The sequence below is a fragment of the Python bivittatus genome, unplaced genomic scaffold, assembly GCF_059951505.1.
Source record: "Python bivittatus isolate LINGU-HERP-01145 unplaced genomic scaffold, Pbiv_v1 ctg000080_np1212, whole genome shotgun sequence".
In the NCBI taxonomy this organism is placed as follows: domain Eukaryota; kingdom Metazoa; phylum Chordata; class Lepidosauria; order Squamata; family Pythonidae; genus Python; species Python bivittatus.
In genome coordinates, this window is record NW_028277035.1 from 71,238,418 (window position 1) to 71,310,506 (window position 72,089).

The following is a 72,089-nucleotide window of genomic DNA, read 5'->3' on the forward strand; positions in this document are numbered from 1 at the left end:
AAGGATACTATGGTCAATGGTATCGAAAGCCGCCGAGAGGTCAAGAAGAGCAAGGATGGGTGCACTACCCCCATCCCGCTCTCGCCAGAGATCATCTAAAAGTGCGACCAATGCTGTTTCTGTCCCATAACCGGGCCTGAATCCTGACTGATAGGGGTCCAGATAATCCGTTTCCTCCAGTATCCTCAGAAGCTGCCGCGCGACCACCTTTTCTACCACCTTTCCTAAAAAGGGAAGGTGGGAGACTGGATGAAAATTGTCCAGGAGGGTGGGGTCTAGCAATGGTTTCTTGAGGAGTGGGCAGACCAAAGCCTCTTTAAAAGGCTTCGGAAACACCCCCTCCTGCAAGGATGAATTAACCACCGCCAGAACCCACCCTAAAGTCACCTCCTTGGTAGCTTTAACTCACCAGGAGGGACAAGGATCTAAGCCACAGGTGGTCGCACTGACAGCCCCGAGGATGCTGTCCACTTCCTCAGGGGCAACAGGATCAAACCGTTCCCAAATAACTGGGCAAGAATGCTCCCCGGGCAACTCTACTGGACCTACTCCCCACTTGGCTTCCAACTGAGAACGGATCTGAGCGATTTTATCCATCAGGTGTTCAGCAAATTCCTCTGCACGACCCTGCAAGTGGTCCTCCGCCCCCCCCTTTTCCCAGGAGGGCCCGGGTGACCCTAAACAGGGCTGCAGGGTGACACTCTGAGGATGCAATAAGCGCGGAGAAATGCTGACATTTTGCCACCCTTACCGCCACTAGGTAGGCCTTAACAGCAGCTCTAACCCGTGGTACAGTAATATTCATAGTTGCATGGAACATCATGTGTACAAGCAGGATACACTAGCTGAACACAGTAGCAGGACTGCATGTCTGCACCTGTTTTTTAAAAAAAGTACACAGAAAGTCCTACTAAGCAACATAAAATAATGTGGCTATCTTACTTTAATCCACCCCACTTCATATAGGTGATACTCCAGCTGTTTTTTCCAGACTCCAAGTCATATCCTTGACTGCCAAGTTATGCATATACTCCGGTATAGCACAGGCACAATGCCAACAATTTGAATTTCTATAAATGACAGTGGGATTTGTACCCTCAGCTTTACAGTCCAAGAAAAAAATGCAATAGCACGTCATGCTGTAAGCAATCCATACTTTCAAGTAGACAGGAGTTGCAATAATTCACTTTGTGGGGCCATTTTTCTTCTGCTTTACAGTATAATATCCCTTGTCATAATTTTTCTGTCTGACCTGCTTAGTTATGTCTGTCCAGACATGCCTTCCAACTTTTAGAATGCTCTGAATCAATTTAGTGCACATAATTTTGGTCCTTACCATCCCCTTCCATTCAATGACATCAACAGACTTCGACATCAATCCTGATTCTATTTCCCTATTTATTAAAAAGTCATGTTATAGCTCTTACTCAATATAATGTATGGTCAGAACAGGCTTCACATGTAAAGTAATTCTGGGAGTTGGAGTCCACACATTTTAAAGTTGCTGGGGTTGAGAAATACTGGTCTAAATGGTCCTTCTAGTTCTATGATGCTATGAAATTACCTAAGTGTAAACAGTACACTTTGGTGTAGTGGTTAAGGCATCAAGCTAGAAACTGGGAAACTGTGAATTCTGCCTTAGGCACAAAGCCATCTTGGTGACCTTGGGCCAGTCACTCTCTCTCAGCCGTAGGAAGAAGCCATGACAAACCACTTCTGAAATCTTTCCAAGAAAACTGCCAGGACTTGTCCAAGCAGTCGCCAGGAGTCAATACTGACTCGAAGACACCAAAAAGGAAGGAAGGAAGGAAGGAAGGAAGGAAGGAAGGAAGGAAGGAAGGAAGGAAGGAAGGAAGGAAGGAAGGAAGGAAGGAAGGAAGGAAGGAAGGAAGATGGTAAGTGGAAATAAAGAAGCATTTTTACACAACAGCAGTTCTTCTAATCCATTTTGGGCTCCCTGAGTGCTTACACCCTAATTTTCCAGACTTTGCCTGCCTTAAACTCCTTTCCCAGAATTCTTACCCTCAAAACTGCAAACTGCATTTTCTTCACAGAAAGGCTATTTACTGAAAGGCGGCATATACATATATAAATTAAATCTGCCTGACAAAGAAATATACTGTAATACATTTGTATTTGTAGTGCAAAGACAAATGGCCTTAAATATACATGCATGGATTTGAACAAAGATTCATCAGCAACATCTCCTGTACAAGCCCCACTGAAATGAGTTGGAGGAGATGCAGAATGGATACAATTGTGCCTATCTTTGATGTGTGTGTGTATATACAGTGTATGTATGTGTATAGGTGTGAGAGAGAGACAGTCAGACTGAGAGACAGAAGAACCTCTTTCAGTCCTTATTCTTTTGAGAGAAAATACATGAAACCTCTCAGGAAGCCATTAGAACATGTTGACAAAGGGACAGAAAAATTATAATCAATATGCTAACCTGTTAAAGCTTAGTAAAGCTTAGTTTTAAATGGGAAAATATCTAAAGCTGTATCATTATACTTGAAGATAATGCCTCAGAGCTACTTCAGGTATGCATTCTCTATGATAGTTAGCCTTTTTGAAAATAAACACAATGGTAGCCAACAACAAATAAAACTAAATGAAACACTTTTTCCATTGGAGAAAAAAGTTTGCAGGTGCAAGGAAGCATGAAATGAAATTCGCTAATGAGTTTCCATTTAGGGGCTAAATACATAATCAAATCATTTTTTTTACCTGATGCATAGAAGCAAGAAAATCAATTTATTCATCATAAGTGTTACTTTTGTGTATTGACATTCTCAGTGTGTCTAAAGCTGCCTATACTGAATGAACTGTTCAATTTCAGTTATGTTTATATGCTGATGTTAGCTGAATTATTTTCTCAGAAGCAATCTCTTTTCATTCTGTAGTACATTTTTTCTAACCCAGTACCTCCAAAACCTAAAAGCAGAGGAGGAAAAGGAAAAAGAGGATAACAAGGATGGTAATACAGTCATTTTAGGACTTTTGGTTCCACTTGTAAATATATAGGAACAGTAATGTTATACTTCCTCTCTTCCATCATCTCTTTTGCTTTCATTGACAAATAATTAGTGAGGACAAAATACAGAAATAAATGATAATTTATGGAATGTTTTATCAAGCAGAGGACCACAGATGATCAACAAGCAAAACATTCTATTCCCAATCAATCACTAGTTATATCCAATGAAGCTGGCAGAATGGCTTGCCAACATTTTATTATTATAACTTAAGCAGTTCCAAATATACAGAGATGTCATCAACAGTTTATAATGGAATAATCTGGCCTGCACAAGAGTAGCTAGGCCTGTTCTAGACAGGTTACTTTAGCAAAAATAGTGCCAAAGCCAAAGCTAGGGTAAATGCACCCCAACTGTGGGTGACTGGCAGCTTTTTTCCCACATTAATTCTGCAGATTAGGCATGCTTATGAAATTTTCTCTTTAGATTATGCAGCTCTGTATCACCAGAAATATTTCCTAGTTTGAAACATTTTTGGAGTGTAAATTAAAAGAGAAGGAAAGTAATGGATTTATTTATTTATTTGTTTATGACTATGGTGGGTTTTAAAAGTGAATTTTTAGTATTTCCCTTACAAACCCTTGCAAGAATTTGTTTTAACTATTAACAATTCCTCTAAGCAGCTCCTTTTGTAAGGTTTTAATATATTTCTGTTGGTATTTCACTGTTACATAAAAAGACGGATATATCTGCACAAAGGGAAAACATTACAAAATTATAGGGAGTAAGTTCCACTATATTTTGCACTGTTCAAACCCCACCTTGAATGCTTAAGTAAGAAAGATTCAAACTGGAGCAACTGCAAAGAAGGGCAGTGAATAGGAACAGGAGATTAGAAACAAAGTCTTATGAGAAGAAATGGAGAGAACAGCATAAGTTTAGTTTTGAGAAAAGACTATCAATGAGGGATGTGGGGATACCTTTCAAGTATCTGAAGAATTATTATACAGAAGAAAGCTTAAACCTGTTCTCTGTGGACTCAGAGTGCATGTCACAGAATAATGGTTTTAAATTATGGTCTTACAGGAAGGTAAGAGTAGAAAAAAGAAAAAAAAAACCCACAGCAGTTTAACAAGATACCATTTACCAAAGAATGTGATAAGCTTCCATTAATTTGAATTCTTCTGCTGAGCAGTGGATTGCACTTGGATGACCTGTTCCAAGTATTTTACTGAAACAGGATTGTTTTGTTTCCTCATAATTTCTTTTATTAATATAAGAATTATTGCAAAATTAATTGATGCATTCATACACTATGCACTATCAACACACTTAAGCTTCCTTTAACTGGGAGATATTCTCTCTAAACAGAAAATGGTTAAACCTGGATTGTTTTGTTGGACTATTCCACTGAACTTCAGAACAAGTATGACAACTGTGCAGTGCGCTCACATTAGTTGTGGTAATCCAGTCTTTTTATGTCCTCTTCATCACTATGAAAGCAAAACATATATCATGAGGTGACAGATGTACCATTTATTTGTACCTTCCCATAAAAGGAAATATTAAACTCATATCCTCCTTTTTCTTCCTATTCTTGCCCAGCCTGGGGCTGATATCACACCTATTTACAATTCTTAAAGAAGATGCAACTTTTCCTAGATTCAGATACAATCTCTGGAAAAGATGCTTTTTGATTTAAGGATGTACTAAAGGTGCAACGTGCACATCTCCATGTGGTCCAAATAACATTTTCTCCTTTGCAGTCAATCTGCTGCACAGCTGTACAAAACAATACCTTGAAAGCAATCTGGCAACAATTCTATAGCTCATTGAGATGGAAAGAACAGAATTTAGTGCTGTATAGATGTTTGTCATAAGTGATGAATGCACTTCATCATGAAGGGCAAAAAAATAGGAGAAACTCAGCAGCCATAAGAAAAAATATTTGTCTTAGAAAACATAGCACAGATGGTAAAGGTGGTGGTAGAAAAAAATCAGTCTCAATGTCTGATATGTCATCTATGAAGATCTCTTCTGCTGGCCAAACAGGCGGATGTCTTCTCACTCCTCTATAGTGGGAAAGAATGCTCACCCCCAACAAAAACTTAGCTATCTCATCAAACCCAAAGACTAAAAAGGAAAATATGCTTTTGTGTGTGAGGGTCACATTATGTCTCTGCTAAAAAGAAATTAAGAAAAAAAATCTCAAACTGAGCTAAAGCTCAGAATGAGGTAAGGGTTGGAAGATTGACCAAAAACAACATGAAAAAGAGATCTTTGAGTACCTTAGGAGCAAAAGGTAAACTGAAGAGGTTATAGGTGTACTGTGATGAGAAAACAGTGAATTCATAATGAATTCAACATCAGAATGTTAAGAAGACAGAACTTCTTAACTTCATTTTGTATTTGCTTTTCTCTGAAGGAAATGGAGCCCTGTCTGCCATTGTTAATGCATGGGGGAACAAGAGAGCTGCAGCTTAGGACAGACAAGCAGAAAGGTAAGAGAAAATGTAGCTCGTTTAAATAAAGTGCAACTTCCAGAGCCAGGTTACTGAAGGAACTAGCAGAGGTGACCACAGAATTTCTCTCAGTAATCCATGAGAATTCCTGGAAGCCTAGTGAGGTCCCAGAAGACTGGATTAAAGTAAACATCATCCCATTTCCAAAAAGGTGAAGAAGGAGAACCCAAGAAGCTGCAGATCTGTTAGCTTCGCATCTAAACTGACAATGTTTTTGAATAGATTATCAAACAGCATGTTTGTGACCACTTGGTTAGGCATGCTATAATTAAGAAGAGCCAGCATGAGATTGTTGCAAACAAATTGTCCCAGACTAACCTTATCTTCTTCATTAACAGAGTTACCAGTTAGTATATCAGGAGAAACTATAATGTACCTGGATGTCAGCAAACTTTCAAAAATAATAAGTTTTTCATTATTTTATATTTTATTAAAATAATAAAATATAGGCCAGATGATGCTACAGTTAGATGAATTCACTGTTGGTTGAATGAACACATGCAAACAGCACTCATTAATGGCCCTCTGTCAGCTTCAAGGAAAGTACTGAGTGAAGTACCACAGGGCTCTGTCCTGGGTCCTGTGCTGTTCAACATTTTTATCAATGATTTAGATGAAGGATTTAAGATGTTCATCAATTTTGCAGATGACACAAAGCTGGAAGAAATGGCTAATATTTTAGAGCAGAGATTCCCAAACATTCTGTTTACAGAGTACTTAGTGTATCAGTAATTTTTTTCATGGTGCCCCTAGCAGTTCCCAGACTGTGTGGCACGGTACTCCGTGGGTGGTTAGGATAGTTTATTTAGTTGTAAAATACCCAGTTCATAGTTTGGGAACCTCAGCTTTAAAGGAAAGAGAGGAGTTTCAAAAAAGATCTAGACTGGCTTCATATGTGGGCTGAAATAAATAGGATGGAATTTAACAGGGAGAAATGTACAGTTCTTCATCTAGGTAGGAAAAATGTAAAGCACAAATTTAGGGGAAACTTGGCTGGGCAGTACTAAAGGTGAAAAGAATGTGAGTGCTCTTGTCGACCCCATGATAAACATGAGCCAGCAGTATGAGGCGGCTGATAAAAAGGCAAATGCTATCTTGGGGTGCACTAACAGGAATACAGAATCCAGATCACAGAAATAATTGCTGTACTCTACTGTGGCCTAGTTAGACCACACTTGGAGTACTGTGTCCAATTCTGGGCATCACAGTTCAAAAAAGACAATGAGAAATTGGAGTGAGTTTAGAAGAAGATCTCCAAGATGGTGAAGTGTCTGGAAACCAAGCCCTATGAGGAATAGTTAAAGGATCTGGGTATGCTTATCTACAGCCAAGACGACTGAAGGGAAATATGATAGCAGATATCTTCAGATATCTGAGGCACTGTCATACAGAAGAGGGAGTGGGCTTAAACTCTATTGCCCCAAAAGGCAGGATTAGAACCAATGGTTTATATTTACAACGAAGTAGATTCAGGCTAGTTGTTCTTTTCTGAAGTTTTGTTGGATTACTTTCATAAATACCTTGAAGAGGATGCTGGAATCAAATATTTGTACTATGACAATTGCTTGAGGAATACATCAGGTGTGGAAAGAGGCTCATTGCTGGGTTCATTGACTTGGAAGTGGCATTTGACAGTGTCCATTGGCCAATGGTGTGGAAGACACTCACTGCAGAAGGTATGCCTGCTAAAATAGTATGCCTCCTGCAGCAGGTATATGAAGGATCATGAAATTCTGTTCATGTTAATGGTGAAACGTCCCTTTATATAATGGTATGAGGCAAGACTGTTGCATCATTCTTGCTGTTCAACACTGTGATCAATGTAATCGTGTGGAAAGTCTTTGGTGTGTTGCTAAACTTGAACAAGATGAATTCATTCATTCATTCATTCATTCATTCATTCATTCATTCATTCATTCATTCGTTTGCTGAATATACTGTGCTTTTTGCAGATAGTGAAAGGGAAGCCAATGACATCCTACTCAATATAAAAAATGCCTCTTATCCATACAGCTCAGCAATCAATACGGACAAGATCAAGGTACTGTATTCACAGTAGATGGCTCTTGGGCAACCATCCAGTTTGATAAAGCCCAGATTGAGCGAGTTGAATGATTTACATACCTTGGCTCAAATGTCCAAGAACAGAAAATATTAATCAATAACCATGGCCAATATCAACAATCAAATCGGCCAGGTTGTGTCAGCCTCTGGAGCACTAACATGGCACTGCTGATGAAAAAAACAACATAAACATTGCTACCAAAATGTACATCTATTGATCATTAATACTAATGTATGGTGCTGAATCTTGGATTTTGCTTCAGAATGATTTGAAAAAGCTATGACAAAATACAAAATAAAACAGCTGAAGAATGGTGCTGCAACCAAACTATGGTAACTGATGAATGTGGAGGTTTCATTCAGAACTGTTGAATGTGGAGGTTTGGACACATCTACTGCATAGTGCTTCATCGATTGTTCTGGCAGTCACACCCTGTGGATTGGAAAGTACAGTGATCAGCTTCAAAAAAAACTTGGTTGAAGCATGTGGAAGATCTAGCAAACATTACATTTAACCAATAAAAGTAAAACAACTGGTCCACAACCAACCAAAATGGAAGAATATGCTACGTAACTTCAGGACCCAGAGCACCTACAATTGTATACTGGTTACACTGTGTTTTAATAAACTCTATTTTAATGGTTTGTTTTGTCTCATGGAATATCTCTTGATCAAAAATTTTCCCAGTGCTCCATGAATATTCCAGTTCTGCGTATTCTGGGTTTCTATGTTTAAGGATATGTTGAGATGCAATTTGGTTCTTTACCAACCTTCATGCAGTTAAGCCAGATCAGATTTTATTTCCTTCCATAACAAGGTTGGTTGAATCAAGTGATGAATCAGTCCCAACAACAGTTAGACCCTTAGCATTTCATCTACTGCAGTTTAAACATGCCTTTCAAATCAACAGCAGTAACAGAAGCATCTAAAATAACTCAGAATTTTAGATTGCTTGTCATTTTTCCAGACATTCATAGAGTCATTTGATTCAACTTCCTATTTATTTAAGCAATGTGGCTCCACATGTAACACTGTCATAAACCATGATTTACAAATGCCAGGCTACCTGGCTTCACAGATCATGTTAAACCAAAACAAAATGGACATAGTCCTTAAGTGCAATGGATGAAACCAGCCATATAAGGAAACACTACAGCTTAGTGATACGAAAAATTTAGAAATCCCAAATTCACTTCCTGACATATTCAGTAGCAGGACCGTGAGCTGGTGACATAAATGGGAGATCTGTGCCTAAACCTTGATTGCTATTGTGCAAAAGCACATGATTATGGCTATAGAGGTAAATAGTTCAGCTTCCTATAAAGCAGCTTCATATTACAAACATGGCAGTGTTAATAAATATGGTTACTTTGTACAGTATATGTAGTGGTGTGCAATGGTCACTTTGGCCATTCCCCAATAAACCCTCTTCTTCACATCACATCAATTTTATATAAAGAAACGATGTGCACATACTGCTGTATTTTTACAGAAGCTGTGACTTCAAATTTACTTCTTACTTAACTTGCTGAATAAAGAGCTTAAGCTGCCAATAAAGAAACCAAAATCTCTCATTAGTATTTTATTGTTCCCCTTGCCTTTCTTAACCTGAAGAGGAAGATAAACTGCAATTCTCAGCAGAGGGAGAATAATTGGGAGAAATGTAAATAAATGGGCCATGCTTTTCCTTGGGGTACCCACTGATCAACTTAGCAGGAATGGTTCTCAGTCATCTCAGATGAACTGAAAATAATTAAAACAAACCACTGATGTGAAGCCCTTTTCTGGCCACTGAAGCCCAGCTGAGATTTACAAGATGCAACCAATTTAATAGAGGAGTTACATGATACATACTGTATTAGAAGAACTTCACCATGGTAATTTGAGATATGAGAAAACCTGGATCATTTCTCCTGAACATGTATAAAACAGAGGAGTATTGCTATTCATGTCTCCATCGTAGACACAGAAAGACTTTGCCATTTCAAACTACACACTTAGGACAAATGAAGAACTAAGGGCTCAACATACTGTATATAGGGACTAGCTTACCAGTCTTGCTATCTGCTTATTTGTTTGCAGAACAAATAATTAATCCATAATTTCAGATGTATTTAACAACTTGTAATTGCTCAAGTGATATTTAAAGAGCCGCAATACCATTAATCTATCTATAGAGAATGGTCAGGTGATTTGGACAATTTGGGAGGAACCACGGGACTGATCACCGTGACATTTGTATTTTAAGTTGTCTGCAACTGTTGTGTATAATTTAAGCCAGGAGTTCCGATCTGTATGTCTCTTGTCCTTGGGAACTGAAAGAACTGATATCACTACAATATGCAGCACTAGCAGTGACCTGGAGAAAAAAAAAAAGCTTGGGTTCATACAACAGGAATTACTAGAAACCCAGAATTGACTCTACATTAAAGGCCACATCAAAACCAGCACGAACAGGAAGGATTTTATCGGGGAAAAAAAGTCTTATTGAAAGTATTGTAACATGTCTCTTAGGGTTCTAGAATAGAATCCTGGGAGTGGCAGCAGAGGGACAATTCAACCTCCTCATGACCTGATGCCACTCAGCCAGCCATGAACTTGCAGAAACAATTCATACAGAAAATGTTTCTTTGAGTAGTTTGAGTTTTCCTTCTGATAGGCTTTAGGCACTCCCTATCAGATTTGGGCTGAGTCTTCTTCTACCTGTCCTTTATCTTTTCTGTTTCAGCCTCTAATCTCTTAAACAGAAACTGATCCATCCATAACAGTGGAGAAACTTGAGGCATTCCCATCCACAGCACACCTCCTTGATCAGAACCAAATTCCAAATTGAACATGCGTCCTGTATCATATGTTGGCCCTATGACCTTTTCTGTCAAGACTCTTATTAACTCCCAAGCTACTCCAGATATATCACCCCAAGAGTGGATACTGAAATCTCCCAGCACCATCACTCTTAGGATCTCTAACAACATCTCTGAGATCAGCCTGCCAGCTCAGTCAGGAATTTCATTAGGCAGTCAGACCGTACGCTAACAGACTCTCCAATCCATCCCTGGTCTCCAGACTGAGATACACATTTAACACGGATTAGTTCTGTTCCACATAAAGGAGATATTGATCTTATCTCTGCCTACTTCCTCTAGCATATTCTACTATAGAGACGCCCAGCTGGAAGAAGCTGGATGCACACCGCCTGACCTGCCTCCTCCAGCCAGATCTGTGTACATAAACTGTCAGCTGTCACCCGTGTACATAAGCTTTCTCATCCAGCTCTTTAAAATAAAAGCAAAACATTGCCCAAAGTGGTTGAACATATGAAACCTGTGTCCTTTTCGCCTATTTGCTTTCTTACTTCCTTATAAACATGGAACCAGCAAATTATCTCTGGTACAGTTAAACAAGATTGCAAAGTTGTAAAGATATTCTATTCAGAAAATGACAAATCACCTGCTAGAGAGAAAGATTAAGTGATCAACAAGAAGGAGAAGGCAGAAACAAAGATGGGACATATATTGTGCTAATAAAATTCTGATTCAGCTGGTTTCCAAGATGGTCTTGAGAGACCACAGGTTAGCACTGTGAAACTATTCACTCTGTGGCCAGATTGCAAGGAGTCTGGGATAACCCTAAGGCAAAGAAATACACAGCAGTTGCGAAAAAAAGAACATCACCATTTCTTGAGAGAAAAAAAATGGGGGAAAAGAAAATGATTCCAGCACAACAGAAGAAAGATTAGGCGCCCAGTTTATGACTTCAAGGTAGAATGATCAAAAATATTCCATAAAAGGACAAGGGATCCCTTGATATAGCAAAATCAAAGGAATGGAGAGATTTATCTTCCAAGGGTCCCTGCATTGGTTCAGCTTGGAGAATCAGTGCACAGTGAACAACTAGGCAATTTTTTGAGCCTCAAGAGTTCATGAAGGATGTAGGCTACTGACTGGATTACATACATACATGTTTGCCCCATTCACAAACATTACACCATCACATATCGCACCCTTCTTTTTCATTTCAACTATTTCCCACTGGGCTGATTGTGCTCATCAGCTGGTGAGCGGGTAAAACAGGTAGGGCTTCCCAGTTTCCAAGAGCACATAGATTGCACTTCAATGTACATCTGGGGTTCCAACATAAAATTCTAAATTCACCCATTTATCCATGAATCTGGCCAATATTTGTAGGAGGTCATTTTTTTTCAACCATTGAAACCTGAGCTTCATTAAGAAAGGAAACTTTCTGAGCTTCATTAAGAAAGGAAACTTTCTTAAACAGCATTGTTTATATACTAGAACAGGCTAATTATAAACTTGCCCAATTAAATTAAATGTGTTGCCTATGTAATGGAATTCTTTGGCTTAGGTTCAGCACTAGGTAGTGAATTGAGTGAATTGTGTATATACAAAATAATTAAAATGACTGAATAGGATCACTTCCAATAGACTGCACTAAAGTAATTCCAAATGTAGCATCCAAAAAAGCACCACAAATTGATAGTATTAAATACTACAGGAAAAAGCAAGAAAGTAATTCTTAGCATAAATAATCTATGAGGGATACCAAAGCTGAATCTATCTCAACATCAGCTCTGAAAATGGATATAGACCCTGTCACAAAGTTTCTAGGGTCTAATCTGAGCATCTTTGCCTTCTACTTTGGGAAATAGGGGTGGCTGTACTGAGGGACCAAAGATGAAAGGTTTGGGATCTTATGCAACAGTAGATGAGAGATCGCAGGCACAAAAGTAATAAAAATAGGGTTTTATTTCAATAATCAATTCCCATCCACTCTCTTGTCCACACACTCTTAGATAACATCCCTCAACCAGGCTGACCAGGCATTGGATAGGGTTTTAGGAAAAGATGCTATGTGCAAAAGATGGGCAAATTGAATCAGAAGTCTTCTACCAAGGTTCCATCCTCCTTTTATAGCCTGCACAAACCCACAAATTTTGCCTCTGAGTAAATCCTCCCTTCTCTTGTGGAATTTACTGTTAAACATCACAACTCTTCATGTTTATAAGCTGTCCTTGATGATAGGCAACAATTTGTCTTACTCCCCTAAAATGCTATTAAAATAGTGCAGGATCCTTTCTCATTAAGTGAGAAACAAATTTATACTCAGTGGATGTTCATCACAATTTCTTTAAGAATTGTAGTAACATACAGTAGGAAGGAATAATGCAGCTGTTTATCAGGACTATTATTTTTGTTTTTGCACTTTACTTATTTGTTTGGTTAATGTCCCTGTTTGAAATGTTTATGGCATAGTACTTCTCTAAATAAGATGGCAACTATTCAAAGTCTCTTCAAACTGAGTCAAAATGCACAGGCACCATCTGGTGGTTAAATATTCAGGTGCAATTCCTTTATATTCCAGGTTTTGCAGATAAGATTGCACCACTGAATAAAACAATGCAACTTTTTTCTCTTGTCATCAGTCATAAGTAAGATGCCATCGACTCGCAGAATTTGGTCTGTGTAGAAACCACTTCTCAACTATATTATGCTGTATTTCCACATTCATGTAATTGTGAATCGATAGTTTCTGTCCATGTTTGAATATACGCTAATATATGTTCTAATTTATGATGAAACATTTCCATTTTTTCAGTCCTTTCAAGCATTTACTATTGATCTGTTCTGTGAGTTTCATTCACATGATACAACTTGCTTATTTATTTAAATATTTCAATTAAAATATACTAAATAGTTCATCATTAAAAATAGAAAAAAGCGGAGGGCGGAGCTGGCGTCGCGGCGATATGGCGGGCGATCCTGGGTTCCCAGGATCGCAGCCGATATCTCCTCCCCTGGACGGTCCCGATGGACCTAAGCCGTCCCGTAGAGATGGCGATCGCAAAGGCCGCGTCCCGCGGATCTCAGGGACGCCGCAAGTCCCAGATTGATCCCGGGAGAAGCTCTTGAAGCCGGCGGAGGAGAGGCAGCCAAAATGGCTGCGAAAGCCGGGACAGCTCCAAAGGAAGAAGGAAGAGAGGGGTGTCAACTGGGTGAGATGGACTTTTACTATTCAACTATTCTTAGAGAACACCTTAAGTAACTTAAAGAGATTTTTAAAAGTGAAGAAAAGTGGATTAAGCGGCGAGATTGAGCCTTATAAAAAAAGGGGGGAAAATTTTTTTTCTTTTCAACTTTCCCTTTTTAGTGGAATTGGCAAGATGTTTTTCTCTTAAAAAAATATATTTTTAACTGGACTGGCTTTTTTTTTTTAATACTCAATAACTCTTTATCTTAAGCCTTTTTTTTGACTAAGATTTCTTTATTGTTATAAGAAATTTATACTTTTTGATTTTGAAATGGGGAAAGTGGAGTTAAGAGAAAGTAAATGAAAGAAAGTTGCACTGCCATCTAGAGGCTCGACATAGTGCTTTTTTTCTTCTATTGTGACGCATGCTCAAAGACCCTGTGCTTTCTAAAAAGATAGTGGGATGTGCATGTTTATACAGGTGCCATCCGTAACTATAAACAAGAAAGTGGAGTTGAAAGCGATTTTGAAAATATCAAGATGGAAAGTTTGAGCTAGTCACAAGAGCCCTGATTAGTGGCAGTAGCTCTTCTTTCTGCTAGAAGCTCTGCTTTGCTCTCCATTCCCCCCTCAGTTGGATTTTTTTTAAAGAGACTTAGTCTTTTCCCTCCTCTTCTTTTTTTTTTTTTCTCTCCTCTTGCTTTTTTTTTTTTCTTATTTTTGGCAAGAACAAAGATAAAGAATCCTTTGACTCAATGAAGGTTTATCAAGATAATAAACTACACGAGAAACACAATGCAGAAAAAGATTTTTAAACTATTGAGGATGACTATAAAAAACTGGAAGAAGAGCTGCAGAAATTCCCGCAAAAAAAAAGAAAAAAAGATATTAAAGCTAAAATGGACTTAATTAAACATAAAACGGGATCAATGGAAAAGGAAGAAATAGTACAAGAAATCAGAAACATTAAACAGAATTATTGTGAGGCTTATAAACTGAGAATTAAAAGGGTTAATCAACTGATAAATGAAGAGGGACAGACTTGTTCTTGGCACTGAGGGTGAGAAAAAGATTATACAAGATTATAATGGAAAATCGTACTAAGAGAATGCACAAAAAGAAGAAGTAAAACAATATTGAAAGAAACTACTTCAGATGTTTAAAGAAAAAACGAGGGGAATACAACAATGATGGAACTGACAGAAGCTTCAAAAAGCAGAATGTTTGAAAGGACATTTATTATTGCTTTCTCTTATCCAATAATATAGAAAAAGGAATAAACAGCTAGATATTTTGGGATATTGAATGAAAAGGGTGAACTCAAAATTATGCAAGCGCTGGAATAAAGTATAAATCTGAGATATATAGTTAAAAATTGTATTTGTAAATGTTTCAAGAGATTAAACTAAAATTTATACATGGTTGAATATAGTAACATATAGATTTTAAATTAGAGACATTTTTGTTGAAACATGTAGTGAAGAATCTGGTTAGAACTGTAACCCGGTTAGAACTGTAACTGATATTGTAACTGATACTGGTTAGAACTGTAACTTTTAAGAATTGGAAAAATTAAAAAGTACTTATGCAGGAGGAAGTTATTGAAAATTATGGAATGTGCAGAGATGAGTTAAATTGAGATTTGAAATTAGAGTAAGAAGATAAGTAATTTTATATGACACTGAGAAAATATAGTAATGTAATGGATTAGGAAATTTTATAATAGAAATTTGATATTAATTATTATATATATACACATATAATCGATAGATGAAAATGTATTACTAATCCTATTGAAAGTTAAAATTTCTTGTAATAAATGATTCTATAGATTAGCTAAGAATGATTAATAATTGTTAATTGATAAGTATACAAGTATATTTTGAATAGATGATATGAGAATTTAAGATTATGAAAGGGGCACCAACGAGTTGGTAACTGGTTGACACACGGTATAAAATGGAAGATGCTTTTTTTATGCCTTTCTATGTTTTTGTTTGTTCATGTATGTTTTGTGTTTGTTGTAAAAATAAAAAAATATTAAAAAAAAAATAGAAAAAAGCATAAACATTAATAACACAACTATAAATATAAAAGGCACCCACTCAATTAGACAAAATCAATATGGTAACCAGTGATACTGCCAGTCTTAATGTCTGTATATAAAAAATCAGATGTCAAATCTTTTAATATATACCAAATCTATCATAAAATTCCTTTGCCAATTATACCAAATTCGGTGTAAAAACCAACAGCTCTTGAGAATAGTAGAAATGTTGGAATTAATCAGTATTTTTTGTCAACTGACCCCTGAAAAGACAAAAGATGTCATTTCAAATCCGATTCTTTAGTCTGTCTCTAATTATTCAATCTTGAACCAGTACTAATATAAAAAGCAAAGCATTTTTAAAGAAAAAAAACAACATCAGCATTTTTGAAGGATTTAAATCTGTTTCCTACAGCCAATACTTGGTGTTTCTTAATTTGGAAGGCATAGTTTTGAATTAAATGTCTGGCATTTGGATTTTACGGACTTTGTGTTTTTTTCAGTTTAGGAACAAAATTTGCAGTTATTACAATTATGAAGCATTCAGTCATTGATGTGCTTATACTGAATTTTTATATTTAAATGTTAATTTATCTACCACTGTCTCTAACCTTGCATGAAATATTGCAAAGGTACCTACCACTTGAAAAAGTGCTGACTTTGAACTGCAGACAATAACAAAATATTTGCCTGCCAACCAAATAAAAATATCCCTGATTTCCAAATATTTTCAGGCAATCCAGGTCAGAGAAAGCCAAAGAAGCTTGAGGAAGGAATCATTTAGAGCAGTGTTCCTCAACCTTGTCCACTTGAAGATGGGTGGACTTCAACTCCCTGAATTCCCCAGCCAGCCATGGGAGTTGAAGTCCACCCATCTTCAAGTGGCCAAGGTTGAAGAACACTGAATCTAGAGATTTGGAAGCCAATGCTGCTCCAGAGCTAAAACTTTCAAGTGTAACACTACACTAGCCTCCATTAACTTGTTCTACATGTGTTGGACTCTGAATTCCCAACCTGTACAGCTTACGTTATCTCTTGCAATATAAGGCTTCAAATGTTTAAACTTTGAGTCCTCAAAGTAATGGCTCTAGGTATTCATGTACCCATGGAGATTTCTGCAGGTGCCTGTCAAGTTTTTTTTCTTTCCATTCTTATTTTTTTAAACTATTTTAATTTTAAAAATGCAATGGGGTGCTAGCATCGTGCAAAGCAAAGTGCCAGCCCCAAACCAAATATTTCCAAGAACGTTTCTGTGTTTCCACAAAAATTCTGGGGACATTGTTTAGAATGTACTAAAAAGGTGGGCAGCTACAGCCTAGCGCTTTGTCTGGAAGTAGGACTCCATGCCCAGATGACAAAGTAAAACCAAAGAGGAACAGACCATCGCAGGAAATTATAGGAGGTGGCACAGAACAATCTCACCATTTTGCTTTCTGGTAAATGAATCTCAATCTTTTCTCCTTGGTCATGGCAGGTATTTGTGAGATTGTTTGTAACATGCCCCCCAAATTCCAGCTATGCCTATCAGACTCAAACTCTTGGGGTCACCGTTTTACAGACGGGGGTCATCATGTCTTGCTGACTTTTACTTGAGACATCCAGTTCAAACAAGTACTGTATATCTCAACTAAAGTATTTTGTGGAAACAAAGGCCCTCCTTTACTGTCTATAAGTATTCAACATTCTTTGTTTTCTCAGTAATGTTCTATATTTCTAATATTAATCTAAACATTCTTCAAAATTACACACTATGTACATCATTATTCCCTTTAACCTTCTACCTATCAGTCCTCTCTGCCTCTTTTTGTTTTTGAAAAGAAACAAAGAAAAAAAAGAAGCGGGGAATGAAAGAAGCTTAACATTTGGACTAACATGACTTGTGGGACTACATTTCAGTAATTTTAATGAATGTCTTTATAGAGCTGCCCTTTTGTAATTAGTTGAATTATAAACATGCTTGTCATCTACTCTAGTTGTGAAAAGCAGCACTGACAAATGTGCCATACACAGTTATGTCGGATAGTAAAACATCAGGGATACCTTATGTCTAATAAGAAAATCTGTAATCATTAAGCATGTTTACTGTTGCAGTTTATTTCATATTTGAACCCAAATACGTTCTTAAATAACTGATACCAATTAAGCAAGGAATGGATAGCTAGATTTCTTATTGAATAAAAATGATGTGCTGAAAAAATATCTCAGCACTCTGTACCAAATACCTTTGTTCTTTATTGCAATCTAGCTTAAAAATAGATGTTCCCAATCCTATATGGTGAAAAAAAGTACTCTTTGATGATTTAATAAAAATATACTTAGCAACTTTTTAACTTGGCAAAATCACTATTATTGTGATTAGAGGAATACAGCTACCAAGGGGTTTCTGTAGATATATAGACTCCACAAGATATACATATTCTGTTCCCAAGTAAATTGCTTTATTTGTAACCATAAGCTTTTCACTTCTTCATTTATCTGGCACAAAATATGATCACAGGAAGTTTATTAGTGACAAATGGAGCTTTCTTTATAGTTTTAATGGAGGACACACAATGTTAGGAAAGCATTTGGTAGATTCCTTTGACCATGCTATCCTCAGAGTGTGCCCCTTTTGCACACTCTTCAATACCAGCACAAACTGCTAAAGATGAACACTGCTTTCTCACGAGGGTAAATAGAGAAGATTCTGTGTCTTAACTGAAGTTACTGGGTAGATGACTTACTATACTTCTTTCCTAAGGATGTTGTATTATTAGGTTACTGTAGATCAGCACAGAAGAAAAGCACAGACATTCATGTTTCTTCAATAGCTCCCCTCTATATCGGGTTCCTATTCCATGTAGTCTTTGGGTTAACATGCCATTGGAGAAATGGTTCAGAAGACTGCTGCCCTTGCATATTTACACTGCAAAACCAAGCAGACAAACCCCACTGACATCTGAACAGAAGTGTAATAGATCCTCTGGCATAAATCATGCCCTTGTCCACCCAACTCAGCTTATTATGTTCTGTCTGTGCTGGAATCCTAATGTTTGCAGCTTATAAATATCTCCAGCTCATCTACTCTTATGAGAGGTGTGTTTGTATCCCCTTCTCCAATTCCTACTCGTGCATCACATATATCACTTACACCCACAAGACACACACAACCCCATTTAGTAATTATTTGCATTCATCCTGTTCACTTAGCTTTACAGGTAATCTCTGTTTACTAACTGCCTCATTTAGTGACTGTTTGGAGTTATGAAGGTGTAAAGAAAACAGCTTTGTGACCATTCCTCACATTTACGACTGTCGCAGCATCTCATGGTCATATGATCACCATTTGGGCGTTTTGCAACTGGCACACATTTATGACCATCACAGCATCCCACGGTCACATGATCACCATTTATGTCCTTCACAAACAGTTTCTGATGAGCAGAGTTAATGGAGAACATGAAAGTAAAACTGCAAGTCCTGGTCATGTGATGTCTCACTTATAAGATGTCTTCTGTAGATTTGTATAGTACATAAAGAAAGAAAAGAGTTTTCTTCCTAATGAGTTATTCTAATTCATGCTATTTTAGAAAAAGGATGCAAGAGCACTTTTTGAGTGACAAATGACAGAGCAATATAGGGAAGGAAAAATATAGGGAATAGCAATAGGGAAAGAAAAAGCAGACAAATGTACTAATGTATTATTTTATTATGCTCTAAATTAGTAACAGAAAACACTACATCATTACATAAAAGTATGTCCTTTTAAGTATCCTTTAATGCATATTTTGGTAGCGTTACCAAAAATGAATTTGTGAATCACAATGCAGGAATTTTATGTGTGAAACACTGTTTCTAAAAATATCCCTTGCCTCCAGATCTGCTTTCATCTGGACTAAGCCATACTATACAATACAAAAATTATACATATTCTAAGAGCAAAAACGTTTAAATCAATCTTGACTACAGGGAAATAAATATGACAGTCCAGAAGTTCGCATCAGGCTGATATCATAATAAATAAGGCAGTCTGCCTACATAAGGGTAAGAATGGCACTACACAGGTAGAAGTATGTCATGCAAGTTCCTACTCAACTTGTCAGTGTAAATTCCATGTATTTTATGGTCAGTAGAAAAGGGTAGATTTAAAGATAGAAGCAACAGCATGTAATCAGTGCCCCAGTGTTTTGAACCACAAATATCTGACCATTGGACATGCTGGCTGGAGCTAATGAGATCAAAAACTGGAGGCATCAAATTTCTCACCCCTGGAAATCATTGGGTAAGTTCAGTAAACCATACAACCTGAGAGTTGTATAGATTCTTGTAACTAATGCTGGCCTGATTCAAGAAGAAACGACTGACTGATTAAATTTATATCCTACATTTCTTTCAACATGCATTCAAAACATTGCAAGTGGGAATCTCAACCTCCAACTGAAGCATTGATTAGGCCCAAATATTATTTGCACAGCAAATGGACTACATCACAGAGTCCATCACAGAGTCCCCTGGCTACATCAGCAAGCAAGACTGTCTATTCAGGATCGCTTAATATAGCTTTGTAATCTTAAAACATATTGGTGGACCATGGAGTTTCTAGAAAATGAAACAGCATGACATTTAAAACTGAAATCAGTCCATCCTTTTTTCCCAGTATCACTCACTCAAAATAGGTAGTGTGCTCCTGCAACAGGAATCCCATCAGTACCAACTGAACAGTTATGTCTTCTTTTCGCAAAGAAGATATCATAAGAAGGGGGAATTTGATCATCTCACAGGAAAGAGTTCGTAACTAGGGCAATGCCATTGAAAGGACCCTACTCCTAGCCGCTATATGCCAAAACCCCAATCCACTGACTGGACATGAGCAGAGCCTCTCCAACTGAACCGATTGCTTGTGTTGGGTGATTTGGGTAAGGGGATCTTTTTAATATCCAAGTCCTAAACTATTAGGGATTTATAGACTAATACCAACATTTTAAATTTGCCCTGCCAGCTTGCAAGCAACCACTGCAACATAGTCACTTAATTTTAATAATTGGGTAGCTGTATACTGCATCTGTTGCAGCGTCCAGCCCATCTTGTACAGCACACTACAGGAATCCAAACAAGATTAGAGTATGGACCACTGAGATTGGGTTATCTTCCTCACTGATTTACCAGTCAAAAGGGGCACAGTGATGTGATGTCAGCTGACGTACCAGCCAAAGTGGCACCCAATGCAGGGATATCCCGATGCAGGGATATCTGCAGAGAAGTCAAAAACTGCAAGTTGGCAGGGACGGCTTTGCAATCAAAGCTGCACCCACCACCTTGAATATTCTGACCCCGCCCCCCCCCGCCCCCCCCCGTGCTTCTGCTCCTGTGCCTCTTGTGAAAGACTGGACCATTCAGTAGACTCCTTCATGAAGCCCCTATTTCCTTGGAGGGAAGGTGACCTCGTGCAGGACTCACCATCTTCCTAACTTCCAGGCCCGAGACTCACCTATCTACTGTTCTGCTGCCTTACCCGGATTCAGCAGCTTTTTTTTTGGCCTTCATCCATTGCATTACAGTCTTCAGGCCACCAGAGAGTCTGTAATTTCATTCTGGGTAGCAATTAAATATGCAACATTTGATCTGAGCGGAGCTACAATTTATTGAGCAGAGCCAGCCAGTCTTTTTGAAGACTCTGTAGTTCTCCCTTTTTCTTACCCCAACATTTCTGCACTACAGAGGAAAAGAGGGAGGGGCCACAAACCTCCCGAAGGTAGAAAACTGGAGGGGCATCCGCCTGGTTTTCAATTTCAAGGGCGGCACCTGTGAGAAGCAGTCCCTGTGCGGCTGTGTGCGGGGTTTGTGGGAAATGACTGCGCACGTTGACTGCTAGTAAAAGGAAGATCCCCCGCGGCTGCGCCTCCTTCCGGCCCATAGAATGACATCTGGAAACGCAGGGGACAAACCTCCAGCGCGTCTCCCGCACCAGACCCGCCGCTCCCAGCCCGCGGAGAGGCGCCGCCTCGGGAGGCTCCGGCGCGCCCTCGGGCGAGGCGAACCGCTGGGGGCAGCAGCGGCAGCCGCGGCGCGCCTCCCCCAGGGGCCGCCTCCTCCGCCTGCCTCCCCCGCCAGCGCCGCCTTCCCAGACTCCTCTCCGGGTAAACAGCGATGGCCGCAGATGAAGGAGGCGGAGAACAGGATAACAACATGGGAAACCACTTGCAGATCCTCCCCGGTAATAGCCGTTCCCGCCCGGCGCCTCTGGGAGCCGCGGAGCGTCCTGAGCGCAGCGGCGAGCGCTTGGTGTGGAGGAAGGGGACGGGGAGGCGCGGCGGTTGGGGGTCTCCGAAGCGGGAGGCCGGGGGTTTCGGAGGGGAGCGGGCTGGCGGAGAGGGAGAGGGCGAACGGGCAGACCCGCCGATTGTCTTCCCCACCGACGGGGGAGAAGGGCCTGGAGCTCTGGGAGGCGTGGGCAAGGGCTTGGACCGGGCGCGATCTGGGTTTCGGGGAAGGAGCGAAGGGGCAAGGACTGGGCCTGAAGGAGGGGGACCCCGGGCTGAGTCGCGGAGGGTTGGGAACCCGAAGCCCTGCGTGGGCAAAAGCAGGGCACGGCCAGCGGGGAGGGGTCGGGGACCTGGTGCGTCGGAGTCCAGGGAAGAGAAGAGGGGAGTCAGGGTGAAGGGCGGGGGGGGGGGCGTTATTTGATGTGCTTTGATAGTCAAAGAAAGAAAATGAGATCGGGGAACATTTTCATCCTGGAGTGCCTTTGCCGGCGGGAGCTCCCAGCAGTTATAGTACTGGGGTGAGAAAGAGGGATAGAACGTGGCAGAATTTGCAACAAGGACTGATAAATAAAAGGCAGGATGCAGAGTGCAGGGTGGCACTACGGCTGGAGGGAGTTGTTCCTATTCAGTAGTTCCTGTGTATCTTAGAAGGGAGGTCTGGAACTTGGGCGGGGGGGGGGGGGCTTCCTGACTCCAGTTCTGTCAAATGCACAGAAATCTTGCCAGGAAACTGCATAATATCCCTTGGATAGGTATGAGACAAGGAGGAAAGGAATTAGGCTGTTGATGATTAGGATACATTGTGCTGGAGACAACATTCAGAACTAATGTGGGTGTCTGTGGTACAAGGAGATGGAGTATGTATCTTGTAAGGTCACAATATTAAAATCTCTTTTTCAGAGATGTATTAGTATAAGAAAACAAGGACAGCCGCTATTTAGGGAGCACAATATAAAGTGAATTAAAAAGCTAAAAAAAACACTTGGGCTTAGATGTGGCCAGTCAGTTAATTCTGGTTTGTCCCAATTGGTATTTTGAACACCCAAAGCTTTTGAAAATGGGCATTTCACCAAACTGTTATAGACCCTTGTAAATAAGGCACCTAAAAGTCTCACTATAAAAGTGTTGATAGATTTTCTATTTACTTTGGTTGCAGAAAAGGTGATTTCTCATTTTGGTCAGCATGGATCCACAGGCCTCTAAGCAGTTTAATACAGAAAACGTATCAGACAGCCCTCTGCTGTTCTAGGAAAAGGTTTCTCTCCTCCTGCAGCCAGCCAGAAAAACCAAGTGTAAACTATTTCTCTTTTGCTGGCTTCCTCACTTGCTTGCCTGGAAATCCTTGCCATCTGTTTAAAAGCTAATTTTTGTGAATTTCTTCAGCTTCCTTTTAGAATCTTTTAAGGCAGTGATTATTAGCATACCTTGTTTTTAGAAAACACTAATGGTTGCTTGAAAATGTTTTGTCTATCCTGAAACGAATGTCAGACAATTTCATTACATGACTTTAGAAATGCCCACATAGTCTTTCTTCCTAATTTTACATTATTTTGTAAACCCCTGTATCACCTTATTTTCTAAACAAAAATGCCTTGAATTCTTTTCTGTGTAGGGATGGCATATAATTTTGATTGCTCTTTTATCTCTTACCTGAAATTATAATTATAAATTATAATTATAAATTATCTATATTTTCAGCTTTTGTTGAACTATGTGATATGGTTCAAATATTTTTCCTGGTTAGTCACTATAATTTCAAAACAAAATAATTGCTTATATGATCCACAAATTTCATTGTACAGCAGACTTCCATTTGCTGCTTCTCCATTTTTGCTTTAGAAGAGCACCAAGCTACAAAAATGCTGTGTATAACGTGGCCTGTGAAAGCAGAATGAATATTTTTAAAGTGAAGAAGTAGGTGTCACATGAAAGTAAAATTGTTCCATAATAAATTGAAGATGAAGATGGTTTTACATAGGAAAAAACAAAGGCTGAGTCTTTGCTATGTGCCATACACTACTTGATTGTTGACATATAAAGGAAGAGGAAGTTATAGTGATTTGGAAATGTGAAACTCAAATGAAAAGAAAGGGAAAAACTGTCTGCAAATGCAAAATGTGTAAAATGTCCCAAAGCTATGGACACAGAGTTGTAATGTGCTTTGGTAAAGTTCAGTGCACAGACCAACAGGTTCTTAGGACAGTAGTGAAATGCTATCTGTATTTATTGATTTATTAGCTTTATATGCAATTTGCAAGAACAACTCTGGGTGACTTACAATTTGAAGAAAAATGAAAACAAGGAACTCAAAATAAGATACAATACAATATAATATAATGAATCTTTGAAACTTGAAACAACAAGATAATAGAGTTATGGAAATAACAGGAACAGTCAACACATAGCTCATTTGAGAGCCTTTAGGACCTTGGGGAAGGATGGAAGGATCGGAACCATCCAAACCTCAGGAGGAATGATCTTCCATAGGGCAGGCACAGCAATAGAGAGAGGTCCTGAGTACCACTAGATGAAAAGCAGAGACAATTGGAGACAGGTAGTCCCACAAGTAATTGACCCTTATGCTATGAATGGCTTTAAAGGTGACAAACAGCACGTTGAATTGCACCCAGAAGCTTATAGGGAGTCAGTGCAGCTTGTGAAACAATAGTGTTATATGGGTGCACGTAAGGTGTGTCTATAAGTATAAGCTCCACTACATTCTGAACCAGTTTCCATTTCTAGGCAGCTTTCAAGAACTTCAGGGATTGCCCCATGTAGTGTGCATTGCAACAGTCTAGACATGAAGTGACTAAGGCATGAGTGACTGTGAATAGGGCCTCCTGTTTGAGGTACAGTTGATGCACGAGATGGATTTGTGCAAAGGCTTTCCTGGCCATGTCTGCCACTTCTTCTAGCAGGATCTGAGAGTCCAGGAGGACCACCAAACTGTGTACCAGTTGTGTTTAGGGCCAAAGGTGGAGAGTCCCCAGAGTCAAGGAACCCCAAACCCCATAGCCACTCTGTTTTGCTAGGATTGAGCTGAAGTCTGTTTTTCTCCATCCAGAACCTACAGCCTCCAGATGCTGGGAAAGAATATTGATGGCATCACTTAGTTGGCCTAGTGTGGAAGTATATAACTGGGTATCATTGACATATTGATGATGCCTGATTCTGTAGTGACATCACCCAGCAGTTTCATGTAGAAGTTAAATAAGAGCAGAGAGAGAATAGAACCCCGGGGACTCACATAAAGTAGGGGCCTTGGGTTAGATCTCTTCTCCCCTACCAACACTAACTGGAAATGGCTTCGTAGGAAGAAGAACCAACACAACGCTGTACCTCCCACTCCTAAACCTCAAAACCAGTCCAAATCAATGGTATCAAAAGCTGCCAAGAGTTCAAGAAGGGCTACAATGGATGCATTGTACTTATCTGTCAGGCCCAGCCCAAGAACAACGATGTGACACCTCAGTCCAGTATAGTTCCTTTATTTGCTTACACCCTAAAGTCAGAATCTCACCAGACTAAATCTATGCTAAAGCAACTAGTGGTTATACCCTGTGAGACTCTAGGGAGGGGCTAGCCTAAGCCTCTTCTTCTCACGGTCTTGTTGTGGGCTGAGAAAGCGCTTGCCTTGTACCCTCTCCTGGAATGCACTCAGTCCCTCCTGATAGCCTTGATCTTCCTTTCCAGTATCCTCACACATGCCTTCCACTACATTATCCCAGTCTAAAGCCTGACTGGAAGGGATCCAGATAATCCATTTCATCCAGGACCCTCCGTAGCTGCAAGCCAGCCTCCTTCTCAACAAACTTCCCCAAAAAGGAAGGGTGGAGACCAAATGAAAATTGTGCAGTATTGTTGGATCCAGGGAAGGTTTCTTCAGAAGGGGATGGGCCACAGCCTCTTTGAAAGCTGGAAGTATAATTCCTTCCCTCAAGGAAGCATTTCCCAAGGCTTTGTAAATGTTCCTCTGGTCTCTTCTTTCCCAGGAAGGATTGGGTTAACCTAAACAAGGCCACTGCACATGTAATAGGAGTAGAAAAATAATTGTTTTGCCACTCTTATTGCCGCAAGATAGTTCTTAAGAAAGGATCTTACCCATGTTTGATCAGATTCATTCCTTGTTTTCCTCTGGCAGTGTTCCAGGTTCCTCTTCTGCCTTTTCATCTTCTGGTGCTCTGTAGAGGATCAAGGAGCTTTCTGTGATCCAAGGACAGAGAGAGGCTGCACAGGCACAATTCAGTCCAAGGCTATGGATATCCTCTCATTCCAAGCAACGATGAGTACCTTACTGAACATCAGTGATGTTCAGTAATGAGCATCAAAGCCTCAGGAATAACCCCAGAATTCATTTTGAAACCCCAAAGAGTCCACTGGGCCCCTGAGACAGACTGGTCCAATAGATCCTTTCTCCCTGCAACAAGAAATGGTTACAGAGAACTCTAGGATTAACAGGGAGTGATTTGACAATGGGAAGGTGTGATGGTGATATCTCGCAATTCCAGATAATGCCCTGAGATAAAAACCACTGTAATGAGTAAGTGACCACTACTGTAAGTTGATCCCTTAATCACTTGCATCAGATCCATGGTTGTCAGGGTAACTATGAGCTTTCATGCCCAGAAATGGCATTAAAATCTTCTAGTACCATTAATTTGGGTAACTTCAGCATCAACTCAGAAATAGGCTCAAGGAGCTCTGGTAGGGGGACCACCATGCAGCAGGAAGTTGGTATAGAGGCGGCAGTCCCATATGATCCCTAGAGCTTAATCTTACTAGCAGAGTTTCACAACCAACTTCGTGTGGGGCAGTGTTTCTGAAAGCTGTTAGAGTTTTAACTTGCCCACTGTCCCTGCCCTGGGATTGTGGCTAATGCTATATTAGAAACCCATATTCAACACTAGTGAAATACAGTCTCTATAGCAGGCATCCATAATAGTTGGCTTACTACAGTACAAGTCACATTTCATCAAAGACTATAAGGTTTATTAGATTCAAATTCTTCCTTTTCCTCCATGGAATTTAGGGTCCATGCATGCAGTTTCTGGATACAGGTAATCCCCGGTTAAGAACACCTGGTTTACAGACAATCCATAGTTAAGAACAGAGGCTATTGTAGCAAAATTCGAGTTAAATACACAATGATTTAAGTTAATTACACAATACTACTTAGATAGCATTATACAATAATACTGTTCCAGCTTACATACACATTCGACTTAAGGACAGACCTTGGAAATGGAACTCGTTTAAACTGGAAACTACCTGTAGTTTGTACAAACAAACAGTTACCAGATTTAGTCCTACAGAGCGTTAGCATAATTGCTTAGAGGTGTTCCTGTCTTAGTTACCAGTCTGAGTACTAATAAACAATTAGGGCTTTTTTCCTCACATACAGCAGATGCGCTTCCTTGATATTTGCTATTTGGCAATTAATTGATAATATAGTAGTGCTATTCTCATGATTAAGGTTTCTAGTTGAGCAAGTCTTTTAGTGGAATACAGGAATAATAAGGGGTAGAATACATGGTTCCGATTTAGGAGTTATGGGAAAGAATGGAGTTATGGCTGAGAAGTGAACAGTTTTTTTCAGGCCGAGGATTACATTGTAGAGCAGCAGTAGTTTCACTGAGAAAGTAAGTGGTGCCCAAACAGAGAAGTTTGGAGAAGACAACCCAAATATGATTTAATGTTAATTTTAATTAATCAAATGCAGTTAAACAATTACTTTGTACTTAATTTTCTTCTTTTGCCATATTAAAAATTAGAATTCTTCAGCAAGTTTTGCAGGACTTTATGTGGGGGGTTTTTACCTAGTGCTTTAGAAGGCTACGTGTAGCCCTAGTGCTCCTTTGTTGGCATCCGAGTCTTAGGAGGACTTGAGTACTGAATTTAAAATAGAACATGTTTCTTATAGGAAGGTTAATACATTATAAGATCATAAGGAATCATTCATGATATTTTTATAAACATTAAAATTATAAGAGGCTGAAAGTTTCCTGGTCGGCAGCATCCAGGCAACCTTGGCTCATCTGAAAAAGAGTGGTGGAGGGAAGATTTATGTGGTCTCTTCAGACTGTATAATTTTTTCCTGCAAAAGTTAAGCAAAATTGTGCTTACTTTGTGCTCGTATTGGAGACAGGAGATCCTAGGGTGGTGGGCTAGGCTTGGATACCCCCCCAAAAAAAAATCTCAGAAGAAAGCCATAGCAAACCAAACCATTTCCCTATTACTGCTAAGAAAATTACAGAGACATGCTCATGTAGTCACCAGGAATTGAGCTTGACTCAAGTGTGTCTTGCTGTACTTCCACATGGTGTCTGTGTATAAACAAGTAATTGGGCATTTTAAAGACGTCAGTGGAAGTGTTGAGGATTTATCCTACCCACTTCTTTCTCTGATTAACATCAAACAGATATTTGAGCAAATAATTCCTTTTCAGAAACAGATATTTGCAGAGCAAGTTTCTATGGTTGAGGAGTTGCTCTAACCATGAAGAGTTTTCTGTGCAAATGGAGAACTCAATCTTGCAGTGTGCCCAGGATCTTTGTCAGTGGAGGTGCTGCTATTTTTCCTTTGGGAGGGAGTCATGTACCCTTCTTTAGTTAGCCTCCTTCAAAAGTAGGGTGTACCAACATTTTTTGCATTTTAAAATGAGCAAGGAGAAAGCAGCATCATATTGTATAGATATAAGTTGAAAAATAGAGATTCCCACGTGTCGTTGTGCTAGTAGGGGAAAAATGGGCCAACTGAAGTGGGAATCTTGAATTTTGCTTGGAGATGCTAATAGCTTATATATGGGGTAATCACTATATCCTGGCCTGGCTCTATGATTGCTGTTTTATTTTTCTTTTCTCTGAATTCCATATTGGTGCAAGTGCCAAATGGACACAATTGCATCATACGATGTTCAATTAGTTAAGTTTACTACTGCCTTCAAGAAGAATGCGTGGCCTTTGTTTTGCATCTGGGTACTTTGAGAAAACAGTCCTATTTCCATTTACCACTGTTGCTTGATGTCATAATGAGGCCACATCTGTGTCATTTTGACACTGCATAATTCAGTGCCTGCTGACTTTGCAGATTTCATGTATTTCTAAAGAATTTAAACTGCGCTATTCAGCAAGTTTCCCGGACTCCTGCAGTGGGTTCCCAGGGTGCTTTTCAACTTGCAGTTGTGAAACAGACAACCCAGCTGCAAATTCTTAGAAGGAAGATGTGCATCTTTGTTTTAAATTCAGAAGATCAGGTGGTGTAGATTATAATATATGGGGGGAAAATCTGCATGTAAAATTGGTTGTGAAATACAAGCATAATGTGATTCATATAAACTGAATACAGAGACTGCAACAAAGCCACGATCAAAATTATTCTATGTGTTTCAGCTTAGAAAGCTGAGTAGAATGATGTATTATCACATATTAACTGCATTTAGTAATAGTGATATTTTGTTGAATAGCCTTTCCTGAAATATAGTTATTATTTCTAGTTTTTGTCCTGGGTCTGCCTGCCTGCCTGCCTTCCCAAGCTTGCTGGAGTTTACACAGCAAGGCTATCAATGCATATTGTGATGAGGGTTTTACTTTTTAGCTGGCTAGTTGTAGGGCCTGATGCTGATTTGGGCTGAGGGGGAGTAACTGGCCCAAGGTCACCCAGCTGGCTTCCCTGCCTGTAGGAGGACTAGAACCTGGGTCTCCCTGCTCCTAGTCTGGTACCTTAACCACTACACTACCCAGGCTTTCAGCCCAATTTCCTGAAATATTCTTAGTTCTTTATAATATTCCTTATTTATATTTATAAGGAAATTTCTTAAGAGGAGAAAAAAAATGTGAACAGCTAGATAGATTTGAGCCAGTTGCAAGCATCGTGGATTGAAAGTGCGTTGTTGAATGGAGATGGATCTGCCCTGTGCTTGATGCAACTCTTAAAAATGAAACCGAAAGGGAAAATACTGTTTCCTTTTTTCTGTCATGTCCTCCTTGCATGGTAGTAAATATAACCTATTGTATTTTGCCATTGGCTGATTTTAAGGCATTTCAGATCTTCAGATAATACAGGAGAAGAGTGTGTTTGGCCTGTAAATACCTTACAGATATTACAGAAAGGAGATTGAAGTCTCTTGGGGTTTTTTTCCATGGTGCCGCTGCGGTAAAATGAGTCATTCCTCCTCAGAGGCTTTAGGCTCCTTAGCCAACATGCAGTGCAAGTTCATCAACTGCTTTCTTTTCTTGCTGTTTAACAAAAAAAAGAGAGAGAGAGAGAGAGAATCCAAACAGAGCTATCATGAGGTAGAGAATGAGCCATATCTTGGTATTAAGAGTGAACGGCGACATGCTACATTTTAGAAAGTTACATCCACTAATAGATCAAGTATTGAAATAGTTAAATAGAATGTAGCAAATACTTATTTGTTCAGTTAGCACTATGCGAGAAATAAAAGCTGACCCAGTTTGATAAAAATATGTAGGAATTAGTGAACCATACTGGGCTTAATACTATCCTAACTATACTGAAGCAATTTTTTCAAAATTCAAAAATTGCTCTCAAGTGTGGGCTGTAGCAGGTTCATCAGGAACAGAAAAGAAAAAAAAATCAGATAACTCTCCTTAGGAAGAGTGTCTGTTTCTGTGTTAACATATTTCTCCATTTCTAAACATGCAGTAACAGTGTCCCTCTTGATGTTCCAGCCACGTAGCATGTTATAAACAGAACTTAAATTAGTTTTCAGCGTAGAGTGCAGAAGATGCTCTAACTCTGTTTTGTGTTGTTTAATGCTTGAGCTATGATATTTTCATGTGTTTTAAAAAATATTTTTAAACTTGTTTTGGACTTGTTAGCCGAGAGTGAGGAAGAAGATGATGTCGAAATGGAAGTTGAAGATCAAGACAGCAAGGATGCTGAAAAGCCAAACATCATTAATTTTGACACTAGCCTACCAACTTCTCATGTGGTAGGTGAATAGGACTGTCACAGAATATTTGCTTGCCTTTTTGTAGGCTTATTGTTCCATGTTGTAAACTGAAACAGAATCTATTTCTTTGGAACTGGTGTACCTGAATTCATAATACTAGTAGCTGAATAATTTAGGTGAACTACTTTGTTTATAGTTAGCAATTGTCCCTTTTGCTTGGGCACATGCTTGGGATTATTATTTATCAAGTGGATTCATTTATTTATATAACATGTATATCCCAAAGTAAGCATACACAGACTCTTGGCAGCTAAACAGACAATATTTTGATTGAAGTGAGTCTGTAAGCAGGAGAACTGAATATGCAAACATGTTCCCCATCTTGGATTATTCTGTGCATTCCATGCTGTTGCACACAGAGTGAACCCAGAATGTGTGGGGTTTTTTTTTTTCCCTTGTGCTAAAACAACAGACGCTGAGGCTAGGTACACTTACATTTGTTTTATTATGCAACCTTTTAGAGAATCACAAGCTGTTTTATAAAATATTTCTGTTATTGCTTGGTGTATTCTCTTCTAATGAATGTAAACGTGGAAGCTAATAGTGGTTACCCTGCTGTCGAGTTTCAATATTTTTATACTGTGTTTCTCTGAGTTCATTCTGGGATTATAAATGTATTTATAAATTGCAAACGAAACTGATATTCCTGCCACTTAATTGTGCCTTTTTTTAAAACTGGAAGTATTTAGGATCAGACATGGAAGAATTTCACGGAAGGACTGTCCATGATGATGATAGCTGTCAAACAATTCCAGTTTTACCCCATGTGATGGTGATGCTGATTCCTGGGCAAACATTGCCTCTTCAACTTTTTCGCCCCCAAGAGGTTAGCATGGTGCGGAACTTAATACAGAGAGACAGAACCTTTGCTGTTCTTGCATACAGGTAAATATGTAAATACATTTGCAATTTTGAGGTCTAGAATACATATTGTGATCTCAGTCTGAACCGGAATTGTCCCATTTAATTTAATATTAAGGAACTATCTGAACTTGTGTTGCATGACTAAATATTAACGTGACCCACCTACAAAGTCCTTATTGCAGAAATAATCTCTCCCATGCTTTGGGGCAGAGTGAAGGTTACTTATATAACCCCCTCAGTGAAGCTTATATAATTGTGATTTTGAAGGGCTGTAATGCAGTATCATCCAGTGTCTCTGCTGAACATTAAAGCGGAAATACTGAGGGACTTTTTTAGGATGTTCTGCTGTGATACGTCAAAGAAGAGCCAAACTTTATTTCTTATTGCTTGAGTCAAGGATGTCCAACTTTTGTTCATAGTATTTATTGTATTCAATTATTTATAATGCTACTTCTGATTCATAAGTTCCTGTAGTATCCTTAAGTTCTCATTGATTTTGTGTAATTGTAATTTACAGTAAGCAGTTTTTTGGTTCATGCACAATTTTTTGTCAGACCATGGCTTTGACCACTGCTGGTGACATTTATATCTGTCACTGTTAGTGTAAGTTAATAATTTTTGTAGTTCTTGCCCTGCAGTATCATAGTTCTTAAGGATTAATAGATTCTGCTAATATTGGGGATGTGTGCTACAAGTTGCTCCTTTATTACTCATTCTGACAGAGGAGACCATTTCATATGACACGCCCTTCTGTAATGGGGAGCCTTAAAGTGATAGCCCTCTTCCATAGATGGCTGCCTAATACAGAGTTAAATGCAAAGTGAAGCTGGGAACTGTCACTTATAAACTGAGGGATGATCTCAAAATTATCTGCATAGCACAATTCATAAATATAATATTAGGAAGATTAATATGGTATAAATGTTCATATCTTTTGAATTCAATTCAACTAACTTGTCAAGGAATTTCGACTGGTGAGGTCTAGGAAGAAGGCCTTTTCTGCTATGGCCCCCGTTCTGTGGAACAACTTACCATCTGAGGTGTGGTGTGCCCCCACTCTCATGGCCTTCAGGAAGAGCGTGAAATCTTGACTATGCCAGATGGCCTGGGGGGGCCGGATGGGGGTTCGCACCTCTGTAATTGGCTTGTGGGGTAATTGATTCTACCCCCCCCCCGTCATCTTGAATGTTTTTAGTCTTTTTATGTATAGTATCTTTTATGTAGTTTGACTTTTTAACTAACTAATGTGGGTATTTATATTTTTAAGTGTATTTGGGTTTTACTCCAGCTGTGAGCTACCCAGACTCACCCTCTGGGGGAGATGGGTGGCATACAAATTTAATAAATAAATAAATAAATAAATAACAGGCATAAGGCCAGAAAACAATGATATAATACGTAACAAGTAAGTGAATATAAATATACATACTGTATATCAATTGACAGGTAGTATGTATAACTATAAGGAATAAGATTGAAATACAGAATATAGAATATAAAAGTACAGGGATAAAAGTTCAATAATAATAGAATAAAATGACATAAAATACAAGTAAGTAAATGAATCAGAATCTTCAACTACAGGTAAAATGAATAGCACATATAGAGACACAAAACTGAGCAACTCAGGAGGATAGACTTGTCTTTTGAAATATATACCAACACCCTGGAACTCATCACTGACTTCCATGGTAGGTAATTCTAAGCTGAATAATCAGTTTTTATCACATGTTTTTCTAATGTGTTTTTTCTTTAGCAACATACTTGAAAGAGAAGCACATTTTGGAACAACAGCTGAAATTTACGCCTATCGGGAAGAACGGGAATATGGAATTGAAACTGTCAAAGTAAAAGCTGTGGGAAGACAGCGGTTTAAAGTGCTTGAAATAAGAACCCAAGCTGATGGGTAAGAAAATAGGAGCTATTTACTTCTGTTAAACAGGAGAACCTTTTAATATCCAATATATTCTTACTGTTTTACGAGTGTGAAATAATTAACTTTTCATCTTTAGAAATTTCTGTTCACAAGCTACTTATAATAGTATGGGTTCTTGTATGGTACTGATCCTGGGCAATTACGTTTGCTTTTATGGCTGACCCGTTACTGAAGTGTTTAGTAATAATCATCCTAAATACCTTAACCTAACTATCTGCAGAGAAAAACCCTATTAATGTTGCTATCCATTATCACATTTATTTAATTTAAAATATTTCTATGTTTATTTTAAGGAAACTTCAAGTAAACACAGTACAATTCGTTTACTTTATGGCTTCCTTTACCTGGATCAGCCTTGGTATTTGCTATGCTGAAAATATTTCTTAAGATGTACAATATATGTCCTCAAAAACACATCCATTTCTTTTTGCAAGTGTGTTAAAGATATGAAAATATTGGTTTACATAAATCAGGGCTGTAACATTTAAGTTTTAATGACTTTATATTTTACTGTTAATGAAAAATTAAGGAGTGCCTATTGACTATATAGTCACTACAGTCACTGGTCTGAGATGGGTGGCTATATAAATTGAATGAATGAATGAATGAATGAATGAATGAATGAATGAATGAATGAATGAATGAATGAGTAAGTAAGTAAGTAAGTAAGTAAAAAAAATATAGACCCACCTGTGCAGGGTTTTTTTTTTTTTTTTTAAAGAAACATGGAAGTGGAAGCCAACATTTTTTTTTTTTCAGGATTTCCGTTTCCCTGTGTAACCTACAGTCCTGGTATTTTCTTGTTGTAAATTCCATTCATGTACTTAACAGAACAAACCCTTCTTAGCATTTTAAAATTAACTAAGGTTGAGTAAGGAATGACAGATGGGTTTGCTTCATGAGTTGTTTCAAACTTATCCAGTTTGTTCTTCCTGAATTGTATATGAATTGGAATGCATTAAAAGATAATTGCAGATATGGACTTAATAGTACAAAAGTTGCATAAAACATATTAGGGGAATTATATTTTAAGACAAGTTTGTATCCTAATGAAGAGTGCACACAAAAATTGACATTAAAGGATCTGTACATGAGACTATATAATATATATACATATGCATATACACATACATATGTACAGAAATTTGGGGGGAACTTAGAATGCATTTTCTGAAAAGGAATCTGGGAAAAATGTGAGTGGACTATCATTTGCATCAGTTCATTTATACAATGTATTTAAAGTAATTTATATATTTTTTTGCACAGTTGAAAAAAAAAATATCCTAGGAATATAGCCATTTGAACACAAGATGGCAGCATACATTAATGTCAGCCATAGCTGTATATGTTAAGAAAATGTTTTGAAATAAGATTGATAACTTTTTCATGATACTTGTAGTCCATGTTCATCCAGATAAAACAGATGTAGCCAGTTGCTGAGGAATGAGAGCAGGAGAATGCTATTGTGTTTGTGTCCTGTTTCTGGGTGTCCCATTGGCATGTGATTGGCCATGGTGAAGCCTATCTGCTGGAATAAGCCTACTGCTGAATACTGTCCAGCTGTTCTGATCTTTAGGAAAATATAGATTGTTGAGCAGGAGGGCTACACTCTGCTACCCTTATAAGTTTGCAAGCTACTCCCTCAAACTCCTTCCAAGTGTTGCTGCTGAATTGTAATTTTTAATATGACAGGTAGAAAATTATTGAACACTTGGGATATAACATATTATCTGTTCTATTTTAGATTTAGAGTTTTTTATTTTGATTTTAGATTAAAAATTTAATTAAATCAGATTCATTCGTGTTCTTCTGCTCACTACCCGCTCCCCAGTCATTTTACTCAAATCCCAAGTGTAGCCCTTGGTTATAACGTAAAGCACTGTTTCTCAACCTTGCCAGTTTTAAGATATGTGGACTTCAACTCCCAGAATTCCCCAGCCAGCATCTTAAAGTTGCCAAGGTTGAGAAATACTGGTGTAAAGGATCTGACCTTTAGATGAAGAAATGAGCTGTTCAGATTGGGCAGACTATATACCTAAATGCTATGCATGACCAAATTGTCTTAATAGCAAGACCATGTTCAAATGATACAGACTCATCAGGGTCTATGACGAATTGTGAATGAGACTGACTGTATGCTAATTTCTCATGAGTCCACACAGTTTATCAGTCATAAATCATAATGGAAGGTTGGAAGGAATCTTGGAGAACATCTAGTCCAAGGGTCCCCAATTGACCCCCTTCATGAAGTTTCAGATTGACAATTGAACCCCAATCATTTATTATATGAAAATAATTTAATAAATACTACTTTAATAATACAGATAATAACAACAACCACACTGACCCCTTGGATAGTCCCATTGACCCTTGGGGGTCACTGTTGACCACTTTGGAGAACGCTGATCTAGTCCAATCCCCTACCCAATGCAGAAATCCACTTCTGTAGCTTCCCTGAGAGATGGCCATCCAGCCTCTGTTCAAACAGCTCCACATCCATTACCTCTTGGGGATCTCTGTTCCATTGTTGAACAGCTCTTCTCATTGGGATTTTTTTTTCCTGATGCCCAAGTGAAATTCCTTGCAACTGAAACCCATTGTTTCTTGTGTCTTCTGGTCCAATAATCTTTTTGGCTTTGTTTCATGGTTTTCTTGTCTTATGACAATGACATCTGCTCTCTACTAACAACAGAAAGAAACCTAAAATAAGTTTTTAGGTTCCTTTTAAGTTTGTTTTACTAGTTTGCAAAGGTGGAAGATGCTGATAGACAACGTAAGAACTACAAAGTAAATTTTAAACAATCTTCTGGGGGTCACTGATGAGCCATGTTGGAACTCAGGAAGTATTTGCAATCAGACATGTTTAACTATAGTGACCGTATTATCCAAATCATACAAAATATTTACATAACAAAAACATAAAATAAAACCCCTTGGAAACTTAAAATTTAAAACCTTATTTTATTGAATTAGAGGAACAGATGCCAATATTTTTTCAATAACTTATGTATAGAACTCATATATGGTCCTTGTTAACAGGATCTATGCAAATACATAAATATATATGATCCTTTAAGTAAAATCTATAGTTCTTTTAATACAATATTGTTTTAATTGGGAAAGGATAATGTTTTCTCAAGATTACAGATTACTTTCTATTTCTGCAAATTTTGAGTTAGGACTAATTATATTACGTATATGTCTTAAATTGCTATTCAGGTAAAAATGGATTTTCATGTGGTCAAATACTTGTTGAATAATACCAGGATTAACTGAATGAAGCAAGTCACAAAAAAGTTGAGACCAGAACTTTACCATCTGGCTTTAGAACTGTTCCATTTTAAAAGAACAGGCTAAATTCTAATCTGAAACAACTACCATACCCATGGAACTTTTGAAGTAGTCTAAGTCAAAAAGATGGGTGGACGGTATTTATGTGCTGAAATCATGAAGTAGAGATTTTTAGAATGTATTGAATTAAATTAAAATGTGCAATGTCCTGCTGTGCTTTTTCAGAGGTTTATGGAACTGAAGGAGTAAATAACTAGCTGTACTTATGTAGCCCATAGAAGTGAATGGGTGCGGTTTTCATACTGTATGGAATTTTTTTATCAGCCTACAGCAGGCCAAAGTACAGATCCTTCCCGAGCGAGTGCTGCCTTCAACTATGTCCGCAGTGCAGCTGGAATCCCACAGCAGATGCCACATTTTTCCTTCCTCTAAGCCCGCAGCATGGCAGGATCAACAGATACATCAATGGCGACAGAAATACCAAAAGGTCAGAAGCTAATTATGTTCTTTTGTGACATTTCAAAAATCAATAAAAATTCCATCTCTGTATCTCTTTAAAAAAAATGTGCAAAATGTGATAGTATCTATCAACCCTCTGCTGGTGCTGCTATTACTTTAGCAGCTGCCAATTGTTCTGGTGGCTTATCAGTTCAGACCAGTGCTTGGTAATATATTTTATCTTAGGAAGTCATAGTTAATTCTGATTACATTTTGATTATTATTAGTATTATTTTTTGGAAGGAAAGGGTGGTTTTTGTTGGAATGAAAAAGGAAGGAAGCTAATAAGAGGCTTAAGTTTAGGGGAAAAAGGGGGGGGGGTTACTTATTCTCCAGCCCAGTGCCTTCTGAATATATTGTGGGTACAGTTCCCAGAATTGTCAAGCAGTATGACCAGCAACTGGGACAATTTTAGGATCTGAAATTCTAGAGGACAACCAGTTGAGAAAGGCTGTAGTTTGAAGATGCTACCCATCATATTGTTCAATAAGAATTGGGAGAACAAAGGTCAAGAGCTTAACTGGACTTGTAGCCTGCAGTGCAAAGTCTAACAAACTAGGAATTCTGAGATTTGCATTCTCAGCACAAAATTGAAGTCACCAAGTTGGGGTTGGGCATACATTTATGACACAGTGTCATGAAGGCAGATGGATCATTGACAAATTCAGGATCAGTTTGGTTGTGTGCTGTATTTTATATACTGATAGTAGGCTTATTAACTAACAACTAGAACAACAACATGCACAAGAATTGCAGTAGTTCTAAAAATACCTTAGAAAAATTTGTTGATGCTTAAAAATAACCAATGAAGATTCAGAGCATGGAGGGAATCGGGGAGGCAAGGATAAGGGGAATATAATGGAATGCCTTTGTGGTATGGAACAAGATCATTCTACAGTGCAACATTTTGCTGAAGGTTTCATGTATGTAATTTTCTCAGGGATAGCTAGACAAGGTGAAGTTGGCTGGCAGTTTTGATATTAATGCAGTATGTACAGTAGTTGTAATGGTCGAGATACATAAACCCTGTGAAAATAACTTTCCTGCTTCTTTGCTATCAAATGTTTTCATATAGACTGGCAGAAGATGATGGGCATTTAACCTCCAAGATGTCTGCCTCATACATGCAAATGTGCATGATTAGTTTGTTTCATGAAGTTACAGCATTATGAGTTCAGTTTAATTCAACAATGTTTAATTAGAACACAGCTAGATTCAGAACTGACCTAAATATTAAGCATTCTACATTTTGCATCTAGAGCCTCCACAACATATACTGTCTTTTAGGACCATTTTATTCCTGATTATCCCTGACATTTTCCCTCTAATTATAACTTGTGGGCTGTAGGCAATTGCTCTTGATTTCTATGGGGGGGGGGGGAGAGGAGTTTCTGAACTCATCTGATGTCTTCACCATATTTTAAGGGACCAGACTGCAATCCAGAATCATCTTTACTACACTTTTCTACCATGTCCCAATGGATATATTTTCCCTGTTATCTGTTACGCACAGATAATGGAAAATCTTTCAGCTCAGCCAAGACTTTGGTAGGACATAATGCTTTTAATGCTTCAAAGTTGCTTTGCCAAGTGCCCCTTTAAGTTCATTGTCTAGACCATTATATATAAGTTTAGTAGGGTAGCCCATCATTTTGGTTGATGGGAAGATTCATTCATTCATTCATTCATTCATTCATTCATTCATTCATTCATTCATTCATTCAATTTATATAGCTGCCCATCTCAAACCAGTGACTCTGGGCGGTCAGCAACAATAGAAACAATCAACATTAAAAACTGTACAAAAATTAAATATAATATAAATGCAGCCAAGAGATCTAAAAAAACTGTTGGTATCAACATGACCATGAAACCGGGCCCTTCACACACTTGGGGCCCCAGGCCCGGGCATAAAGCCAGGTCTTCAAGGCCTTCTGAAAAGTCAAAAGGGTCGGGGCCATCCTAATCTCAGGAGGGAAGATGTTCCAGAGGGCAGGCACCACAGCAGAAAAGCATGTCTCCTGGTCCCCGCCAGCTGACGTTCCTTGGCTGATGGGACCCGGAGCATGCCCAACCTGCTGGACCGGATTGGATGGGTAGAAACAACTGGGAAAAGATGGTCCCTAAGGTAACCCGGTCCCAAGCCATGAAGAGCTTTATAGGTGACAACCAGCACCTTGAATTGCACCCAGAAACACACTGACAACCAGTGCAGCTCCGGAAGCAGTGGTGTTACATGTGCCAAATAGCCAACACTATTTACAACCTGGGCAGCTGCATTCTGTACTAGCTGAAGCTTCTGAATGCTCTTCAAGGGCAGCCCCAATAGTCCAAACGGGAGCTCTTCAAGGGCATTGCAGTAGTCCAAACGGGAGGTTACGAGGGCATGAGTGACAGTGAGTAGAGCCTCCCGGTCCAGGAATGGGTGCAACTGATGCACAACCTGAAGGTGTGCAAAGGCCCTCTTAGCCATGGCTGCCACCTGCTCTTCCGGCAGGAGCTGTGAGTCCAAGTGGATCCCCAGATTGCGCACTGGGTCTGTCTGGGGCAGAACCACCCCATCCAGAATCAAAGATGGAATTTACCATCTTTTCAAACATCACTTAAAGGGGAAAAGAGAGAGGGTAAACCTAGCAACTATTTCTTCACCGCGGCTTTAATCTCCCCATAGAAATTCAGGATGTTTGCTGGCACTTAAGAAACACTAAGAAGCAGCAGCAAATATTTTGATTGTGTGTAGTGTTTTATGAGAGAGCCAGTTTAGTGTAGTGGTTAAGGCACTAGGCTAAAACCAGGAGACCATGAGTTCTAGTCCTGCCTTAGGCGTGAAGCCACCTGGGTGGCTTTGGGCCAGTCATTCTCTCTCAGCCTTAGGAAGGAGGCAAGGGCAAACTGCTTCTGAAATCTCGCGAGGAAAACTGCAAGTCACCAGGAGTCAAGACTGACTTGAAGGCACAAAAAAAAAGAGTGTTTTATGAATTAGTGAAATCTTCAGGAATAGAACTTATCCTGATAATTATCTCTTGTCCTAGACAGCTGTAGTATGTATTTAAAGATAAGTAGACCTTCAGTTGACATCTTAACTTCTCTGGAGAATGAGATGCTAAAGCATGTTCACACAAAATCCTGACAAAGTAGGGCAAACAGTAAAAGCAGGACTTTAGAAGTTGATTTGAAAGCCAAGAACGTTAAAGCAAAGCTTTAAAATAATTTTCCCTTGTCCCAAATTCAAATTATATTATATTAAAAGGAAAAATGTATAAAGCTGGAACTAAGGTTTGTTCTTTGATCAGAAAAAATATGTGTTCTCTTTTGCCTAGAAATGTAAAAATAGATAAAGGGTTTTGAATTTTGGAATTTGTGCTTCATTCCTTGGCATTTTTGATTACATAGTTCTTCCATATATCAGTCATGCACATATTTATATTTTATATTTTAATCAGTTTCTTATGCTTTTTAGGGATACATAGTAACAACTTATATCTTTCTGCATTTTTGTCCTTATCTGTTCCTAGCCAGATATTCCTAAAAATTTGCTTCCCTGTCAGTGTAAAGCAATCATATATTTTTTATAAAAGCACGCTTTCATAATAATCTTGACTTGTTTGCGTACCTGCTGTGATAACTTCTTTCAGTGCAGAGTTAGAAATGCAATTATTCCCCATAGCATTAGTTTAGCTAACTTTTTTAAAATCTTAGAATAATCTTCCAGTACCAGATTCCTTCAGTGCTTACTTTAGAAAGGCAGGTGCTTTTTTTCCTGTATTGACTTGCTGGTTTATCTTTGCTGACGAAGGGCAACTTGTTTCTCTTGTGATATGTTGGGCTATAACTCTCATCCCCAGCTAACATAGTCATTGTTGGGGAAGATGAGAGTTATAATCCAGTTGGGCTGAAAAGAGACTGAAATGGGTACTACTTTCATGGAAAGACTTCAGTATCCTCATTCTTGTCATCTTGCATGCCCAGCACCATAAATAGTACTGCATAGAGGCTTATTTTTTATTTATTTATTAATTTATTTTGAGACAAGGGATCTTTTAATGTTAGCTACTGGGAAACAAATGGAAAAGACCGCTGCCTTTGTACCTGGCTTATTGACTTCCCGGAAGGAGGATGGGTTAATGGAACATTCCAGGAATCTCTTTGATCCTATCATCCACTATCTATTATCTTTTCCTTCATTGGATCTTGCCAAAGAGTAATTTTTTTCTAGTCCATCATCCATTTGCACTTCATGCCCATAGTATATCAGATTTTATTTGTGATCATCACCTCAAGGAAGCAATAAGCCTTGATTTGGACCAAGATGGTATGTGGTTCTGTTCTGTTCTGTTTGTGGTCATTGGTATTCATAAGTAACCATAATTCAGTAATTCAAACCAATCCATAATTCAAAATGTTCTACCTTCTTTCTCATTGTCCAGCTTTTGTAGAAGCAACATGCCTATAGAAAGGGCCAAAGAAATACAGCCATGTCACATAAAATAGAAATGAGGATGGGTTTAAACCAGAGTAAATCTGGTAACTCTCAGCTGGCAAGTCAACATCTACACGATGTAGAACTCAATAATTTACAGGCTTATTTTGAATGTAATTTTTTTTATTTTTAACATTTTGAGCTAACAATAAGTTTAAAATAATTAAAAGATAACTCAGTAAACCTCTAAAAGCTCTAAAACATGAGGCAACAAGACCAGAACAAAAAATGCAACAACTCCAGTTTAATGTAATGTCTGGGTGAAGAGAAATTCCTGTGCTATGGCTAAAAGCATCCTTGAACAGGGATAGAATTCCTCAAACTTGTAACATGTACTGAGAATAGTCTGTCTTGGGTTGTCACATATTATGCTTTGCACTTTCAGGGGCAGGGTAATTTTTGCTGAAATGAATAACCTTCCTGACTTTGGGATAAGGGAGCTGGCAAATGCATGACTAAAACTGTCCTTCCATAATTTAATGAGAGGATTCTTGCAGAAATAGCTTGTATTCCAGACTGCTCTCTATTTTTCTAAATGCATTTTTTTTAAAAAAAGATGTTTCAGCAAAATGTTTTATCATTTTTAAATACAGAGTTAGTGTTTTATTTAAACTAGCACATACTTGATTTTTGCCATTTAGATAATAGCGAGAAGAGGCATGCAAGAGGGTTTCCCTCCTCTTTTATTCTTTTATGAATGTTTGTCCACTTGGGGTTAGTTCATCTCTAGTTAAAGTGTCAGATTTTAGCAGATGAAAATAGGACAGTTTACATTCAGGATTATTTCACCCTGTGATTATATCAGTGAGATTCCTTGGATTTGATTGCTAGGATTTATAAAAATACTGCACTTCTAAAATAATGATGATGATGTGTGATTAAACTACAGTCTTTGGAATTAATACTGTGAAAACTCTGACTTGATGGTGCCTAAAATTAGTATACATTTTTAATTTTTAATTCAAATATGTACGTGCTTGGAATGAGTTTCATTCATTTTAACATCTAGCTGGAAGTTAATGCCACTTCCAGCTAGATGTTCTGAGATTCCAAAGGTGTGCTTGTTCCTTGGTGATAGGGAACAGAGGTGAATAGCGATGCCACTGCAAGATGAATTGTGAGTGGGAAGGAGATTATTATAGGAAATATTTTAAATTGCTTGACTTTTTAGAGGGGCACTCTCTTACCTTTGTTATGTACAAAACTATAGATCTATAATAAAGAAAATGTATTTGTGTTACAGCGCAAGTTTCACTGTGCTAGTCTGACTTCCTGGCCATCTTGGTTATATTCTTTATATGACGCTGTAAGTATCAACGAAGACTTCAGTCCTGCTTTGTATTGTGTTCAACTTTTTATGTTTTATGTGGTCTTTTAGACTTTCAAATACGGTGGGGTACATTTAGTGTGTTTATGCATTCCCATGATTTGAATTGTGCTTTTACTTTACTTGGTTTATTTGCTTGTATGCCATGGGACTCAGAAAGCAACCCTCAGCTGTTTACATTGTAAAAACATAACTCACTAAAACATAAAAACATACTCACTAAACATAACTCCAAAATAAATAATTAAATAATGATACAATAAGCACAATGGTGACCATGCATTCTCCAAACGGCTTGCAGAACAGCTACCTTGAGTAGCTTCCAGAAGGCCAACAATGAGGGTACCAGCTTAACCTGTGGAGGGGGATTAATAATATGAGGTGTGCAACTAAGAAGCATTGTCTACAGACCCTACTCCTCACATCACAGAGGCCCGGGAATCCATTAAAAAATGTTGGTAGGATGAGTGAACTGGCACGTTCAGCAGGAAATGTGCACAGGGGGTATTGAGAGGGCCATTTCTATACAAGGGAGGCAATCCTGCAGGTACCTAAGTGCCAAGCTATATAGGTCCTTATGGGTTAAAATCAGTATTTTGAATTGCACCTTGAAACCTACTGGTAACCAATGCAGTGCCCATAAAATGTGTGGCCTTCAGTGGCAGTCCATTTAGAATATATTGCTGTAATCCTGACAAATGGCAATAAGTGCATGAATTACTGTGGCTAGGGCCTCCCAATCCAGGACTGACTAGAGCAATCAGTGCTGTTTCTGGCCCATAAATTTAGAAAATCTGCTTCACTTTCCCTAGAAAATGGAGGTTGAAGGCTAGGCAACAGTTCTCCAAGATTATCAGGTCCGGGGTGGCTTTTTGATGAGGAGGTGTAACACTAGCTCCTCCGAGGGTGACCAAAACACCCCTTCTTCCAATGAAACTTTGAGTACTTCAGGTTTTCAAAGCAGAAGGAGTATCTGGTTTTAATGATAGCTATAGGATTTCATATTTTTCTACTCTATTTATAGTTGCTGCTTTAAGGTACCAAGTTTTTTGTTTTTGTTAAATGTAAGCCATTGGTGTTGACTAGGTGTCATAGAAGTATATACAATAAATAAATAAAATCAGATGCCTTTAACAAATTAAGCTCCTTCTGTTGGTAGAATTATAAACCCTAATGTGTTAAATTGCTACTGTTTCCCTTTTGCCTTTCATTCTGAGCTAAATTGTTGACCTGCCTGCATTTGGTATACAAAAGTGTACAACTGGAGTAAATTCAGGGATTCTAGTATCTGGTTAAAAAGCATTTCAGGGCATTGTAAGTTCTGTGGACTAGCTATGCCAGTATTTCACCCTCAATTTATCCACTTAGGGATACAGGGCCAACATCATCTCCATCCCACGAATGGAGGTCCTTTGCATACATACAATATAAATTTGTCTCAGGTAATTTGAACATGAGCAAAGCTATGTTTGAACTTTTCAAACAACAGAGGAGGTGCTAATTGTCATTATTGCCAGTGAACAATGTTGTTTGTTAATATTTCTACCAGTGTTCAAAATAGAGCACTTTAGTTTTAAGAAGCTTATATTGCAGTTATAATGAGAAACCTTTTTTCTCAACAATTCCTTTTTCTTATTTTATTAACAAAAAAAGAAGTTTTTATGTTTAAATTAGGTTTTTCTTATAACACAAGGAAACCTTGATGGAACGGGTCAAGCAGCAGCTTCACGAGTGGGATGAAAATCTTAAAGATGAATCGCTTCCATCAAACCCAATAGGTACTCTAATAAATAATGAGTTGTGTTCTTGATAATAGTCTTCATCAAATAAGTTTAACTGATCATACATCAAAACAGAGTTAGAGTAAAAATACAGCTTTGTATTTTTAATGCAACTTTTACAAAGAAGTTAGACTTACACCCACTTACATAAGTTGTTAGAAAATCATCAGCAGTACCACACATTACACTCCTATGTGGCAACCACTTGCAATACCTTGTGTGTTGCAGCTTACATTTGTTGAATAACAATATATATTACCACTAATATGTGAAATCCCTGTAGAAGGACAACTTTATGTAGTTCTGCAGATGAATAAACAGAGTGATGAACAAGAACTATTACTATAAATACCAATTTGCCATTCCTTTCTTTAACCTGGTTTTTATACATTTGCCCTAATTTGCTGTATGTGTAATGTGGCTTTATTTAATTGCATCAGAAGAGCAATATCATCACTCTGTCAAAGTTGCAGATCTGCTTGTTTTTTTATAATTGTATTATTTCCTGAGACCCTATTACTTTTATAGGATGCAAGCTATAATAAAACTAAAGACAACTCTGCCCAAGCATAGTTAATATCTATTTGGAGAAAGCAATCTGATTTGTTCCAGCTGATCTGAAGTTAAGAGAAGTTAATTGTAAATTGTGACAATTTATTTTTAGTGGCCTGCCTAATGTGGGTTCCTTCAGTCTTTTGTCTCTCTTTAAATATGTAGAATGACCATTGTTTTTCTTCCAGATTTTTCATATAGAGTTGCAGCATGCCTACCAATTGATGATGTTTTGCGAATTCAGCTGCTTAAAATTGGTAGTGCTGTTCAGCGACTGCGCTGTGAACTAGATATTATGAACAAAGTGAGTGAGTGACTCTAACTTCCTTCAGTCGTGTTATGCTTAAGAAGACCAACTCCTAATAGGACTAATTTGAGGAGACTTGCATAAAAGTGAAATGTATGCTGAAAATAATCACCCAATATATTAACTGTGTCCTGTATATTAAAAATAATTGTTTTAGCTTTTACTAGTCTGACCAATGTTCAGAGAAGATGGGCTATCCAGCGTTGTTGTGGCCCTATGAATATTTCTTAGCATGGTAATTTCAGCATAAGGCTCTTAAATTAACAATTTAACTTTTCTAGCCAGTGATGGTTTAGCCTTCGTGTAATAGCTAGTACATGTGAACCATCTACACATGTAATTTCACTTCTTTTCTCTTTAAACAAACCAAAAAAACTTCCATCGAGTTGTGAGTTTGAAGAACAAATAATTTTTTTGCATGTATTTTACCAAAGGGTGGGGGTGGGGGCTAGGGAGTGGGAACACAGATGTTTACCACCCATTTCTGGATAATTTCCAGATAATAAGAATTGTAATCAAATGATACCCCTCCAAAGCAATTTATATTTTTATTAAAATAATTATTCAGTAATTTGGTTCTAGTCTTTTTGGCAAGAACTGCATGTTCCATAGTGTAAACACAGATTTTACAGTGACTTCTGTTTGAAAAATGTGAAACTTCAAGTAACCCTGTTTATTTTACTATGGTATTTGGATAGAATAAGAATTGATATAGTTATTCTACAAAAACAGTATTGTTTAGATATTTAATGTCATTTGAATTATATAATTGCAATTTATATCTAAAGTCTTTTACAAGTAAAAAGTTGGGTATATTGGTCAGAAACTCAATTTTCTTTTTCTCACTAACATTTGTCTTCTTGTTTGTAGTGTACCTCTCTGTGCTGTAAGCATTGCCAAGACACAGAAATAACTACTAAAAATGAAATATTCAGGTGAGATTTTAAAGTTGCATCTCTTAGTCTGTACTGCCTCATATAATATGCCATCATGAGCTTCTTGGAAAAAAGGCAGGGTACTTTTTAATAAAGATGAATAAATATAAAATTATTATCTGGAAATTATCCAGAGGATGGGTAGCTGAGTAGTGTATATTAATTCATAAAACTTTTACCTGTTTCAGATTAAAATAATCCCCAATCAGGATACAATAAAACCGTAAATCAGTATAAAATTACTGAAGTTAAAACTGAAGTGTGCCCAAGTCTGAGCGAGGATCTTCAGCTAGTATTGAAAGCTAAGAGGTTTCAGTGCTAGTTGGGACTAAGGAAGGGGGAAATTTCGCAATTGGGATCCAGTGTCTAAAATAGTGTACATTGAGTAGCTGCCTAGTAAATTACTCACAAGCATAGGCCTGTTGAGGCTTTTCTTGCTCCATCTTAGTTGTAGAAATTTATAAGAAGGCAACCCATCAGATATTTAGGTTTGAGGTTGTATAAGGCTTGATATATCATCATAAGCTCCTTGAACTTGACTTGGTTGGATATTAGCATCCAGTGCAGCTCTGTTAGGACAGAGGTAATATCACTGTAGGTGGATTGCATTGGCGGTCCAGATACTGTGTTTTGCGCTTGCTGTAGCTTCTGAGCCAATCTCCAAGACAACCCCATAGAAATTCCTTAACAGTGGTTCACCCTTGAGGTTATTAAGTCAATTTTCATTGTGACCAGGAGGTTGTATTCTGGAATTATGTTAATGAACCAGCCAACTTTGGGAAAACATTGTTAACTATGAAGGCTACTTGAACCTCAATTGGTAAACATGAGTTTAGGAATACCTCAGTCTCTGCACTTTCTCCTTCAAAGAGAACACCAATCCATCTAAGGTAGCTAGCCTCACTAATTCTTAGACAAGGGAATTAATATCTGTCTGCAGCATCTTTGCCTTGATGAGATCTTGCCTACAGTCTGTATAGCCTTTCCTGATTCAGATGATACAGAGAAATATAGTTAAGTATGATCATATTGATGGCTTTCATATACAGTGGAACCTCAGGTTATGAATTTAATTCGTTCCATGACTCTGGTCGCACCCCGAATTGGTCGCAACCCGAAGGAAATTTCCCCATAAGGTTCAATGTAATAACCATTAATCCGTTCTGGCGTGGAGGACAGGGAGGCGGCTATTGCTTGGAGGGAGAGTCCCCCTCCCTACGACCACGTGTCAGGGGCGGAAAATGGCCGCGGACCATGTGTCAGGGGCGGAAAAATGGCCGCGGACCACGTGTCAGGGGTGGAAAATGGCCACAGACCACGTGTCAGGTGGAAAAATGGCCACGGACCGTGTCACGGGAGGGAAAATGGCTGCGTATCCTGCTCGTACCCCAAGACGGAGTTTGCAAACCGAGGTAAATTTTTGCGGCCGGAGCTGATCGTAACCCGAAAAGTTCGTTAACAGAGGTGTTCGTAACCCGAGGTACCACTGTATATAGGTGAAAATTGGAGGAACTTTGTGAGACAACATAATAATTTTATTCTACTTCTGAGAAATTCTGCAGCACATTAACCGTAGAAGTTGACATGACAAGGATAGCTCCAGAAACGTACAGCATAGCAAATACCACCTTTGGCTTCTGTTATTCTTGCCAGTATCCCTCTACTGTCTAGCAATACCCCACATGTTGGGGCCTCTTTCAGACATGATAGGCTGATATGTTTGTTAAAGAAAATATTCAGTTGGAGGTGTGGTTCTCAGAAATATACAGTTTAGTTTTGTGGTTTTGCCATAATTGAGTTTTGTAACTATTTGTAGTTTATCCCTATGTGGACCTATGGCTGCCTATGTGAATCCTCACGGCTATGTGCATGAGACCCTTACTGTCTACAAGGCCTGCAATCTGAATCTAAATGGCAGATCTTCCACAGAACACAGCTGGTTTCCTGGGTAACTATAAATTGCTTTGTTTACCTTCAGTGTGCCGTTTTGTTTTATTTCTCCATTATTGAAGCAGAATCTGCCTTGCATATGCCCTTCCTTTAAAGCAGTGTTGTCCAAACTTGGCCACTTTAACATGAGTGGACTTCAACTCCCAGAATTCCCCAGCCCCACTCATCTTTTTTTTTTTAATAAATTTTTTATTCTTAAAAAACAATCTTATAAAGCATCGAGCAGTGAGTCGAAATGGGTTACAAATACAAATGTGCATAATCATATTATCATATTACCAATATATCCAAATACATATGTATCATCAATAAAAGTAAAACATCACATATTATCTAATTAAACTCCTTAACTTTTTCTATTACTCTTTTTCATATTTACTCTCTAGCCAGGCATAAAATACCTGCCATATTTTATAATATTCAGTATGTTCCTTTTAGAGATATCTCCAGTGTCAACCTATTCATTTCTGCACAGTCTAATATCTTCCTTATTATATTTTCATCATTCGGTATCTTTTCCCCTTTCCAATTCTGAGCAAATGCAATTCTAGCTGCAGTCAAAACATGGATGATCAAATATATATCTTCTTTACTATAATTTTCTGGTATCATTCCTAATAGGAATATCTCTGGCTTCATTTCTATGTATTGAAGTGTCATTCTTTCTAGCCACTCACGTATTTTCATCCAATATTTTTTAGCTTCTGGGCAAGTCCACCACATATGGTAATAGGATCCTAATTCTTGATGACACTTCCAACATTTAGTAGATTTATTCTTAAACATCTTTGCTAATCTTGAAGGGGGAAAATGCCATCTATAGAACATTTTATAAAGATTCTCTTTGTATGCTGTTGACATTGTCAAAGTATAGTTTTTCTCCCATAAATTCTCCCATTTTTCCAAATCTATTGAGTGTCCAAAATTTTTTGCCCATGCAATCATAGTTCCTTTAACTTGTTCTTCCGCCATCTTAAATGTTAATAAATAGTCTTATAGTTTTTTAATCATTTTCTCATCTTTCCCTATCAATATCTCATCCAATTCTGTTAATTTCCCATAAAGTCCATATTGTTTAACATCCTTCTCATATCTTGATTGTATTTGCCATTGTACATACCAAGTCATATCAATTCCCTGCTCCACCAACTCATGTTTTTTTTAGCTCCCCCTTATCATTTAATATGTCTTTATATCTAATCACATTCTCCATTTCTATCAGATTTGGATGTGTGAGTGCTTCTATTGCTGAAACCCACACCGGAATTTTCCCATATTGTTGTTTTTTGATTTTCTCCCAAATTATTAGTAAAGCATTCCTTATATAGTGTGTCTTGAAATAACTATGGGTTTTATCTCCTTCATACCACAAAAACATATGCCAACCAGTCTGTAAATCATGTCCTTCCAATGTTAATAGTCTTATGTTCCTTAATTCTATCCATTCTTTTATCCAAACTAGCCCTGCTGCTTGATAGTATAATTCCCAGTCCGGCAGGCCAAAACCCCCCCTACTCCGTGCATCTTGTAGCATTTTCAAGTTTATTCTTGCCTTTTTTCCCTGCCATACAAATTTCAACACAATTTTATGAAGATCCTCAAAGAATTTCTTCTCTAATTTTATTGGTATTGTTTGAAATAAAAATAACAACCTTGGCAGTATATTCTTCTTAATTGTGGCTATTCTTCCTACCAATGAAAGTTGCAGTTGTTTCCATTTTTCCAGGGAAGTCCACTCATCTTAAAGTGGCCAAGTTTTGACAACACTGCTTTAAAGGAATTAAAATGTAAGTAGAAAGAAAAGGGAAAGTTCATTAACACCATCTCCTCAGTGCCGAGTGTGGACATAAGGGAAGGAAAAACTGCCTGGATTGTTTCTCTCACTAAAGAAAAGTTTATTTTTTAAGCCATTACAAAATTTCTTATGACTCAAGTGCGTGTTTAATTTGTGCAAACCATATCTGATTCAACCAATTCTGACATTTATGGGGAAGTATTCTCAATCACCAAGTATTATTAGAACGTCAGTTGTTTGGAAATAGTGCCATTTAGGAATCTGACCCTTTCTGACCAGGTTTCTGGTTCATGTTTTAGAAAATTCCTGGACAAAGCTGTTTAAGCCATCTCTGAAATTTTATTGTTCACATTCAGTACGAAGTTCTGCCATTCTGCAAATGTGCCTCTATGTGAATCCTTATTTAAAATGCTATAACTTTCATATTTTGAATTCTGCTTTATATGATTTTAGACCTGTTATAAATGTATTTTCCCCTTGAAAATACATTTTTCAATCATAAAGGCTAACATAAATGCTGTCCACTTCTAGGTATGCATGGACTATAGCTCAGTGTAGGATCTGTGGAAGTCATATGGGTTGGAAGTTTACTGCAACAAAGAAGGATTTGTCGCCTCAAAAATTCTGGGGATTGACCCGTTCTGCTCTGCTGCCAAGGATTCCAGAAAAAGAAAATGAATCTGGGCAAGAAAGATCGCTATTGCTTTGCCTTTGATCTGGTCACCTTACTCTGAACAAACTTAAAGCAGTTTATGTCTCAAAGAGAAACGTATTAAATGCTGCCTCTGGTATCTGATTATATATTTGAATTTGAAAAAAGGCACTGTTATTTCCAAATTTGAATTTGGAAGAAGAAGTACAAAATGTGAGATGGAAAGCGAGAAAAGCAGATGATTTCAAGTTATCTGGCATGTACTGAAGTGAACAGCTCAGATTTACAGCTGCTCTTTAATAATGTAAAAAGACATATACTATTGTTGAGGAGATAAAGCTGAGTAGAAGTGACATGAAGACTGTGTAACTTAAGTTGTGCATATTGATAGATATAACCTATTGCCCGCTGTTTTAAAATATTTTCCTGTAGAATGTTGTGAATTTACTAGAATACCTATTTTCTACCTGTATGAAATAGTTTACAGGTACTAGCATTTGCTTCAATAAGCCTTAAAAGACAAGGAGGCCCAACGTTCTGAAAGGGGCGTTCAGCTTCCTAGGATCAGACTCTAGCTGCTGTAGAAGCACGCGTTGAAGCCTGCTGCTCAAAGAACTTCCTGAATGCGACTCCTTTGTTAAAGCAAAATCCAACTGGGCTGTTTGTGTTTGCTTTATCTCTTTTACAGGATTTTCACTCCATTTGGCATTTTCAGACTTTCCTTTTTAAAAAGCGGAAACATAAGTTAGTTGTTTTTGCCTCTAGTATCATAATAAAGGGTATGATTTTCCAGATCGATATCTCTAGTACATTTCAGTTAATCATTTTACAAATGTTTGTAATTAAATGTTTTGAAGCATTATGTGTCTTTTTATGTGTCTAAGAACTTGGCATCACAGTTGTTCATAAACTATATATTTGGTATTGGAAAGCAGCAGACATCTTACTACCCTTTGTAATTTCTTATCTGAAACTGAAAGATTGTGTGGTAATAATGCTTCCCATAGAAACTTGTTGTTTTTCAGGAGATATTATGGTATAGAAATGGGTGACAAAAAGAAGGTATAAAGACTTCATAGATTGTTTTCCCAGAATGCACTGCAGTAAGCAAAATCCGCAGGTATCAGATTCGTTTTATAGATATATGTAGTGATCCTGTTAATAATATGTGTTACCTTGCTGAAATAAAAACATTGCTGAAACATTTTAGTAATTTCATACATACCATCATATTTCCTGGTGAGAGAAGGTTATTTTGAAGCAAACACCTAACTTTAGTGATGTCATTTGTTGTATAAGTGGAAAATGTGTTTTGAGTGTAAGTGTGATTCACCCCAAAAAGGAACTTTTAATGTACTACATACCAGCAAGTGAGTTTGTGACTCGGGGCTAATTCCTTAAAGTCTTCTACCTCTATGGTACAATGGCATTTTTATTTCTCATCACAGTTACTGTCGAATTACCTTTTTCCTTTTACGCTTCAACACTGTTTCTCTTCTAGTCAGAAGCAATACTAGCTGCAGCCTCATTCTGAATAGAGCAAGATAAGGACATCTTACTAAATGAACATTTTAGATTTTTTAAAAAATTTGTTTTCTTTTGTTAGTATAAAAAATGTATTGAAAGCACTGGATTGTCAGCGGAAGGTCAGTCTGTAATGAACTAAATCAGGATACTAGTCAGCCTTCTCCTAATTAAAGGTATTGTGGACTCAGTTTTTCAAGGGGTGAAGTTCCTGAAGTTTGTTTTCCTGCCAGTTTTGTTCTGCTATTGGATAAACTGGTGGCCAAGGAGTTGAATTTTCAGCTATGGTCTGAGAGCAAGATAGCTTCCCATATTAAAAGTGTCTCCCTTATGCCTGAGCCTAGTAAAGTCAGTCACTAGTCTGACGCTCACATGTTTCGCTTTTCTGCCATAAGTAAAATGCAATGATTACATTGGAACACCCATCTTAATAGATCTGTCCTCTTCCTCTGTCTCATCATATGAAACAAGTTTTCCATTGTCACAATTCAGATGGAAGAGTGAAGTCCTATATTTTCAATCAGTGTCTTGGTTCAGTGGCTCACTGGGTGTGTCAAGTATCATGCTAAGATCTGTTCTGACTGTGATGCGCATAATGGTGAAGGAACAAAAGCAGTAGCCTCACTGTTCATTGATATCAATTTTTTCCACAAATAGCCTGCACCGTGTATAATTAGGTCTCTCCGTATAGTTGCCTAAAATGGCAACAGAAGAATGGAAGGGGTTCAAATATGCTTAACTTTTATGTGATTCATTATGAGTTTAAGCAAGGCTTTCTAAAAAACCAAACAAACGAACTTGGACACTCATTATAATTTGTTGATATCAGGAATAAGTATTTTTTTCAATTTTCACTTAATGTTGACAATTATATCTCCTACCCCACTCTGTGATGGACCTAAGATTATTAAACTAATAACATATTCTCACGTTAGCGTAAGTTCAAGTTATTGCAAAGGCATATCCTGCTGTTGTGAAATTGGCTGTTGTCCTCCCAATTATAAACTTTAAACATAAAGCATATGCTTTATAGTTTCAGTATAACACCATTAATGCTTCTCTTTATTAGCTCAGTTTTTCTGTTTGTATACATACTGTGGGGCTTACTTCCAAAAATTGAAGAAAAGGAAAAAAAAAAAAAGATGGGAATTAAGGTGTTCAAACAGATAATAAAACAATAGAATCACTGTTTCCCTTTGAGTGCTTACTGTATAAACTAAGTGAATATTACAAATATTCACATCTTTAACTTTTTCTGAAACAGTACCAATACCACTAAACATCTGAAAATTTATTTTTACATCATAAAATATCTATATCTATATCTATATTTTGCTTGTCACTGTTTCTTTGTCTTTTTTAAACAAACCATCCTTTTCTTGGAAACAAACTAAACAAAAGCTGCTGCAGTTTCAACAAAGTACTTTTATATCATTTATTCCTATTAAATTTCTAAATCAGACATTATTTGTTAATTTTAGTGGTGATTTTCAAACTCTCACTACCTTAATAGCAAACCATGTCCAAATAAACTGGCTTTCCATTTTCCTTTTGATTCAGATAAATCCATAACTTTGTATACTACTATCAGTATGAAACAGGACAAATAATATCTTAAGCCTTGTGCAAGTACTATCACTTTTGATTGTGTGTGAAGCAAGCACCTTTTTAAAGAGCTTCACATTACTGAATTTTGTTTAGATAGAAGTCACATTAATCATACTATTTTTCCCATGTTATATTGCTACTTAGAGTATTTTTATATCCCACTTTGATTCACCCTTTGAATTTTATTTTTAGAAATTCATTGTTTTTGCTTTGTCAAGTTCATCATGGATCATGGGCTTTCATGAAGAAAGGTATTGCTTGTTTTAAACTGAACCTTGCTTTAGTTCTTTGGCTGAATTCTGAACATTCAAAATCACAAAATATCCAACAAAATTCTAAGGCTTTTTTTAATTTTAATTTTTCTTTCTATTTTTAATATTCAAGCTGTTCTTTTTTAAACATGTTCTTGTAAAACATTGTTTTTAACATCCAAGGGAGTTTTTAAAGCTTTGGTTAAACATGTTTTTCCAACTGAGCATTTTTTCATGTGTCTGGAATTTCACTTAGTCATATTATATGTTTTGTACTTAAAACAATGAAAGAGTTTTAAAGAGAAATTACTGCTCTTCACCAAAATAATGCCAATGCGTTTTTTCATACTTTTCTTAACAGCATGGAGTTTGAATAGTTTGTAGGGTTTATGAATATGAAATTTCTGTTAGGCTTTTCAAGGAGACCCACTGAAATGCACACAATTATTAATGGAACTTAGAATGTATCCAGATGTTACTCCATTGCATAAATATTCAATGAGTGCATTTTAGTGGGAAAACTTCTGCCAGGTGAGTGAAAGTATATTTGCAGAATCTCCCCATCCTAAGTCATTGGAGCTGTCTCCTTGGGGTTTTGTTGGATTCTCCAAACTTACGCAGCATCCTTTGAAGAAACAGAAGAGATTTCAGATAAAGAGCATGGTCAAAGACATTAGCCTCCCCCACTCAGCCAGCAGGATGATTAATAAATCACTTTGGAAAACGAATCGGTGTTCCCGTATTCACTATTGATTGTTATATAAAAACAAAAACTGGAAGAATTAATTGTCAGGACATTTCATAGCATTTATTTAAAGCCAGAAGGAAAGGTTCATGGCATTCGACATTAAATAACCACATAGCAATTAAAATGTTTATTTGGTGCTGGAATTAAATATGCACAGGCTGTGTGATTCTTTTGATGTGAATTTAAGATTGATCCATGGCAGTTTAGGGCAGAACTAGAGACTCAAATTGAAAACCTTCGGTTGTCTGCAACAGTGTTTTCTTCGATGCTGAAAGTAGTAGCCATATCCTTTCTCTTGCCAATGTGGTTGCTGCTTGTAAACTCTGTATTTGTTTTCTACTTGCATTTTTGGAAGCACCATTCAGACATCTTCAGATGCTTATATTGAATGCAACTGTCTGCAGAAAAACTTCACTGACCTTTGTGTCAGCAAGGTTCTGCTAATACAGGATCTGTGCTCACATAGAAGCCAACAGCCATACAATCGTGTACATAACTTCTCTTACTATCTGTACAAGCCAACATCCTTTGAGTGGTATGGGCTTATCCAGGACACTCACATGTTGAGCATTCCCCATTTACCAATGCTCAAGCCCATCTTTTTAGGTGGCTTCTAATCACTAGCCCTAGAAAACTGTCTTCGATGATATGATACAATTGGCAGTTGAAGCAAATGGAGCTCTGGTGAAGGTGAACTATCTAAAGAAAGGGTGAGGAAGCATCGACAAATTCCACTAAATACTACCAACTGATAAATAGGCATATTTCCTTCCTTTCTTTGTTGGGACAATAGTCAGGACTATCTCAATGGCCCAAGTTTGTAGTTCTTGGTTTAAAAAGAAAAGAAAAATGAAGATGTGCTGGCAAACCTAAGGCTACCATATCAGCACTACCAAAACCCAGATGACCACTAGATACCAGCAAGTAGCTCTTTGCTGCCATCTCATGGTAGTCATGAGCTTTGCATGTACAGGTAATTCTCATTGAGCAACCACAACTGGGACCAGCAACTTGGTCATTAAACAAAATAGTCATGAAGTGAAACCGCAACACTGCTTATGATCAGACCTGCAAAGATTGTAAATGCCAGGACTGGTTGCAAAGTTACTTATTCATCGCTGTCATAAGTGTAAACAGGCGCTAAACAATGCAGTTGCTAAATGAGGACTACCTGTACATATGATAGACCTAGACGGTTTATATAGCAGTCATCAGTCAAGAGGGTAAGAGTGTCAGTAACTTCAGTATTGGTGCCTATGATGCTCCAAAGCAATGTGAGTAGGACAATACTGTTACCAGGAGTTTGCAACCATAGTCTTCTCCTTTACTGCCACTGATTTTTGATTCTGCATCTGCATTGCTCCTGGCTTGGCCTTGACCCATTAAGTAAGTATTCTCACCTTGTCCCACCTGCCCACTCAGGTAAGCCACCATGCCTGAAAAGTTGCTATAGCACCATGATGTCTTTGCACCAATTTTTTTAGAAAATTGAGCAGACGGGTAGCTTTCCTGCTTACTCTCAAATCAACTGGGCTTCTTAAAAGTTGTTACCTAGCTGGGTAATGAAACGTTTGCAAGAAAAGAACCAAGCTCAGGGAACCCCAAGGACTCCACACTTCTTAAAATTGTCATGGAAAACAACATAAAGGAAACATGAAGTGTAGCTGCTATGACTGGCTGGCAAGATCATTGTTCAGCTTATCTGAAGTTCTGGTGGCAAGGACACTTCTGAGCCAGTCTACGTAATAATCCTGGAGTTTGGGAAGCAAATAGTGGTGCAGAAATACCTAAGGTAAATGGTATTTGTTTTAAGACTGGAAAAGCTTGGAGAGGGAGGATAAGATGGAAGTGTCCTTATGGAAAGGGTTTAAGAAACATGTTCTTTACATGCTGCCTGACCATACTTACTATTTACCACTTCCTAGCATTATGGACCTTGACTCCCAAAAACATCCACTGTATTGTCCCACTTGTAGCTATTCGAGTCTTCCCTTTAAAGCATTGGCCATTTTGCATAAACCACAAGTCCATTATTTACAAATACCATTCAACATTACAAACATTGAAATGGTAACAACTATGTCCAGAGATTAAAGTCTGTAGAGCAAAGTTTCTGAAACATTTGGCCTATGGTGCTCAGACCTCTAATTACAGGTAGTCCTCGCTTAACAACTGTTCATTTAATGATGGTTTGAAGTTTTGATGGCCTTGGAAAAAGTGCTTTACAACCTGTAGTCTCATGACCATTGCAAATCATCACACACCCCTGCGGGCACGAGTGTGATTTGTGACCTTTTCTGTGACAGTCGTTAAGTGAATCACTGTGGTGATTAAGCAAATCACTGCAGTCATTAAGTGAATTACAGCAAAAAACATCCATTGGGGAAACTTGATTTGCTTATTGACCACGTGGGTCTAGTCATGTGGTGACTCACTTAATGACCACCTTACTTAATGAATTTACCAGACCCTATTGTGGTCGTTAAGCGAGGATTACTGTATATTTTTATATTAGTTTCTAATGTGTGTCTGTTGGTGAATGCTGGTCTCTGACCATAAATAGAAATAATCTGGTTTTGCATTTACAAATCAATTCAAAATTTGACTTCTAACAAGATCATCATCCTACAATCCAACCATATGATGACTGTGGCCTTCTCAGGTTGCTATCCATATACAAAATGCCCTCTTGTCTTTTGTGTCTATTTTTATTCCAGAATTGGACAAGATCACATTCAAACCTTTCCATTAATTAGAGCAAACTGCCATTGACACTGAATGCTGTATACAGTGGGGCAAAAAAGTATTTAGTCAGCCACCAATTGTGCAAGTTCTCCCACTTAAAAAGATGAGAGAGGCCTGTAATTTTCATCATAGGTATACCTCAACTATGAGAGACAAAATGAGAAAAAAAATCCAGAAAATCACATTGTCTGATTTTTAAAGAATTTATTTGCAAATCATGGTGGAAAACAAGTATTTGGTCACCTACAAACAAGCAAGATGTCTGGCTCTCACAGACCTGTAACTACTTCTTTAAGAGGCTCCTCTGTCCTCCACTCGTTACCTGTAGTAATGGCACCTGTTTGACCTTGTTATCAGTATAAAAGAGACCTGTCCACAACCTCAAACAGTCACACTCCAAACTCCACTATGCCCAAGACCAAAGAGCTGTCGAAGGACACCAGAAACAAAACTGTAGACCTGCACCAGGCTGGGAAGACTGAATTTGCAATAGGCAAGCAGCTTGGTGTGAAGAAATCAACTGTGGGAGCAATAATTAGAAAATGGAAGACATACAAGACTACTGATAATCTTCCTCGATCTGGGGCTCCATGCAAGATCTCACCCCGTGGGGTCAAAATGATCACAAGAATGGTGAGCAAAAATCCCAGAACCACACGGGGGGACCTAGTGAATGACCTGCAGAGAGCTGGGACCAAAGTAACAAAGGCTACCATCAGTAACACACTACGCCGCCAGGGACTCAAATCCTGCAGTGCCAGACGTATCCCCCTGCTTAAGCCAGTACAGGTCCGGGCCCATATGAAGTTTGCTAGAGAGCATTTGGATGATCCAGAAGAGGATTGGGAGAATGTCATATGGTCAGATGAAACCAAAGTAGAACGTTTTGGTCTAAACTCAACTTGTCGTGTTTGGAGGAGAGAGAATGCTGAGTTGCATCCAAAGAACACCATACCTACTGTGAAGCAGGGGGGTGGAAACTTCATGCTTTGGGGCTGTTTTTCTGAAAAGGGACCAGGACGACTGATCCGTGTAAAGGAAAGAATGAATGGGGCCATGTATCGTGAGATTTTGAGTGAACACCTCCTTTCATCAGCAAGGGCATTGAAGATGAAATGTGGCTGGGTCTTTCAGCATGAATGATCCCAAACACACTGCCCGGGCAACGAAGGAGTGGCTTCGTAAGAAGCATTTCAAGGTCCTGGAGTGGCCTAGCCAGTCTCCAGATCTCAACCCCATGGAAAACCTTTGGAGGGAGTTGAAAGTCCATGTTGCCCAGCGACAGCCCCAAAACATCACTGCTCTAAGAGATCTGTCAGGATTTTCTTTCTCATGGGAAAGGATTCATCCCGTTATCTTTACAACAATAACAAATAATATTTTGACTACAGAGATCATGTGAAAAACACCTGTTATTGTGTGTTGTGTATTGTGCTATTTACTGCCACCTATTGGCATGTGTATGCTAGTTACCCAGTGGGGGTGGCATAGAGCTATAATACAAGGAGAGGAAAATGTGCGGTCTCTCTGAGTAGTTGTTAGTTGTTTTAGTGTTAGCCACTATGTAGGTTTTATGGGCTATGTAGTTGTAACAAAGTACCAAGTAGTGTACCTCTTCTCTAAGAGTTTGTAGCTAGAGATTTTGTTAAGCTTGTGTTGCTAATAAGTCTTGGATGCTACATTACATGGGAAGATGTGTTTTTCTTTATATTTTGTATGATATTTGCATTTTATGGAATTGTGCATTTTTATCAATAAACACCAGTTAGTATATATTTTCTGACTGGATTTCTTTGGGAAACAAGAAATGGACATTGCATTGTGTTTGCTTTCATGGCTAATATTTTCCTGGAGTTTTTGCTGCACTCTGCACAAACAGGAGTGTTTGTGATTATCACTCTGCCCGACAGGTTATGGGCCCAGGTTATGGCCAGTGGTGCTGTGCCGGCCCAGGTATGGAGTATTGTTCCAGCATTATGGTTCCAGGAGTGCTAGTCCCAGGACTGTGGTCCCAGGTGTGTGCTAGCCCAGGCGTGAAATTCCAGGCTTGTTTTGCCGTGGATGCTGGTGCTGGAAGCCAGGACTGAAATTCCTAAGTGACGGGAGATTTATGGATTTATCACCCTGCTTGTGAGCATCTGGTCAATGTTTCGTTTGAAGTTTGGATTCTTTCTGTGTCAAGTGCCTGTTATAAAGAATAAAACATGGCAACGACAACGGTGAGTTTTCCGTTTGAAAGATTGAATTCAAAGAACTACCAGACATGGAGTATAAAGATGAAATCTTTCTTCATGAAAGAAGGGCTCTGGCAAGTTGTAAACAATCCTGCGCCAGCAGCTCCTACAGATGCTGAACAAGTTTTGCTTGACCGTGCATATGGTAATCTTATATTGGGACTTGAGTCTTCAGAACTAGTGCATGTTCGTAATTTGGAGACTGCTAATGGATGCTGGGTGGCATTGCGTGAAATCTATGCAAGACAGACTTGAGCTGCCATCGTAAGTTTGTCAAAGCAGTTGTATAACCTTAAATTGGAGCAAGGTGCTAATGTGATTGAGCATCTGAACAAGAAGAAAACTTTGTTTGCTGAGTTGGCAGATCGGAATTTGCAGCTTCCCGAGAATCAAAAAGCATGTATAATACTTTCGAGTCTGGATGATTCGTTTGATATGCTTGTAGAAGCTGTGCATGCCCTACCGCCCGCAGATCTTACTGTTGATTACCTGACAAACAGATTGCAAGAGATTCAGAGTTCGAGGGATTTACAATTACCATCAAAGAAGAGGCTTGATAACGTAAAGCAGTGCTCTTCTACTGGCACAGAGACTGCGTGCATGGTGAGGAAATGCTTTCGTTGTCAGTCTACCAAACATCTTCTAAAAGACTGTCCTATGAAAAATCAGCCTACTGAGAGTTCCAGAAAGGCTCCTCGTCATGGAAAAGGACAATTTGTTAAAAAGCAAGCAAGTACTAGAATGGTGTCTGCTTTGATGTCTAACAGAAACAAACATTGTACTGATAAGTGATTGTTGGACTCTGCTTGTAGTGAAATCATTGTAAACAATGAGCAGTTGTTACTGACCAAATGCAAGTCTAAAATCCAACAAGTTAACTTGGCTGATGGTTCTATAGCTAAGGTAACCATGCACGATAACGTGTTCATTCCTTGTTTGGGGGAAGTGGTTTCTGATGTATTTTGTGTGCTTACACTTGATTATTCTCTTCTCAGTGTCCCTGTATTAACTAAAGTTGGGTATTCTGTTGTATTCCAAAGTTCTAAGTGCTATGTAAGTAAAGAGGGGATTGAATGTGCTAGAGGGAAATTGGTTAATCAATTGTATGAAATGCTTCCTAAACAAGATGTGTTAATTGGAAGTTGCACTGGCAATGTGCATTTGCCACATTGCATGATGATTGCATTCATTATTATCACAGAGTGCTTGGTCACCCTGGATGGAAATGATTGTCAAAAATGGCAAAAGTATATCCAGATTTGAGATTCAAGAAGTGTGAAAAATTCCTTGATTGTACTGTGTGTAAGCAATCTAAGATAAAATCTGCACCTATTGCTAGGAAAAGTAGCAGAATTGTTAAAAAACCATTTGATCTTCTGCATGCAGATCTGGCTGGTCGGTTTCCTTTAAGTGAAGGTGGAGCAAGATTTATGTTTGTGTTAGTGGATGATAAAACGCATTTCACGTTTTGTTATTTGCTTAAACAGAAATCTGAAGCTTTCTCTCGTTTCAAAGAGTTTGTGGCTTTTGTTGAGAGAAAACATGGGCACAAAGTAGGGAGTTTGTAAGCAATGAGTTTCAAAACTGGCTACGTAGAAAAGGCATTTTCCAGAGATTAACAAATGTTGGTGTGTCTGTAGAAAATGGCATAGCTGAGCGCAAGGTTGGTGTTCTGAAGGTTTTGAAAGATAGCCTACTGCAGGATGCTTGTGTGCAATCCCATTTCTGGGGTGAAGCAATGTTAACAGCAGTGTTTCTCACAAATAGACACTGGAATTCAGCTGTGAATGAAGTTCCTTATTTTTTGCTGTATGGGAGATATCCTTCCTTAAAGCATTTGTGTACGTTTGGAACATTTGCCTACGTACAGATTCCTCAGGCTCAAAGGAGGAAAAACCGACCAAAAACACAGCGTCTTAGATGTGTTGGATATGCAGGAGAATCTAAAGGATATAGAATTTCAGTAGGAAATGGAAGAGTAGTTATTTCCAGAAGTTGTAACTTTGAAGAGCCTTCCAATTGGCAAAGGCTGCATGCAAATTCAGAAGTCATTTTGCCTTCATACACAGACTTAGCTAGAGAGCAAGCAGCCCATGCACCCCCCCCTCCGATTAAGCAAGACGACGCGGGGGAGTTGCCGGCTGAAGCTGAGCAGTTAAAGGCACAGGCAAAAGAGAAAAGTGAAAAACAGGAACAAAGCATTTTTGAGATTCCACGTAGGTCAACCCGTATAACAAAAGGGGTTCCACCTGAAAGGTTTTTGCTGCGTTCTGCACAAACGGGAGTGTTTGTGATTATCACTCTGCCCGACAAGATCTGCATGGAGGAATGGGCCAAAATACCAGCAACAGTGTGTGAAAACCTTGTGAAGACTTACAGAAAACATTTGACCTCTGTCATTGCCAACAAAGGATATATAACAAAGTATTGAGATGAACTTTTGATATTGACCAAATACTTATTTTCCACCATGATTTGCAAATAAATTCTTTAAAAATCAGACAATGTGATTTTCTGGATTTTTCCCATTTTGTCTTTCATAGTTGAGGTATACCTATGATGAAAATTACAGGCCTCTCTCATCTTTTTAAGTGGGAGAACTTGCACAATTGGTGGCTGACTAAATACTTTTTTGCCCCACTGTAAATTGGAATGTTGACTGCCCCCTCCAACCCCTGTAAATATAGTATGTTACAGACTCTATAAGCATGTCTGTAAACCCCTATGGAATCTAAAGTGAATTCCAGGAGAGAAGGCAGATAAAAGAAGAAAACAGGTCTCTAATTCGCCAGGTTAAAGGGGTGTATATCATGGAAATACAGCAGCTTTTCTGTAAAACTAATATATTTATTAGGGTTAGGGTTTGTATCTTCAAATTTTGTTAGGGTTTTGTATCCATACTCATATTCCTCAACCAGGTGTCATTCATGTACTGACTTGGAATTAAGGGTCATCTAGAGGACACAATGTTGGGGGAGGGGGATTCAGAAACCAGTTTCTCACAAGCAAAGTTAGCTAGAACAAATACAAAATATATAGGATAACAACCTAACACATATTAAACAGCAGAAGGTACCCTGACAGCATTATGATCAAATCAGATTTCCCATTATTAGGACCTGGTCCTCATGAGGTCCAAACTGCAGGAACAGCCAGTTGGAATTCGCAACTACATTCTCACCCAGGGATCTTTCATGCTGCACATAAGTAAAAAACTGCCCATCCTATATTGTTTGCAATATAAAAATTGCTCCTATATATTGCCACCTAGTGGAAGAATCTCCTCTCATTATCCAAATTTGACACACAACCTGGTAAGAAATGTTAGGCTGCAATCCTAAATATATTTGCCTAGAACTAATCCTACTGAGCTTATTTTGATTCATTTTGCAGCATTAGATAAGTCATATAGGATCAGTTTATAAACTACTGTAAGCTTTTATAACATATGTTGCAAGTTGAAAAATGAGGCACACAAGCCATGCCTACTGATCATAGCAGGAACACTATAATTTGTAATTTTAAAAAAATCAGTTTTATTCATTCTCAATCTTTTTAGATGCATGGAAAATATAATGAATGGAAAGTGCCCAGTTCAATAGATGTCAGAAAATGCCATGCTTTTACTGAAAAGCTTGTTTGAAATAACAAGCAATCTTCTTCAATCTCAAACTTCAGGTTGTTGTCCATAATGTAATTTGAGATTCAGTGAAATGATGTTTAATAGCATCCAATCTAGCTAGAATCTGCCTCTCAGGTTCAAGGTAATACATGTTTGCTAAACCCCACTGAATGGAATGGAAATAATTTTTAGGTAAACATGCATTCAACTGCAGTGTTAATTTCTTAAAGTCAAGTCAATCCAAGGATTATTTTTGAAGAACCAAGGAATCAATCTGCATGCAAGTGTCTCTGAGTCATTACAACTTGAACTGCACTTTTTAGGGTTAATAGTTCAGTAAAAATATATGAAACTTATTCATATATTACCACATGGACACAAAACAACCCTATTTATGTTTTACAACTGAAATACAAATAATCCTGATATTCTGAAAGACCTTGAAATGAAAATGTACCCAAGAAAAACATTTGCAGGCAGAACTTCATACAAAATCATTCTTTTGTTTAATCACCATTTGCTTTCATGCCTTCTTTACATAGCTTAAGAGTTCTTCTTTATCCATTTGGTAATCACTTTTTTTCCATTGTTCTCGTAACTGTTGCAGGAGTGGCCCGATGTCTTTTCCTGAGGAGATTCCCATTTGTCTTAAGTCATGGCCACTTACAGGAAAAGGAGGGATAGACCACTCTTGCATTTCTTTCAGAAGTTGTTCTTCTCCTTGGTATTTCAGAAGTTCATGGATTCTGGATGCTGCAGAAGCCTCCCTTGACTTCACAAATACAAACAACAAAATGAGAGATCTGAGCATGAAGCACTCATAGTTCTTCTTAAATTACTAATTTCATACACAATATACCTCAAACCGGATAAATCCTAAGTCTCTTAAAGTGTAAGCTTTACTTGGCACAATTTTTAAAACAGAGTATATAAATTTTTATGTTTTCGGTGCCTACACATTATATGGTTTATTTGTGGCTGCATACAATACAGGAACCCAAGCCTGTCTTTAAGGAGCCAGCACTCATGTTCCCAAAGTCTTCTTCCTAACTCCTAGTTTATATGTTTGGTTAAATAATGGGGACAAAGATGGCTCCAAACAGATCAAATAAAAAACTGAACAAAAGTTGAGAATTAATGAGAAGAGTTTTATTGCACTTACATCTAAAACGAAATCCTGGTATGGCTTAAGGGGCTTTGTAGTATCAGAAGCTTTGGTCAAGTCTCTCCTGTGCTTCAACAGAAATAGCCCAAGGTTTTTTTCATCTTTTGATATTTTCAGTCTTAAATCCAGTTTTGAAAGATCACTTGGAACCTTTAACAGTGACGTTAGAATGGTCATTGGTTTTGGAAAGAGATTCTGAACATTTTTACAGACTGTGTCAAACTCCTGTAAATTCCCATTAACAGGTAATCCTGAAGGGACACATATAAAAAAGGATTTTGAGAATAAGATACTTCAACCATTAGAAAGCTACCAGAAGTCAACTAAGATTACTAACAAAGCAGTACTTGGAATTGCTAAACAAACACAATGGCTGACAGGATCAGTATAAGTAACGGTAAAATCAGAACTCTGGTGGCCCTACCACTTTAAAACCAATGTACAATATAGGGCTACACATTCAAGGGTTTGTTTAGGCCTAGCAGGCATTTCAATCATAGTAACCCCCTAAGGCAGTGTTTCTCAACCTTGGCAAAGTTGTATGGACTTCAACTCCCAGAATTCCACAGCTAGCATGTCCACACTGCACTAAGGAATGCAAGGACAAAATCTTTTTAGCAGTTAATACACCCTTCCCCAATCTGGGTGCCCTGCAAGTTGTGAGACTTCATTTTCTAAAATTCCCAAGCTGGGATCACTGAAGAACTCAAAAAAATCTGTGAAGGAGAATTAGTATGTGCCCATTTTCAAAATCAAAGATGTAACTCAGATGATATCTCTATCCCTAATATTCACAACTGTACAGGTATTAACATCTACTGAGCTTTTTACCTATGTAATCAGTTACTTTAAGTTCATACATCAGACGAATGAGGTGATTCACATATTTCCCAACAAGAATTTTTTTCAATTCCATCCAAATCCTCTCGCCAGATATTCCACCCAAACCTTTGGCATTTTCTTTGATGGCTTCCAGAGTTGGGGTGTCATGGTCATCAGGCCTTTCAGCTATCCTCCCATAAAATCTAAGGAAAAGAATTTCAGTCTTAGGACTTAGAATACAATTGCTGTTATAAATATCAAGGCAAACTGAGCATCAACAGTGGAAAGAGATTTGATGTCCAAATGCCACTAATGAATACTGAGTGCCATACACAACCCAACAAGTCAGGGCTCTGTAGGTGATCTCCAGATTAACTGTTACCAAGGAATGAACAAAGGAACAGCTAACTCTCTGCCAGTTGGCCAGTGCCCTTATCATGTAGATATATAAAGCTATTACCGGAAATAGCGTAAAATTCGTAAGAAATCTTCTTTTATTCTCTGGTCGGCTTCTCCTACAAATTTGATCTTCTTGTTCTTTAAGTCATTGTAACCACTGAAGTAATCATAAAGAGTGCCATCCAAACCTATCAAGCAAGTGAAACATATTTTAACAGAAATTACTTAGAACTTCATTTAAAAAGGCACTTTCTGAAGCTCCATTCATCTTTAGCATTTGACCAAGGCAAGATTACCACCATTCCTCAAATAGTTTAGGCTACAACATTCACTTTGTAAAACCAAAGTCAAAAAAATGGTTGCAATGATAAGGGATGGATCTGATGAAAAGTGATTATTAGGAAGGAAGTCATGCTACATTTTTTAAGCTAGCGATCATCCATGACTTCTTTAACAGCATTTTTTTTGGATAACAGACACTACTGTATCATCCTCTATAATGGTACGGGCACCTAAACTGTGGTTTTTCTTTTAAAATATGCCCCAAATCTTGTGAGATTTCAGTATTCTCAGCACTGACATCTAATGCAAGAATGCTGCCAAATTTCATTGGAATTGGCTATCTCAAAAGATTTTAACATGCTTTATTTTAAAAGATGATTTTAAAAGATTTTAAAAGTTTTAAATTGAGGGATTCTACATGTGCCATTTAATGGAGTTACGGGCACAATGTTACCAACCCCACTATCCACAACTTAATTTTGAAGAATTCTGGAACTGGGTAGGATGGCAGAACAATGTACCAGTATATGCCAGAGTGTCCTCATTCAAGGACATACTTGGAGGAGAAATGTGGCTGGAGAATCAGACTGCTGCCACAGAGAGCAGAATAACAGTTCCAGGCTCTTATTTTTTGTACTATGTAAAACCTGGGTTAAACTTGTGCAAGGCTGAATTGTGAGGATCATTGGCATACATGACGTTTGCAACTTATTTACTTATTTTAAAATACTTGTATCATAACAACAACCCTGGGTGGCTGGTGTACAAAATAGTAACCCCCCCCCCTCAAATCAGCATTAAAATCAATTAAAACTCTGTAAAAACCCATGGCAAACTGGGGAAACAAACCCACACACCATCTTACTGGGCTCCAGCCTGTGCAATGATCCTGCAGGGCTGTTTCCTTTAAGCTGCAATTTATTAGTTGGCATTAGGTGTCCTTGACCTGCTGTTTGGAGGTAGAATTATCTGGAGATATCTATCTAGTAACCTGAACCAGAAAAAATGCTCTGATTGGCTATTTTTAAATTTTCAAGCAAGCATTGTAAAAAAAAAAAAAAAAAAAAAAAAGGGCTGGTTTGTATCTTTTTTGGAGCTAAACAGGTTACTCTCTGGGTATCTACAGCCATCATCATCATCATCATCAATTTGATTTGTATGGCCGCCCATTTCATCTAAGCAACTCTGGGTGGCTCGCAAAAGGTAAAAACAATAAAAAAGGTTTAAAAAAGCATACAAACATATAAAAACCGTTCACAATCAGTTTAAAAACATAAAATCATGATTAGCAACAGAACTCACTCTACATCAGCTCAATACAGCCACTATAAGAGCTTCCCAATATTAATAAATATTTGTGTTAAAACTTTATATGTCTGTGGCATTTTCTCTTGAATTAGCCCCACAGACAGGGCTTGTAAATTATGGCACTAAATATAGAAGGCAGATGCAGAAACCATTAGTAATCTTGGGGATTCTTAGCTTAGAAGCAGTATCTCTCTTCCAATATTAGGCACTAATTTTATATTAACTTCTATACCAAGTTTTTCCTTCAAGGAACTTAAAGTTACTGCATATATAGAGCTCCAGACACAAGGTAATTTTCCAGTTGACTTCCAACCCCTACTTAGATTCACTAAGGTGGATACACTACTTGTCTCTGGGGCTAGCCCTAGAACTACTAGAGATAAAGATGGAACAGAAGAACATTCAGGTGCGAGAACAATCAGCATTAATAGAACCACTATGCCATCTTTTAAGATGGAAAAATAACTTACCTAGGAACATAGAATTGATTGTGAGATCTCTCCTTGCTGCATCTTTTTCCCAGTCAGTTGTGAATTCCACTTCTGCATGTCTCCCATCAGTATGCAAATCTATTCTCAGTGTGGTAATTTCGAAGTTCTCCTCATTGAGCTGCAGCAAAAAAAGTTAAATATCTTCTCATCTGGCTAATAGGAACCCTTTTCAAACCTCATATTAGATAGATAGAATGCAGTTTTGAAAAAAATATCCATCCATCCATCCATCCATCCCGTTTTGTTTTCTACAGGAAAATATTCCTTTACCTGTTTGTTCTTTTTACAGCTAATAATGGACAATTCTCCTTTATAGAGAATCCAAATCCAGTACCTCCCCTTCATCCAATCATCCCTCAAGCCTGACTCCACTTGCCCTAATTCTGTATCTGGAATCTCTCCCTACCCAGCATTCAAGCTAATTGCCCTCATCTTTTTCACTCAAGTGTATTTCTTCTTCCTATATTAGTGACAACTATTTATCAAATTTCTAACTTTTAAAAATAGGAATACTACAATGATGCCAAAAACATATACTACAGAGTGCTTTCATACGCAACTGTGGTTGGTCTCTGCCTTGGGTTAAAGCGGCTTCTAATTTGCAGCACTGGAGAAAAAGGAGGTGCACAGCCACAACTGGGCCCAGAGGCATTTAATCTTACCCCATGTGCCTCAAATTTCTGCAGCTCAGCCACAGCGTTCCAGGCCTTCCTTCTCCAAAATGACACTTCCTGCAATTCCCAGAATTCCCAGACAGCATGTTGAAAAAGCATACTGGCTAACCATTGGGAGGGTTGCGGTCTCAACACATCTGATGATACAGCAACCTTTCATAGCAAGCAAACATCATCAGGGAACCTCTGAATGTTATTCATGTTCTAGGCCTCTGTCTCTCTCTTTGCTCCTGTAATATTCCCCAACACTGGCTGACATTACAGAAGGTCAGCCAGCAGCAAGGTGGGGTTAAGGGGAAGAGGAAAGAGAGATGCCTCACGGCAACAAATAATGTCCATATTCTTCTATTTACTAATGGAAAAATCAAACAAAGATATATGTGCTAGCTTTTAAGCTCAAGAGACTTTACCTGTCTTTTTTTGTAACCTTAAGAATATAAATATAAATAAATATAAAGCTACAGCTGGCACAAAATGCAGCAGCATGGACAGCTTTGAATGCTCCCAGGGGGCAGATACAAAACCTCTGTTACCCGAGCTGCATTGGTTGCCGGTTTGCTTCCGGGTCCAATTCAAGGTGTTGGTTATTACCTTTAAAGCCCTTCATGGTACAGGACCAGGTTATCTGAGGAGCTGTCTCGCCCCCATTATATCTGCCCTCCCCACTCAGTCCAGCAGAAGGGGCATGTTGCAGACCCCACCAGTCAAGCAATTTTGGCTGGTGGGGCCTAGGAAGAGGGCCTTTTCTGCTGTGGCCCCCGCTCCGCTTACAGTTTACCACCTGAGGGACAACTCCGCTCTCCTGGCCTTCCAGAAAAGTGTAAACACACGGCTATGCCAGACAGCCTGGGGGCCTGATGGGGGCTCACACTGTTGGAACTGGCTGGTGGGATAATCGATACTGCTTCCACATCCTCTTGAATTGTATATAGTCTTTTTATATAGAATTGTTATTAGTTAATTTTAATATGGATATTTATATTTTTATTGTTTTGGATTTTAATTGTGAGACACCCAGAGTCACCCTCTGGGGGAGATGGGCTGCATATAAATTTAAATAAATAAATGATCTTCTACCGAAATACTTTTTTTAGCTATTCTGCATTTAAAAGTTTGTAAATTTCTTTTACCCTAGCAGTGATGGTTCCATGTTTTTCTCCTCTGTTGTTGATCATACGTATATCCTTGGCCTGGAACATTTCTTTCATCTGACTAGGAGTTGCAGTGCTGGCAAAGTCAACATCTTGTGGTTTTATTCCACTGAGTAAATCCCTTACAGCACCTCCTGCTATTCTTAATTCATAATTTTCTTTATGAAATAATTCTGTGAGTGGAAATGGAGAAAAAAAAATTATTGTAAAGAGAAAAAAAAATCCTGCAGAAGACAACATGATGGACAGTCCCACTAAATCTTCTAATAAACATGGTACATGAAGGAAGCTAAGTAAGAACAATTATGGCATGACTTTTCTTGATTTATGTGGGTTTCCACAGACTAGATTTGTCCAAGATAAATAAAGCTCTAAACCTAAAGAAATTAACTTGAATTTTAGATTCATAACTTACAATTTAAATTTGTAAATTTAATACAGAGGGACCTTATGCACTAAACTATAAAATATATTATTTATCTACTATTTGGCTGTCTTTTGGAGGGTTTTTTTTGGCCTGTGCACGTGCGCCTGCAGGCACAAGCACTCATATGGATGGATCCCATCCTGATTAAGACCTTTGCTCATGGACGGAGAAAATTTAAATAATATTTCACCTTTTTTAAAAAAAAACCTTATTTCTATCCTGGAACTTCAGCAAAAAAGAAACCATTGAAGATTTTGTTTCCTTCCTTTCAAACAAAATCATCATGCACAGGGAACACATGAACAATAGTCTCCATCAGGATTAAGACCAATTACTGCAGGATTGGTCAGTATTTACACTTGTCTCATTAAAGCATAAAAGGGCAGTTGCCCATTTACGTTAGTCCTGCCATATTTCTTATAGATACAGATACAAAAAACCTGTTTGGTACATCTGACATTATCAAGGCAGGTACATCCAAACACAGTGTTTCTCAACCTTGGGAACTTTAAGGTGTGTGGACTTCAAATCCCAGAAATGCCCAGGGGGAATTCTGGGAATTGAAGTCCACACACCTTGAAGTTCCAAGGTTGAGAAACACTGTCCTAACAGATCACAAAGGCAGCCAAATAATCGAAACCATATTTTAAAACAAAACACTTCATGTAAGTTACCTGTCTGGATTATACATTTTAAAATATATCTCCAAATTTACCTCACCTAAAGTCATGACTTCAGTTTCACAGAAATCAAATAAATGTATTTCGATATGACACCTCCAAGAAGCCCATATCCTTTGAATGTCACACTGCATTGGAAACAGCAACCAAACCTTTGATACACCCATTTCTCAGATATGATGAATGGAAAGAATCAAATTTGTCGTTCTGAATAAAAAAGTACTTTGCAATTGAATGTCAGTCAGCAGGATTGGGTTGAAAAGTCTCAATCTGTTTTTCACTGATAGTTTGAGAGAGAAATCTGTATGTCTTGGTGGCTCATGGATACGTACTTTTTGGTAAGCTCTATTTGCATGAGCAACCCATTCAGATACTGTAGACGCTAAAGAACTCTGGCTCTTGTATTAGTTATAATCCCCAATGCAAGAGAGAGTAAATGACAACAGTTTATGTTGGTACTCTGATGCACACCAGAACCAGGTATTTTATTGCTGAAGTTTCTACTAGAAGAAAACAATTACCACTATTCCTAGTGAAGCAGAAACACCAACAGTATTAAATTACCAGTTCTTGTTCATTGTTGTTTTTACAATTATCAGGAATTCTAGTCCTAAACAGGGCTGAGAAATATTGCAGAACTACTCCACCTGGCAGTAATAAGCTGACCTAATAATGGTAAGGGATACTCGGAGTTGTAGTTCAGCAGCAGCTGGAGGGCCACGGGCTGTCCATTGCAGCTCCCAAGCCACCCCAGAAAACGAGGCACCTGTACCT

General features: G+C 38.2%; 2 protein-coding genes across 4 annotated transcripts in view; one reads left to right on the top strand and one right to left on the bottom strand.

Moving 5' to 3' along the window:
• Window positions 1–21,519: 21,519 nt before the first annotated feature.
• CRBN (cereblon) lies at window positions 21,520–53,899 on the top strand. Its single transcript, XM_088134330.1, has 11 exons — window positions 21,520–21,793; window positions 30,683–30,795; window positions 31,499–31,701; window positions 33,437–33,586; window positions 37,232–37,394; window positions 43,129–43,191; window positions 44,906–44,990; window positions 45,734–45,849; window positions 46,723–46,787; window positions 48,604–48,735; window positions 51,064–53,899. Exons 1-11 carry the CDS (start codon window positions 21,727–21,729, stop codon window positions 51,245–51,247), a joined length of 1,341 nt encoding a protein of 446 aa, XP_087990456.1. The 5' UTR covers window positions 21,520–21,726; the 3' UTR covers window positions 51,248–53,899.
• Window positions 53,900–64,399: 10,500 nt separating this feature from the next.
• Window positions 64,400–72,089, bottom strand: part of TRNT1 (tRNA nucleotidyl transferase 1) — an 8,772-nt gene continuing 1,082 nt past the window's right edge. For all 3 annotated transcript variants that reach the window (XM_025174675.2, XM_007440628.3, XM_007440627.3), the window contains 7 exons: window positions 72,088–72,089; window positions 70,188–70,381; window positions 68,363–68,501; window positions 66,364–66,490; window positions 65,913–66,106; window positions 65,079–65,332; window positions 64,400–64,688 (listed from right to left, as the gene is read on the bottom strand). The exon at window positions 72,088–72,089 is cut by the window's right edge. In XM_025174675.2, coding sequence (XP_025030443.1) covers window positions 64,440–64,688; window positions 65,079–65,332; window positions 65,913–66,106; window positions 66,364–66,490; window positions 68,363–68,501; window positions 70,188–70,381; window positions 72,088–72,089 — 1,159 coding nt within the window. In that variant the 3' untranslated portion in view covers window positions 64,400–64,439. The remainder of the gene's footprint in view (window positions 64,689–65,078; window positions 65,333–65,912; window positions 66,107–66,363; window positions 66,491–68,362; window positions 68,502–70,187; window positions 70,382–72,087) is intronic.

Excerpts from the sequence above, each read along its gene's own strand:
- CRBN (XM_088134330.1), top strand. The coding sequence starts at position 21,727 with ATGGCCGCAGATGAAGGAGGCGGAGAACAGGATAACAACATGGGAAAC. Across the intron at positions 31,702-33,436 it reads TTTGCTGTTCTTGCATACAG|CAACATACTTGAAAGAGAAG; the intron begins GTAAATATGTAA and ends TTTTTTCTTTAG. Across the intron at positions 33,587-37,231 it reads ATAAGAACCCAAGCTGATGG|CCTACAGCAGGCCAAAGTAC; the intron begins GTAAGAAAATAG and ends TTTTTTTATCAG.